This window comes from Micromys minutus (genome assembly GCF_963924665.1).
Source record: "Micromys minutus genome assembly, chromosome: 7".
NCBI lineage: Eukaryota > Metazoa > Chordata > Mammalia > Rodentia > Muridae > Micromys > Micromys minutus.
Window position 1 is genome coordinate 39,730,947 of NC_137976.1, and position 72,089 is coordinate 39,803,035.

Consider the following 72,089-nt stretch of genomic DNA (forward strand, 5'->3'; position numbering starts at 1 on the left):
CTGTAAACACAGCCAAGAAGGACTCATGGAGAACCAGCAGGTTGTTCTCATGTGTTCAGTTTCTTTGAAGTCTTTGAGAATAGATGAGATCGGGTGCTTGTGACTTTACTTGATATCACTTATGTTGTGTGCTACAGTGCAGCTGCAGAATTGACTATAATTTGACTACAATAAATTGACTATAGGAATGTAAAATAAATAAAAGAGCCTCATATCTTACTAACAACACATTTGGCTTCAATATAATCTGGGTAATTTGGAAAATATCACCAAAGATGGAAGCAAACCATCTTTGTCTGAAGTCAATTTCTGATTTGATTTTATTTTTTAAAATCTAAAGTATTAAGCAATAATCTTGGAAAGCAAAAAAGGAAATGTTCTATCTCACATATATAATCTAAACAATAATGTATGTATATAGGTAAGATGGGCACATCATAATGTAAATAAAAGTGAACTACAAAAACAACAACAAAAAACCCTAAAGAGATCAGAATAAGGAATGAATAAACACATGAAATGGACATGAGTTATAAAAGCTAATAATTTTTGAAATTTTATTGTTCTTCTAGACCATTTTTGGTTTTGTGATAAATATATAACAACTTCTGTTGTGAATACCTCTTATATTGTATTAGCAGTGTAATCTTTGAATTTTTTAAAATTTATTTTAAATAATTTTTCAAGTTTAATATTTGTGTATGATATTTTCATTTATTTGTAATTTTGTTTATAATACAATTTATAAATTTTATTGTTATAATTAATTATTATTATTTAATCTTCTTTAATTTTTTATTAGATACTCTCTTCATTTATATTTGAAATGTTGTCCCCTTCACCCACCACACTCCCATCCCTCTAACCCTTCCACTTGTCTCAACATAACTGAACTTGCTCCTGATCACCCTCTCCATCTCAGTGCCTTCACATTCCCCTACATTTGAACAATGTGCCCTCACTGGACCAGAAGTCTCTTCTCTCATTAATGCCAAACACTGCTATCTTCTCCTACATATGCAACTGGAGCCATAGGTCTCTCAATGGGTGCTCAATGGTTTCTGTCTTAGTCCAAGGGAGTTGTGGAAGGTTTGGTTGGTTGAAAATATTCTTCCCATGTGGTTGCAACCCCTGTCAGTTCCTTCAGCCCTTTGTTTAGCACTTTCGTTAGTGTCATTTGTACTTTTTAAGTGTGTTATTTATGTACTTCTCAAGAAACTCCATCATCATTTTGAAGTATTACATTAAGTCTAAATCTTATTTTTCTGGTGAGTTGCCATATGCATCATTTGCTGTGGTGGGAGATGTGGGTTCTGATATTGTCAGGTTGTCTTTGTTTCTGTTTCTCAGGTTCTTGTGGTTGCCTCTAGCCACCTTGTTATTGGTGATGCTAGCTGATCTTGTTGTCTCTGACTGGAGCTTATGTCTCCTGTGGGTGTGAGGGCTTGTAGACTCTGGAGGGAGATTGTTTCTGTGTGACATCTCTCTTGGTAGGCTGTGAGTTATGATGGCAGTGTGACAGCTCTGGGTCCCTCTCAGTCTATTCCCACCCAACCCCGAACTACCTATGCCCTGAGAGTTCCAGGTGGTCTTTCCCTGGATAGTCAGTGGAGAGAAAGTGTGGTCTCACCAAGAGTTCATCGTTATCATTTGTACTTCTGTTTATGTGTATGTGTGTGTGTGTGTGTGTGTGTGTGTGTGTATGTGTGTGTGTGTGTGTGTGTGTGCAAATACAGCCTAATCCAGTCATTGTTAAACAGTAAAATACACACTCAAACACAAACACACACACACACACACACACACACAAACACACACTTGAAACACTAGATGGAAACCAACAAAATTTACATGGACTCAAACAAAGAACAATAGAAGATGGGGTGACTAATAACAATTGATACATTTACAACACAACCTAAGACTAAGAGACCATAATGTAAGGAGGTGTAGAGTGTGAGCCAGAGGACCAGCATAGACGGCTGCTGTGAGAACGTCTTCTATATCTGCCAGGAAAACTACACCCAGGGACTTGGAAAAACATGGTCATGGTCATGTAAACAAGATCTATGCAACGGTGTTTGATAGAAATACCACTAGATTTCAGTCCTGAATGAAGAGCTACAGATAACTGATGTGTACTGAGAGTCAGGTTACTCTAGGAATGATGCCTCTCGAGGCTTATCTAATCCATAGCTGTCAGCTCTAAATATACTTTATAAAAAATGCTATATATTTAATTTTTAAAATACTCATAAACTAAAATCTAGCTAGAAAGAGATGTGTCTCCTGAACTAATTACAGTCCTCTCTTTCTTGGACCTCATTCTGGTGGAATCAGTGGACATAAGCATGTTACTCTTGTTTGGATTGTGTTTTTAATCTTTGAAAAATTTTTATATATTTTTTACAGTTTCAAGTTAAGTTTCCTGTGATAAGTGGATTTTGAGCTAGTTCCTATTGCTGTAAAGGTAATGTTCCTTGTCTAACTGATAAAATAGAGAATCCTGTGGTCTCTCAAATATGAATTACACCCATCATAAACATGGAAGTAGTTACAGAAATCATATCTACCATAATTTGTCTAGCTTGCTCAGAATATTATATTCTTTCCCAGTTTGAGTATATAAAATAAACTTGGAATTCTTAAGAACAGTTCATGACCTACAAACGTAGGTGAAGGAAGTATAATGTAAATAAATTCAGAAGAGTCATGAGCCTCGTGTTCCGACAATTTTGGAGAGGGTAGCATTTCCTTGCTCAGAAGCCTACTTGTTTATTCCTATTCTCAGTATTTTTTTTTCTATTTCTAACCACATGTTCCTGATATAATTTTGTTGTTCTGGAAACAATAGCCTTGATAGTTCAGTATATGATTTGAAATTCAGAGGAATGTCTATAGCATGTATACAGTATCAATAAAATATGGCACAAATGTAGCAGGAGTCAGAAAACCTTTCTATTTAACTTCCACAATCTTTAGTCTTATGACACAGATGACAGTATTCTTACTAGATGTGACCCATGACAACTTCTTGAGCAGAGCAGTTCATTCATGTATGATACAACCTTCCAATCCAAAGCCATGTTTCAATTGTTCATGTATGATGTCTTTTAAATTGTGGAAGACAGTTGTAAGAAAAGACAAAAAAAAACTAAATATGTTTTATATAAATATATGAGTCATGAGCCTTCTGTTTCATTGATTTTGGAGTAGATATAATTTCAAAATTAATGAAATAAAGATGGCTTAATAAAATGAGATTTTCCTCTTGTTTTGTTTTGCTTTTCACTTCTTTATGTACAACAAATTAATGCCCTTTGGTAAATAAAATTAATTAAAATATAACAATTATGTATATATCTGTATAATCAAATGTATGAACATTCATTATGATTGAATAAAATTATACATATAAAATAAATAAACAGTTATTTAGAAAATGGTGATTATTCAGTAAAATGAGGCCTGGTTCTAGATTTCAAAACAAAACAAAACAAAAAAAAAAGTTGACCTTAAAGTAATCTGGAATTTTGTACTGTGTTAGTTTAAGATCTTTCCTCCTAATACCCAACCTTCTTTCTGTTAAATTTGAGAAAAAGAGCAAATGCATTTGCATCTTCACATTTGTAATTTTGGAATAGGTTATCTGGTTTTTCTACCCAATATGATATATCATTAAACTAACTTTTCATGTTAAAAAGGAAAGTAGGTAACACTTCTCTTAATTAGATTTGGTGGGAAACATGAATAACCTTTGGGTTCTTTTGCCACACAATCTGCTTTCACAGGAACGGTTCCAGCAAAGATAAATATAACATCAACCAACAGCAAGCCTTGATATTACCCTTCATTGATAAATAACTGACTGAGCCAGGAACCCATCACAACCAACATCATTTTATAATAAAATTAGCCAAATGCACGTCAAATTAAATAAATAATGAATAAAATGTATGTAAAGGATAAAGAGAGCCCCAGAATTATTTTTCAGCCTTACATGGCAATCATTTTCAGAAACTTTTTCATATAGATGTCTTTTAATGTGATATTGATAGAAGTTTGGGAAATATGGTAGAATCTCCTTGTAAAAAGCTCAAGTTCAAGTGGTTCAAAGACCTTCAAATAAAACCAGCTACACTGAAACTTATAGAACAGAAAGTTCAGAAGAGCTTAGAAAACATAGGCAGAGGGGTAAACTTCCGGAACAGAACACCAATGGTGTATGTTCTAAGAACAAGAATCAACAAATAGGATCTCATGAAGTTGCAAAGCTTTTGTAAGGCAAAGGACACTGTCAAAGGGACAAAACAGCAAATAACAGACTGGGAAAAGATCTTTATCAATTCTACATCTGATAGATGGCTAGTATACAATATATACAAAGAAATCAAGAAGTAGACACTAGAGAATCAAATAATCCTATTAAAAATGGGGTATAGGGCTAAACAAAGAATTCTCAACTGATGAATACTGATGCTGAGAAGCACCTAAAGAAATACTCAACATCCATAGTAATCAGGGAAATACAAATCAAAACAAACCTAAGCACACTAGTCAGAATGGCTAAGATCAAAACCTCAGATGACAGCATATGCATGAGAGGATGTGGATAAAGAGGAACACTCATCCACTGTTGGTAGGATTGTAAACTTGTATAAACACTCTGGAAATCAGTTTGGCAGTTTCTCAGAAAATTGTAGATAGTTCTATATGAAGACCCAGCTCTACCATTCCTGGTCATATGCCCAAAAGAAGCTATAACATCTAACAAAGACACATGTTCAACCATATTCATAGCAGCCTTATGTATAACAGCTGGAAGCTTCAAACAACCCAGATGTCCTTCAACAGTGGAATGAATAAAGAAATTGTGGTACATATACACAGTGGAGTACCACTCAGCTATCAAAAACAATGACATCATGAAATTTCTAGGCAAGTGGATGGAACTTGATGCTATCATCCTGAGTCAGATAACCCAGTCACAAAAGAATACTCATGGTATGTACTAATATAAGTAGATACTAGCCCCAAAAAGCTCAGAATACTCAAGGAACCATCCTCAGAAATTAGGAAGCTCAAAGAAAAGGAAGGCCAGAAATTTAATGTCTCAGTTTTTCTTATAAGAAAAAAACAAAAGGTTCATGAGGGAAAATAAAGGGACAAAATGAGCAGGGATAGCAGAAAAGATTATCCAGAGACTGCTTCACTAAGAATATCCCCCATATACACCCAATAAACCCAAGAACTATAGCTGATGCCAAGTACTGATTACTGGCAAGAACCTGATATGAATGTCTCCTCAGAGGCATTGCCAGAGCCATACTGATACAGAGGAGGCTGCTTGCAGCTAACCATTAGACTGAACATGAGGACCCCAATGAAGGAGCTAGAAAACGAACTGAAGGAGCTGAAAGGGTCTGCAATCCCATGGGAAGTACAAAATTATAAACTAACCAAACCTACACCCAGGGACTAAAACACCAACCAAAGAATTTGCATTGAAAGACCCATGGCCCCAAGTGCATATGCAGCAGAAGATAGCATTTTCTGATATCAGTGGAAGGAAAGGCCTTTGGTCCAGTAAAAGATCATTTTCCCAGGGTAAGGGAACACCATGGTGTTGAGGTGGGAGAGAGTGGTTGAGCACTTTTATGGATGCAATGGGCAGAGTAGCGCAGATGGAATTGTGGGAAAGGAAATGTAAATACAGAGAATATCCAATAAAAATGAGGGGAGAAAAAAATAAGAAAAACAAGAACACCAATAAAAAATCATAGATTATGCATCTAAAACCTGTAATTTCAGCTCTCAATACAGGAAGATTTCAAGTGATAGAATCAAAATATTAGAGGTATTCTAAATACCTAACCATAGTATTTAAAAAACACAGACCATAAGATTTCTTTATATGTACAATTTTATATACATTGAAACTTAAGAATTATAGAGAATATAATGTTGAAGAAAAGTATTTTTCTCTGAATGATTAACTGTATTTTGTCTTAAATTGCTTGTATAATATAGATATTTTTATTTATGTTAAACTTATTTATTAAAGTAAAAAATTTTGCAGCAATCACACGAAAACATATTCAGAGAGGCCTAATGTATGGGTTGCTATTGGATTAATACTTGTAAATTTCATTTAAGGGACTAAATCAGGAAAGTAGATACCTAGGTCAGAATGCAAGTTATTAATAAAAAACAAGATCAAATCACTAGGTAATAATACTATAGTTATATCTTGGTCATCGTTATAATCAACTTCTATTGAAACATGAAGAAGTTCAAAGACAGAAAATTTAATGCATTTTTTGACATAAAATGGCATTTTGACTGCTTCTGCATTTAAAAACTTTAACAATCTGAGATTTTACTGTACTGAACACTATCAATTTTGTGTGACACCATTGTATTGAAGATGGCAGGAGTCAAGTGGCACGGGGTTCAGAGAAAAAGGTTCTATTGTCACGGAACAGAAAACCTTTTAAGCTTTACATGTTCACTAGTTTTTCTTGTTCTTTAGATTCTGCAAAAGGATTTCAGGGTGTCCAGGTAGATACTGGTCACATAAAAGATGCATATCACACCAGAGCAGCCCTGAGTTTGTTAGCATCTATCATTTTACTGAGCTACAGCAAACATAGAACATTTTTTTTTCTTTTTTTGCTTCCTGCATGTAAGTCCTCTCTTTCTTGTTCAAGACTATATGTACTATAAACATCCTTGTAAAAGAAACACAAAACAAGTACTTTTGTGCAATGCACTGCAGAAAGGTTGGGGACCCATAGAGAATGGTGGGCTTCTCCTGCCTTGGGAAACTCAAATATACCAGGCATGTGGGTGATTAGTTTGTTTTTCAATTCAGGAGTGTATTTCAAAATGTTGGAAGCTTATTCTTTTAATTTGTTAAATATCATTTATCCCACTGACTTGGTCTTTTGGCATTTCATATAATTATCTTGCACACAGGGCCATTAATGCTGGCAAAGCTTCAGTAGAGATATTCCTGATGGTCTGGCATGACATTTTGGGTTATTTGTACACTTGAGATCATGTTTGTTTTTTAATTAAATTTGTTATTTTTGATTTTACTCTAAAGATCTGAAATTTCTGCTTTCTAAGCTGAGATTTCCCAAACTATTTAAGAAGTTAAGATTTCTGTTTATTTTCTTCCACTAACTTGAAAATAATGAAAATGCAGATCAAATCACGATAAAATCTGCATCAATTTCTTTTAATTTTGCGGTGTGTGTGTGTGTGTATGTGTGTGTGTCTGTGTGTGTGTGTAAGAGGTACAGCTGTGTAAGTCATCATTAGATGAACCTCAACTAACACACAGCTAGGGAAAGACCTAAGCTCAGATTTTTCTTTGTGAAGTTTTCATCCAGCAAATATAAAAGACAAAATATATTGGCTTTCCTGCTTTGGTCACAACATGAAGCACTAACTTCCAAACTATCATTTTCTAGTTACATTAGGACACCAGTACAATACAAACCACTCTTACTAGCCAATAATTCAGAATTTACAGACAATGTAACTATGATCATTATATTTCAGATTTATTTAATGGCAGCATTTTGTGAATATAAATATATTGTTCTCATTATATTTGTTTTCAATCTAGGTATACTAAAGATCTACTTAATGTATTTAGGAATAAATGCATAGATGTATGTACATTGGTGTGAAGCTGTTTGTATTTTAATGTTAATTCCATTTCCCTTGAAGGGCTGCCTAGAGGTGGCTTTATCTGAACCTGCTGATTTTAATTAGTAAAATAAAGGTAAGGGAGTGGCTGGGGGGAGGCAGTGGAGGAAGAGAGGTCTGAGGATGAGGAGAAATCTTGGCAACAGGAGTTTCCCCAAGGACCAACTGGACCCAGGTGGGATTGATTGGTGTTAAAAAAACATTGAACATTAAAGATTTTATAGGTCTAATATTTCATATAGAAGAGCAGTTTGTATTTTTATCTATTTGATGCAATCTTGTTGTGTAGAGGGTTTGTGTATTGAAAGTTATATATTTATATATATAACTAATTGCAACCTAATTCAATAAACATGAATAGGAATAGTATCTTTACTATTAATAGATAACTCAGTTTTACTAGTTTAAGGTGATGTTTTAGTTCAAATTATGAAACAGTATTCTTGGTTAAGACATGTACAGCAATCAAATAATTAAAACTTGTTATTGAATTTTTTTTTTGAGTGTGTCAGCACAAAAAAGAATTTGCCACTAGACTCTAGTATCAGGGCAGAGAGAAATTAGGAGTACTGGGGCAAATTGGTCCAACCATACTGGCTTTCCAAGTAGAAAAAGTACCACCTAGAGTCATTCAGTTGTGAAAATTAAGCAAATTAACTTGGTATTTTGCAAATTTACAATTATATGTAAGCAAGATTTTGAAGCTAAGCATGCTTTAAGTTCAGACTGTCAGTTTTTGATAGGAGGTGGCACTTGAACACAGTTTAAGGAAATCCATTTAATTTCTACTTTTTAATTTAAATGTATTTATTTACAATCCAGACATTGCCTCCCCTCCCAGTTCTCCCTCCCACAATTCCTTAGCCCATTCCCCCAGTCCCTCAGTCCCTTTGAGGAATGTCCCCCACCACCAGACCTCCTACTCCCTGGGGCCTCAAGTCTCTGGAGGATGCTGCATCTCTTCTCCCACTGAGGGATAAACCAGTCTGTCCTCTGCTGTATATGTGTTTGGGGACTTGGACCTTGCATGATGCCTGGTTGGTGGCACACTCTCTGGGTGCTCCCAGTGTTCCAGAACCTTCTAGGCTGACAAAAGCAGTTGGTAGGAGATGTAAGAGGGCAGAGGTCTTGCCTCCAAGGCTCCCTTGTCAGCATTAGCCTGGATCTTGTGAAGAAGGAAGCAGGACTCAGTTTTTCTCACTTATGACTTTGGTTAGTCTACTCTGATTGACAGGAGAGAAAATACTCTTAACACAAAAGCTCTTCTATTGAAGCAATATTTTCACAGTGATAAAAAATGTCAAGTGGGCATATGTAAAACAAGCCACTTTTATGCTTAGAATTATTCAAATTGTATTATTAGAAATGGTGTGATACATTAAAATATGGCCCAGTTGTTCAAACCTTTGAACATATTTGAATTCATTATTAATCTGTTTAAAAACAAAACATTGAAGTTTTAAGGTTTGAACTTGGGAAACCAACCAAGGATGTACTAAAGATTTTCTAACCCATTTTCTTCAAAAATAACTCCTTTGTATTATAGTAGATTTAATCTTATACCCTCAGCATTTATTTTATGTAGATATTAAACCACTCTAATTTTCTTTACTGTTATGTAATGCTGTCAAAGTACTTGTAATGGTTTTCACAAGCAACCCTGAATGTTAATAGTGGAGAAATTAGTCCTTCTAGGCATTAATTAGATAGAAAATTCTCTGTGAGTTTTGAAAAGGTGTTTGTTATAGTATTGAATTAATGATTAAATAATAATTATAGAATATAGTGAGAAGAATGTTATAATCAAAGGCACTTGTAGAAAATTCTAATGTGAAATACAGAGATCAGCTCCCAGTAATGGGCTCTATAGAAAGGAACTCAAAGCCCAGACACAATCAGTAATACTTGTATTAAAGGCTTTATGGGGATAAATTTAAATCATATCATAGAATGAAAGTAAGATTTGAAAAATACAATCAAAACAATCTTTAGTGTTATATGTCCCTCATATGAGAGGTAATCTTCTAGACCTAGTGATATGCTTAATTGAATGTGTCAAAAGAGGTAACCTCGGTGTAAATATATTTTTCTATAGTATAGATTGCATGATTTACAAAAGACAGCAATTCATATTTTAAATGTAGAACAGAGTTGGATGTGGAACTGGAATATTAAAACACTGGTCGTCTAATAACTCCATTTTTCTTTAGAAACTAAAATGACTCTGCTCTTCTAAGCCCTTTTTGTTTTAATTACTGTTCTGTAAATCTTCACAATCATACTCACTTGCAGCTTCATAGTTCCTATCCATATATCATTGCTTTTGTCCTAGCAAATCCTCTTTTTTTGTTGTGTTATTTAGAAACATTTTATTTAAATTTGTCAATTAAAAGCTCATATTTACAGACCATAAGATGTTAACACATTCAACAAGAATAATATTTACTGCTGTGAATTTTACGGGGTAATAATCCAGATCCATTTTGATTAGATGGTTGATGATCCTTCCTAAATTACACACTACAGACATAACAAATTCCTTATAAAATGTAAACAAAGTAACTTTTCCCTAACAGGTGAACTTGAGAACTTCATTCCATTCTTCCTGGACTGGTACTTCTGTGTGGACTTCCTGATGGGGAAAGACTTCTTTTAGGAGATGGAGATCGGGATTTTGATTTGCTGCTTTTTGGTCATGAAATAGACCTGGATCTTTTTCTCAACCTTGAGCTGGACTAGAAATGCCCAGATCCTATTACAGAAACAGACCTTTTGAGTGAAGCTGATGTTGATCTCAGAAGAGACACAGACCTGGTCGCCGAGGAGATGCTGATCTTGACCTCCTTCCACAGCTCCTGATGCGTGAGCGAGATATCGTGTTCCCCTGGATCCGGAATGTCATCTAGATGTTTACCTGCTTCTTCTTAGTCAGCTATACCAACGACAGTCATACGCATAATGTCCCTTTTCACCACACTCACAGCATCTCTCATTAGGATCAAAGGGACGACGGGCAGGTGGCCTATCAAAACGACATCTCCGAGGCAGAGGCATGCCTGTCGATGATTCAACCCTCACTGGAGAACCACAAATCGCTTTCCCATACAATCTTAGAACTGCATCCTCTGCATCTGTGGGGTCTTCAGATTCCACAAAGGCAAATCCTGGAGGGTTTCTGGCAATCTATACAGTTCTTAAGGGCCCACAGTAATCGAATGCCCTTTCTAATTCTACTTTACTAGAGCCAGATCCCATGTTGCCAGCATGCACCTTGGTTTCTCCTCCATACTGACCATAACGTGACAAGATGGACGACCGTCGTACTCAACTCTAGCTTGCAAGGTTCACAGCACGAGTGGCACAGAAGCGGCTGCACAATTCTCTCTGCCAGAGATCCCGGCAGCACTACCTAAAAGTTCTTTTAGATCTCATCTGCCTTAACATTATAAACATCTTAAAATAATTTTATATTCAATAAACTTTCAAAAATATATTTTATTTTTATACTTAGCATACAGAGTAATAAGTTTTCTTCTGATATTTTCCTATACCCTTATTGTACCAATTAGAATCTTAATTGACACGTTATAGAGAGAAGATTGTTCTGTGAATATTTTTGCTAGATTGACATTTTTTTTAATTAATCAAGTACGGTTCAGCACACTATTCCTAGCACTATCCCCTGTTAACCTTGTGTTGGGCTATATAAGAAAACTAGCTATAAATTAATGAATCTGGGGAAGAGAAGAAGCAACATTCTTCTATGGTTTCTCTTTCTCTTCTGGTGTTCCTGCCTTGACATACTTCAATTATAGATTATCATGTGAGCATAAATAAGTCCTTTCCTGGGCTAAATTGATTTTGTCCAGTGTGTTTTATCAGAAATGAAAGTAGAGAATTCAGGTTTGGTTGATATTTCACTCCCAATTATTTTCTGTATATCTTTGTTCTACTCACTACCTGAATCCTTCCACCCAACCCTGTCCACTTTCATACCACATATGTTATTTTGCCTTCTCTATTTATTCTAAATAGTATATTGTCTTTCTCATTTCTGTTCCTTAAAAACTAATTTGGCTGTCATGACTCACTTGTGTTTCCCACCCTCCACCTACACTCACACACACAGAAAACATATATATATATATATATATATATATATATATATATATATATATATATATATATATTCATAAATAAGAAATATACATATATCCATTAATAAATCAAATGCATATGAGAGAGAACATTCAACATTTGCTTTACTGAGCCTTATGTACCTTGACTAATACATTGGATAATTCCATATAAATTCTTGCTGACTTCATGATTTTACATTTTTATAGATGAGTAAAACCCAATTCAGTAATTGTACCACATATTTCATCATCTGTAAATAGATACCTAAATCATTCTTTCTCTTTGCTGTGGCGACTTAAATAAAAATAGACATGGATATGCAAATATTTGTGTGGTAAGGTATGGAAAACTTAGAGTATGTTTTCAGGAGTACAATTAGCTATTTTCTGATGTTTTATTCATATAGTCTAAATATTTCAAAATTGTTTAAATTTTGATCAGTACACATTCGAAGATCTAGATTCTGAATAACTTCATACCTCATGGCTTTTAATCCTATATCTTCCTTGAAGTGTCAACAGGCAATCTATACTCAGGATTTATAGGAAAATGGTTGTTTTCTTTTGTAGGGAGGAACCATGTCATGTTTCTAAAGGCAAGGTCATGCATGACTGGAAGCTAAAAGAGGAAAAGTACTGATTACCTCATTTTTATAGATGAAGTTACATAAAGAATAATTAAATGTATTGTGGCATACCCTAAAATCCCTAAAACCAATCAACAGAGTGGCATGGGAGGAATTTTATACAAAATGGTTCACATTAACTGAATGAAAACACTGAAGTGTACTGCCAATTTCAGGTATCACTAACATTGCCACAATATTCATTGCTTTTTAGCTGTTATAACAATCTTCTTTTCTTTTCACTTTATTCTCAGGGGTGAGTTGTTGCACAATTTGCCAGTTCCTATTGTTGAAATTGACTTTAATCTCACTGGGTTTTTCCCCAGAATTCATGATGATATAATTTATATGCTTTATTTGTACCAAGTCTATAAAATCCACAGCACTTTTACACTTACCAGTGTTCTCAGTGTGTACTAACATGCAGATTTTCAGCACAAACATGAATCCACCTCTACTTTCTTGACTAGCTAATTCGTCATCTCATGTAATGACTATTTTTCCAATCCATCTTTCTGTGTTGAGCCGATTAGAACATCTTTAATATAGAAACTTATTTACAATTCATGACTAGCACTTGTTTGTTTTAAATTTGTACAGCTGTATAGAATAATTATTTGGCATCCTATAAAAATAATTCTCTATGAAAAATTTCCTGTGTTTGTATTGCCAAGTCTTTTTTTTTAAAACTTTATTTTAAAAAACAAAGATAAATGTACAAATTTTTAAGCATTTTAGCATAAAAGTATACGAATGCTTTTTTGTAAGGTTGTAATTAAGTATTTGTGGGTACATATACATACAAATATGTATATATGTAACAATAATACAGGAAAAGAGGTTATTTCTTTCTTAATACCAAATAAGTAGCAGAGATGAAACATGCTATATTAGTGGATGACTGGATATTTAAGTAATTAAATGTGTATGTAGGAAAGTGAAACATGTAGCAGAAATGAACAGAGAAAAATGAAAAGTAATAGTGTTACATTGAACATGCTTCTCTGTGTATGTGTGTGTTGGGGGGAAGAGAAAGGGAGAGAGGAGGAGGGAAGGAGGGAGGGAGGGAAGGAGGGAGAGATGGAGAGAGGGAGAGAGGGAGAGAGGGAGAGAGAGGGAGAGAGGGAGAGAGGGAGAGAGGGAGAGAGGGAGAGAGGGAGAGAGGGAGAGAGGGAGAGAGGGAGAGAGGGAGAGAGGGAGAGTCATAGATTTAAAATGCATTTTTCTTAAATAAGGATACTCAGAAAGCCTTGCCAGATTTAAAATTTTGTAAGTGGTCATCAATGAAATTAGACATGTAACCTAAATTACAACTAATAAAACACTATCTCATAATTTTCTTTCTAGTGGACTCATTTCGCTGTTGATATTTAAAGAAAGAACAATATAAGGCTACCCTAAAGTAATTATTAGTGAATATGAGTTTGTAGCAATGCTTTGTTTCAGTTAGTTCCGTATATATGTGTTTGTGTGTGTGTACACCTTTTGAAATTACAATGGTGATAGTAAACTGCTCATTTCCTATATTACCCTGCCTTAGACATGGTAAAACATGTATCTTTCTACACTGATAATTAGTAAAACTATGTTAATGCAGTTTTTATACTAAGCTCAATTGTCAAGCATCCCTAATTCCACTGTCAGACTCAGGGACTATTGGAAGGACCTATTGATCACAACAACTGTTTTAGTGATTGATAATTTTTTACTATATGGAAAAGAAAATAGTTATAACAGAAAATGACATAGAACAAGAACAAAGACTGGAAGAGATCAGTTATGGACTTTTGTGTCATTTCCCTTGTAGGACTGCACTATAGGTCAAAAGTTGTCTTTATACATCATATGTAATAGTTTTCAGTGACTGTCAGGGAAAACTAACATTAGGCTTTGTGTACAAAAAGTTCACCATGGTCAATTTAATGCCAACTTCTCTGACTCCATACTCACAGAGAAGAGAAAGGTAGTGACAAAGTTATCATCAGCAGAAACTACATAATCAAACTATGGAGCCTGAACAAAGGTCATAGACATGACTTGTTTTATTCTGATGATCAGAACAAAAGGCACAGAAGGACCAGTGCCCAAAGTAGACATAAATAGAAATGTAGAACAGTTTAGTCACCCAATTCCACTAAATTAATTCTTGTTTCCAGCATACCTAGTCGTGGAATCTGGGGTCAAGGGAAAGAATTTTATCAACACTGAATGCAATTCTATAAGGATAAAGGACTCCTCAGAAACTGAGTAGGGGCCGATGTATAAGATTTCAAGTATGCAAAAAAATAAATGCCAACCAATGGTAATCAGATCTCATGACAGGGTAAATTTTAGATTTATGTTATCAGGGCTGAGGAAAGTGTCTAAATATTATTCTATATCTCGTCAGAAAAAAAAGTGGAAGAATTAATATTCAATTCTCAGTCAAACATCTTCATACAATATAACATTGTTAATTTTAAAAGAAAAAAAATGAGGTTTCCAGATTTTTTAGTGTATATAAATTACTCCTATACATATGCACAAAACATCTGGTGTGTATCTGTTAAATAATAGTATATATGCATGATATATATTAGACTAAAATGTTCCTTGAAGAAACATTATAAAATCTTGGTGCTCAGTCTTTTGTAGCTACTAGAGATGAGTAGAACCTTCAATAAGTGTGACATATCAGAAAAAAAGTTATTTGAGGTGCTTACATTGGTATGTAGCTCTTTTTTTTTTAAATTCTTTGTAGCTGCCAGGAGTTGAAATTGTCTTTTCTCTCATGTTTTTTTCTCTTCTTTCCTTGATATGTATTTATCACAGTAGTATTGTTTGAAGCAATAGCATCATCCAACTATGCCCAGGCACCTGTGAAACCATGAATCAAACAAGTCTTCTCCTTGATTATACAGAACATATAAATAATTAAATCATAGCCAAGGAATGTGAGCTAACCAAATACATACTTTTGTACATGCATGTGTGGCATAAATACTCTCTGTATATTCACTGCTCCAATTTTATATCTGCATTTATTTCAGACAGGAACAACTCTGTTTTAATTTTTTATAGCTCCACCATGTGATATATTTGATCCTTAGACACCAAATCGTGACACTATTGCTGGTGCCAAGATGTGCTTATCGACAGGAGCCTGCTCTGGCTGTCCTCAGTGATGTTCTGCCAGTACCTAAGACAGATGTAGATACAGCCACAGGATGGGAAGGGAGCGAGGCACCTGGGTAGGAACCGGAGCAAGAACAGGAAAAGGGGAACATGATCATTTATTGGGTAGATGAAAAGGACTGAAACCCTGAGGACCAGCAGGAACAATGGAAAAAGACAAGCTCGGAAGGTAGGAGGCAGGTAGAGTTTGGAGGTGGGTTGTGGAGGAACCATCCAGAATGTACCAGAAACCTGGGAGGTGGGAGACTCTCAGGAATCAAAGGGAGGGACTTTAGATATGATGGTCTATAGTCGGGAGAGAGAACTTGTAGAGCTCACAGACAGCACAAAGACAGGGCATCAAATGAGAGGAGAGATTACCATCACACACTCTGACCCATAATTGTTCCTGACTAAAAGAACTGGAGGAATGGAAATAGAAAAGAGCCTGAGAAAAAGAAGGTCCAGCCATAGGCCCAAAGTGAGATCCAGCTCAATCGGAGGCCGCAAGCATGACACTTACAGAGGCTATGGAGTGATTACAAAATCTGGCCTATCAATATCATGACTGCCCACCAAAAGACCCAACAAGCAACTGAAAGAGTCAAATGCAAAAATTTGCACACAACCAATGGCCAGAAGCTGCTGGCCCCTGTGGCTAAATTAGAGAAAAGTTGAAGGAAGCTGAGGAAGGATGACCCTGTAGGAGGACCAGTAGTCCCAATTTACATGAACCCATGAGATCTCTCAGACATTAGACCACCAACCAGGAAGCACAAACCAGCTGATATGAGGTTCCAAATACATATACAGCAGAGAACTGTGGGTTCTGGGTTCATTCAGAGAATATGCACCTAGCCCTTAAAAGCCTGGAGACCCCAGAGAGTGGATAGGTCTTGTGGAGTGGGGGTGCAGACATCCACATGGAGAGTGGAGAATGAAGGTACGGGACATTGAATAGTTAGAGGATGGACCTGGAGGGCAATAAAATCTAAAGTGTAAAAATAAAGATGGAATATAAATTTTTGAATAGTTTTTGTTTGTTTGTTTGTTTGTTTGTTTGTGTTGAGATGGGTGGGTGACACCATTTCTCTACTGGGAGCTAAGTCTATCTACTGGAGGAGGTCTCTTCAGGTTGTCTCCAAGATGTTGGGTATTTAGGCTATGGTTATGCCCAATAGGTCCTGGGAGCCTTGCATCCCTGGTGTCTTGGATTTTCATGTGGTTCTATAAGTTCCCCATCCAAACTGCTACTTATTTCTCTTCATTCTCCTGGCTCTCTGGACTTCTCTCCTGTCACTTCCAATGCTTATTTTTTTATTAAATATTCTCACTATTTAACTTTGAATTCTCCTATAATACTATCCTCTATTATTTCTGCAAATAAACTTTTCATTTTGTGCTCTTGACGCCCCCCCTAACTTCTTTTAAGTTTCCTATACAACTCCTTTCAAAACTTCATGAAATAATAATAATTTGCTGGATCCACTTTTTTTTCATTTGCTTATTAAACCTTTTAAAGAAAATTGATGTACATAACGTTACTCTTGTCTTGCATACCTTTCATACTTTTTATTGCTTGCTACTTCCCTTTTCCTCGTGACTAATGATCCTACCAGAGAATTCAACAAAATTAATAATTTTACACATTTCTTATCTAACTTCACACATACCTGAAATTTGAAGCTTGTTTTCATAAAAATAATTAGTACTAAAGCCAACCCCCTCAAAAAAATAAAAAAACAAAACAAAACAACAAAAATAGGCAATTTTAGGAAGAGGCTTAAATCACAGACTTAAATTTATTTTACAGCAAATATTTTTACATTTGTGCTGAATAATCTATTCTTTTTTCTGACCTTTTCTGATTCCTCCTACTACAACAATCAGAGAACATTAGATAAACATATCAACTATCAAGTTTAAGGTGAAGAAAAGTAGAAACTATAAAAAATTATTATTGATAATGCAAAATGTGACCAGAGGAATGAAAGTATTTTCATGTTTGTCTAGTGTGATTGCCCAGGCAACCTGTTTTACCCCTAAAATGAAAGTCTGGTGGTCAGTAGAGATAGTGTTCTCTTTTTAAATCCCATTTATAGAGTTTTATTATGTATTACATTTTTTTCTACACCTGTTATAAATATGGCATACCTAGATTTATCACATAATTGATGCTTTTTTAAAGTTAGTTCAAACACAGCAGTTATTAAGAAAACTTGCATGTATCCTTACAGAGAATGAATTACACTCTATGCCAAATTCACATGACACCAGATACAAACATCTACTATTTTTTTATTAAATTACAGGTGATTTGCATGATAATGTAACTTATATAAACTTGAGAAGTAGAAAATATTTAAAGATATTTATATATCAACAGCTTTATAAATAAAACACAGGGAATTGAGCTATCTCTCTCTCTCTCTCTCTCTCTCTCTCTCTGTGTGTGTGTGTGTGTGTGTGTGTGTTTGTGTTTGAGAGAAAGGGGGGGCAGAGGCAGAAAGGGAGAGGGAGAGGGAGAGAGCAAGCAAGGGAGACAGAGAAATGGAGAAAATGTGAATGTACGTTTTCAATTTTCTATTTTTACTCAATGTGATATTCTCACAAGCCAATTTTTTTGGGAATACGCTCATACACAAATGCATAATTATTATTACATAGTTGAGAATGTGCTTTTCCATCCAATAGAATACAGTTAAGACCATTCTTCACAGGACTTCTTCTTGGCAACTTGATACCTAAACAGATGTCTGGAGACTGTAATATTTTACCCTGAAATCAAAAAAAAAAAAAAAAAAAAAAAAAAAAAAAAATTGCAATGTAAAAACATGTTGAGTTCATCTTCATGAGTTTTTATAGTTTTAATAACCTTTATACTGTTTAAAAGTCTAATTTCAGAATCTCTTTTGAGGAAAACGTGTTAAGAAAAAATTCTCTATTTGAAATAATGAAAAAGACTAAATATTCCCTATATAAAAAGGAAAACATTGGAAAAAGGAGCAGTGACAGACAGATGAATAACCTAGAAGGTAAATAATAAACAATCTCTGTAAACTTTGCCTCCCATGGAGCAGCACCTGAAGAGTTTATCCTGAGACTACAAAGAAAAACACTTGCTTTTATACAGAATTGAAGAAATATCTCCTTGCAAAGAATTTTCTATTTTTATTTATATACATAAATGTTCCCTCAAAGATATTAAAATTTTTTTCAACTTCTGGAACTTCAGTTAGGCCTTTTACTCTATATAAATCTTTTTGGCCCAATCTAAAGTCAAATAAATAACTTATACAAAATAACAACTTAAAATATTCTTCACTTTTATAAAGTATTTAGTGATAGAGAATTCTTGTCAATTAACCTGCTTAAACCAAATAATACAACATAGTAATTATAATTTTGGAAATGATCATTTTAATGCATCATCTATATGAGAATTAATCTTATTATTGTCATTTTCCTATGCCACTCTATTTATTTGCATACTTTTTATTGTATTTATTTATAATATCTTCTATTTGCATTTATTTAGATATTTATCACAAGCTTCTTGTACTTTAGCTAGGCAGTAAATATCTATTCTAATCTTATTCTAACAAGCATAGGCAGAGTATGTGTAAGCAGAGTTCAGACATTGTGTTAAATAAAAAAAAAAACATTTGGTATTCAATACTAAATTTCATTGACTCATAGTATTTATTTCTTATTTTTAAAAATGCGCTAAATTTTTTTACCTTTAATATTGTCATTCATAGATTTTTTTTCATTATTTGATTGAGACTCTGTGATTTAGAAATAATATTTAGTTTATTGATTCAACATGTAACAATTGGTGTTTTAATCTGGTCCATCCTTTTGGAGATAGGGAAATCCTGTGGAAGAAGGGAAGAAAAGGTGATAGAAATCAAAGGGGATGGAGGACACCATGAGACCATGGCCCACAAAATCAAATAAGCATGGCTCACATGGGCTCATAGAGACTGATGCAGCAGTAGTAAGGCCTGCATAGGTCTAAATATATAATGGCTGTTAGCTAGTTCTTTTGAGGGACTATTAGCATGAAACAAGTATACCTCTGACACTTTTGCCTGCTCTTAGGACATTTTTCTCTTTATTAGATAGCCTTATCCAACCTCTATATGAGCATGTTAGGATTGATCTGGGGAAGAGGGGAGATGTGTAAAAGGGTGAGTTTGGAGGGGTGGAAATTTTGGTTGGGATATATAAGAAAAGAATTTTATTTATTCAATAAATAAAAATATTGGTGCTCTTAACTATTGAGATTTTCTTACCACTATCTTATTGACATTATAAATTTATTTCTTGGAATGAATTAGTGAAGCAGTTTTCATAATGATTTGTGAAAAACATATTCAATTTTTAATTTAAATATGCAATTAAGTATTTAGCACATAGATGGGAGACTTTATCTAATTTCAAGAGCCAAATCCACAAAATTTCTGAGAGCAATTTAATGTATGAAATACAGCTCAGAAGAATGGAGGAGAATTTATGACTGAATTATTTTTATAGAATGAATTGAACATTTTACTGATATATCAAAACAAGTAAATAGGATAAAAACCACATTAACAGACTCTGCTGGAACAAACAAAAGAAAAGTGCCTTTTTCTTTGTATTGAGCATGAATACAAAATCACTTAAAATGAACTTGTTGTGGACTTTCTAATATTAAAAAAGCTATTGAATTTCCAGGTAAAATATAATTCTTCATGATAATATCTATTTCAAAAAAGAATGAAAAAACATAAATTATACTGAAGTTAGTAGGTAGAATGGGATTTATTAAAATAAAATTTTTGCTTTTTACAAAACATTTAATATAGACAACTAAAAATTATAGAACATGAAAATAATGTTTTAAAATATTTACGTATTTATTTATTTATTTGTTTATTTATTTATTTATTTATTTAATACACATGGGTTCACTGCAACTGTGTTCAGACAGGAGAAGAGGGTAATTTGCTGCATTACAGATGGTTGTGAGCCACCATGTGGTTGCTGAAAATTGAATGCATAACCTCTGGAAAAGCAGCCAGTGCTCTTAACCACTGAGTTGTCATGCCAGCCTAACAATAATATTTGTAAACTAATGTTATGACAAAAGTTTGCATATAGAACTAAATATGAATATAACTAATTTACTTCTACACCAAATAATCATATACAATTTCTTAAATAGGTGTCTCACAAAGTTACCTATAAAGGTTAAATAATATTAGGTTTGGTGAAATATAGAGATACTCTACTTCATGCATTGGTGATGCCTATTATACAAACACTTGAATGTTATTTGGGCTTAATAAACATAGGAAATACTATAAATTTAAAACATGGATGGAGTTTGAAGGTATCGTTATAAACTAAATAATTGGGCACAGAAATAAATTTCACATGAAAACTAAACAGGAAAAGTCTTAGAAGGTGGGGGTAGAGTGATGTTGAGCCGACTTGTTGATGGATGGGAATTTAGGGAACAGTGTTGGGAAAATCATGGACAGATTCTTGGTGGTTAAGAGCATTTGTTCTTGTGGAAGACCTGAGTTTGTTACCTGGCAGTCACATGGTATCAAACAGCTATCTGTGACATCTGTTCCAAAGAATCCAGTCCCTTTTTAATGTCTCTGAAGGAACTGAGTATGCTGTTTGTACACACAGATGCATACAGGTAAATGATCATACACATAAAATGAATTTGGATGTAGACACATTTTATATATTTAGAATATCAATTACATAACATGATATCTATTGATATTCTATTGAAAGCTTTAATAAATACTATAAGAACTGATTCTATCTTATCAGAGCCACACTCGTATACACATGCACAAGGAAAATTAAGGTGATACTGACTAGATGTGTCATTGAAACTATTTCACGGTGAACATTACATGAACAATTATTTATGGACTATATTTTCCTATATATGTGGAAGGTACACAATTGTGTATTAATGATTTCCTATAACAAAAATATTTCACAAGGAACAGCAGAGATCCAGGGACACATTGGTTCTCTGCTGAGTGCGCATAATATGTGCCCCCCCCCCCGCCCCCGTGCCCCAGCTTGGTTCAGGGAACCAGTAACAAGGCATCAGGCTATTCACAGCTGGAGGACTTTGAGTGCAGAACAGGCACTCAGATCATCCACCACCAGGAACAATGGAGATCCAGGGACACAGGCCTGGTGAGAAGGCGTTCTGACTAGCCAGGATGCAGAGAGATCTCAGCCGAGCTTACAGAAAGTGCGCTCCCACTGCCCCAACTTGATTCAGGAAACCAGTAACCCTACATCAGGCTATTTCCAGCTGGAGGACTCTGAAACAGAACGGGCACGCAGACTATCCGCCACCAAGACAGTGGAGATCCAGGGAAAGAGACCTGGTGAGAAGGCATTCTGAGTTGCCGGGAATCAGGAGATCCAGGGACACAGGCCAGGTACAAGGGAGAGGCAAGAACGGATCACTGACAACAAGACCACTTATAATCACAGACAACAAGATGCCAAGTGGAAAGCGAAAGAACGTACCCCAGGGAAACCAAGACCACCTGGCAAAACCAGAACCCAGCTGTCCCATCACAGTAAACAGGAGAATGTCAAACACTCCAGAAAAAGAAGACGCAGACCTGAAATCATACCTCTATATGATGATAGAGATCCTTAAACAAGAATGGGAAGAAAAGCATAAGAAGTAGAAGCTTTTAAAGAGGAAACAAGAAAAACACTCAAAGAACTAGAGGAAAACAGAACCAAAGAGATGAAGGAATGGAAGAAGGAATTTAAAACAGAAATGGACACAATAAAGAAAACACCAAAAGAGACAACCCTAGAGGTAGAAAACCTAAAAAAGAAATCAGGAGTCTCAGATGCAAGCGTATCCAACAGACTACAAGAGATGGAAGAGAGAATCTCGGGGGCAGAAGACAACGTTGTTAACATAGACAAAACAGCCAGAGAAGATGCAAACACCAAAAAGCTCCTAAGCCAAAATGTCCAGGAGATCCAGGACACAATGAGAAGACCAAACCTAAAGATAATAGGAATAGAAGAGGGCGAAGAATATCAACTAAGAGGCACAGTAAATATCTTCAGCAAAATTGTAGAAGAAAACTTCCCTACCCTTAAGAATGAGATGACCATGAGCATAAAACAATCCTACCAAACTCCAAATATGTTGGACCAGAAAAGAAATTCCTTCTAACACATAAGAGTCAAAATGCCAAGTGCCTAAAGAAAAAAAAAAAGAAAAAAAGAAAAAAAAATTATTAAAAGCAGTAAGGGGAAAAGGCCAGGTAACATATAAAGTCAGACCAATCAGAATCATACCTGACTTTTCAATAGAGACTATGAAATATAGAAGATCCTGGACAGACATCATGCAAACACGAAAAGAGCACAGGTGCCAGACAAAGTTGCTATACCCAGGAAAACTCTTACCCACCATATTTGGAGAGACTAAGATATTCCAAGACAAAAGAAAATTTATGCAATATCTGACAACAAACCCAGCACTACAACAAATTATAGGTGGAAAACCGATTACAACGAGGGGAACTACATCCTAATAAAAACATGAAAACCTGTAGGCAAGAAAACCAAAACAAGAAAGAAATACAGGCAAAATTCAACCTACAAAAGCAAAAATATCAGGAAACAGAAACCACTATTCCTTGATTTCTGTTAATATTAATGCACTCAATTCCCCAATATAAAGATATAGGCTATCAGACTGGATACATATACAAAACCCAGCATTTTGCTACATACACGAAACTCATCTCAGAGACAAGGACAGACACTATTTCAGAGTAAAAGGTTGGGAAAAAACCTTTGAAGAAGGAAATTGAGGAAGATCTCAGAAAATGAAAAGATCTCCCATGCTCAAGTATTGGAAGGATCAACATTGTAAAAATGGGCATCTTACCAGAAGCAATCTACAAATTCAATGCAATCCCCATCAAAACACCAACCCAGTTCTTCATTGAGTTGGAAAGAGCAATGTGTAAGTTCATCTGGAATAACAAAAGATCTAGAATAGCAAAATCCATCCTCAACAACAAGAAAAGATTTGCAGGAATTACTATCCCAGACATCAAGCTATATTACAAGGCAATTTTGCTTAAAAACTGCATGGTACTGATACAGAAATAGGTACATGATTCATTGAAATAGAATAGAAAATATAGAAATGAGCCCTCACATATATGGTCACCTGATTTTTAACAAAGGAGCTGTAGACATTCAATGGAAAAGGGACAGCCCATTCAACAAATGGTGTTGATCCAACTGGCACACACCATGCAGAGGAATGAAAATAGACCCTTACTTATCTCCTTGTACAAACCTCAAGTGCAAGTGGATCAAAGATCTCCACATCAAACCAGCTACACTGAAACTATTAAATGAGAAATTAGGGAAAACCTGAGAACACCTAGGCACGGGAGAAAATTTCCTGAAGGGAACACCAATGGCTCCTGCTCTAAGGTCAAAGATTGACAAATGGGACTTAATGAGATTGCAAAGTTTTTGTAAAGCTAAACACACTGTCAAGAAAATAAAATGACAGCCAACCCAGTGGGAGATCTTTACCAACCCCACATCAGATAGAGGCATAATATAAAAGATATACAAAGAACTCAAGAAGCTAGACACTGGAGAATCAAACATCCCTATTAAAAAATGGGGTACAGAGCTCAACAATAAGTTCTTAATTGAGGAATATAGAATGGCTGAGAAGCATCTAAGGACATGCTCACCATCATTAGCCATCAGGGAAATACAAATCAAAACAACCCTGAGATTTTACCTCACACCAGTCAGATTAGCCAAGATCAAAAATTCAAATGACAGCAGATGCTGGTGAGGATGTGGAGAAAGAGGAACACTTCTCCACTGTTGGTGGGGTTGTAAACTGTTAGAACCACTCTGGAAATCAGTCTGGCGATTCCTCAGAAAATTGGACCTAGTGCTACCTGAAGACCCAGTTATTCCTCTTCTGGCATTTACCCCAGAGACGCTCCAACATACACCAAAGACACATGCACCACAATGTTCATAACAGCTCTATTTATAATAGCCAGAAGCTGGAAAGAACCAAGATGTCCTTCAGTAGATGAACTGATACAAAAATTGTGGAACATTTACACAATTGAGTACTACTCAGCTATCACAAACAATGACCTTATGAAATTCTTAAGAAAATGGACACATCTAGAGAATATCATCCTGAGTGAGATAACCCACTCACAAAAGAACAGACATATAATGCAGTTACTGATTTGGATACTAACCGCAGAAAGCTCTGAACACCCCAGAAGTAACTCACAGACTGTGTGAAGTTCAAGAAAAAAGAAAAGACAAAACTGTTATGTTTACTCCTTTCAAGCCAAGAAAACCTTGACTAATTCCAGGTTACATCCTGTTTTACATGTACTTTATGCTCATTGTAACTAGTAAGATCTTAATGCATACCATCAAACCTTATTTTAAAAAAAGCCAAGCAATGACAAAAATGTATTTGTATACTTTTATTCAAAAATGTTTAAAACTTTTACATTTATCTTCTTTTTTTAAAATAAATTTCTTTAATTAAAAATATATCACAAAACAAATAAATAGCAAAGATTTTAATAAAATTCACCTTTTACACACATACACACAAAAAACATATTTTATGTCATAATAAATATTGTATGGAATATTTATAAAATTGTATCCAAGAAAATTCACAGGGCCTTGACTAATCCTATATTTCTGAAATTTTGTTTCTTAGTTTAATATTTTTTTCAATTTTATTGGATATTCTCTGTATTTATATTTTAAATGTTATACCCTCCCTGCCCACTCCCCTCCCTCCTCCCCATCAACTTGCTTCCATTAAGGTGCTCCACCTCCCAATCACTCTCTCCAACTTAGTGTCTTGGGTGATTCTTCCCACAAGAGTGCAAAACATTCAGCTCTTTCAATTCTTTTGCTAGCTCTTTCACTTGGGTCCTTTTTTTCAGTCTGATGTTTTGATGCAAGCATTGTTATCTGTATCTATATGACTCTGGAAGAGCCTCTGAGGAGACAACCATATCTGGTTCCAGCCAATAAACACTGTTTGGCGTCAGCAATAGTACCAGCGTTTGGTGGTTGTATATGAGGTGGTTCTCCAGGTGAGGCAGTCTCTGTAGATCTTTTATTCAATCCCTACTCCTCTATTTGACCTTGTATTTCGTCCCCTGTTTTGTTCTCCCATCTAAGAAGGACTGAGGCATCCACATTCTGGTCTTCCTTTTTTTTGAGCTTCTCAAGTTCTGTACATGGTTTCTTGGGTATTCTGAGCATTTTTTTTTTTTTTTTTTTGAGTAGGTCTAGTATCTGCTTATAAGTGAGTGCATACCATGAGTGTTCTTTTATGACTAGGTTATCTTACTCAGGATGATAGCTACAAGTTCAATCCATTTGCCTAGAAATTTCATGAAATCATTGTCTTTAATACCTGAGTAGTATTCCATTGTGTATATGCACCACAATTACTGTATTTATTCATCTGCTGAGGGAAATCTGGGTTCTTTCCAGGTTCTGATTATTATAAAAAAGGCTACTATAAACATTGTTGATCATATGGCCTTGTTAGACATTAGAGCTACTTTTGGTATATGCCCAGGAGTGGTATACCTAGGTCCTTAGAGAGCACTATGTTCAATTTTCTGAGGAATCTTTACACTGATTTCCAGAGTGGCTGTACCAGTTTACAATACCACCAACAGTGGAGGAGTGTTCCTCTTTCTCCGCATTTTTTCCAGAATCTGTCACCTGAATTTTTTATCTTAGTCATTCTGACTGGTGTGAGATGGAATCTTAGGATTGTTCTGATTTGCATTGCTCTGATGGCTAGGGATGTTGAGTATGTTTTGAATTAGAATTCTGTTGATTTTTGCATTTTCTCTGACTGTTGTGTCAATGATTTCCATGGTTTCTTATGCCCCTGAGATTTTTTCCTCTATCTCTTGTATTCTGTGTGTGATGCTTGCATCTATGGTTCCCAATGTCTTTCCTAGGTTTTCCATCTTTCAGGATTTTTTTTTGTTTTTTCTTCATTTTTTCTATTTCTGTTTTCAGTTCCTTCACCTGTTTTTTGTGTTATCATTTAGCTCTTTAAGTGACCTTTGTGATTTTTGTGTTTCCTCTTTAAGGGCTTCAACTGGTTTGGTTGTATTCTCCTGGTTTTCCTTTACTTCTTTACGTGTGTTACTTATGTGCTTCTCAAAGGTCTCCATTATCATTATGAATTATGATTTTAAGTCAAAATCTTGTTTTTCTGGTGAGGTGGGATATCCACTATTTGAGGTGGTGGAAGAACTTGCTTCTGATGTTGCCATGTTGTCTTGTTTTCTTAGAGCCTTGTGCTTGCCTCTTGCCATCTTGATATAGGTGATGCTACATGATCTTGTTGTCTCTTACTGGAGCATGTCTCTCTTGTGGGTTTGTAGGCCTGTGGTCTCCAGAAGGAGATTGTTTCTGGGTGTTCTTCTCTCAGGATAAGCTGTGATTGCAGATGGTAGAGACCAGTGCTGATGTTCTTGGGCAGGTTCTTGTCTTGGCCCAGAAGTATGCACTCCCCAGAAGTACAGCTGCTTGTATTTTAAGAGTTCTGGGTGGTCTTTTGTGGGTGCACAGTGAGTATATGAAACTGACTCACCCTTCTATTTAGGATGAAGAACAATCCTGCAGCTCTTCTGAGCTTCCTGTGACCTGTGAGCAGGCAGGCCCAGTTTAAGAATTTTTATCTCTAAACATGTCATCATTTAAAAAAAAAAACAAATTTGTGAAGCAAATAATGTACACAAAAGTTGTTTACAAAGTTCTTTGAGTGGAATTGCTGTTTTGTACAGCTTACAAGTTTTAATTGATCCATGAAAATTGAAACTGATAAGTACTTAAATGTATTTAATTATGTAATATGTCATTTTCTTTACGCCTTTGTTTAAAAAAATTGTGTCCTTCACTATGAAGGACAATTAAAATAACCTGTTTAATACACTGATAAAAATTAGACAGAGATCTGCTTTATGACAGTAAATAAGATATCAAAATAGTATCCCCACACGACAACACACACACACACACACACACACACACACAAACACACACATGCACACACACACACACACACACACACACACACACACACACACACACACATGCACACACACGTAGCCCCTAATAGTTTAGGCTCCTGGAAGTCATTTCTTCTCTTCATTCTGTTGAAGTTTGCTTTGCTTATTGCTCCTTCATATCTTTCTCACAATATTCATTTCCATGCAGTAAAATAAATCTCTAGTTGATTGTTATTTAATTTCTGTCTCTGTATACAGGGGCAAGAAGTTTTCTCTGGAACAGCCCCAATGTTGAAATTCCCCACAGTGAGTGCCTTTGGAGAACCTGTGGTTAAGCCTTCCAGTTGATATGCAGATCTGCTTTTGTGTTTTTTTAAAACAGAAGACTTGTGGGTGTTTCAAAACAGATACACATTAAATAAGCATTTATGCACTGTTACAGTTGTTAGAACACAGACTTTTCTAAGACATGGAACATAAAAGACCAGAGCCTAGGGTGCATTTCCAAGGGCCTGGCCCTGCCCAGTATCCACCAGGCAAGGCAAAATTGAAATGGCTGTGTTCTTTGAAAAGAACATGTGGCTATGTATGAGCAGAGGCATTCAAGCACCTGGCTGCCTGCCCAAGGTGGGAGAATTCAGTTGGCAGTTACTTCCTAATTCCTATGTTCACATAGTTACAGTTCTCTCACAATCAGCATGCAATTTTTATGTAATTACAATCTATATAAAGAAGCTATTTTTACTGTGAAAAAATAATGCTATTCCAATGCTATCCAATGTATTTTACAATAGTTTTATACAATCTATTATATCTACTTTTCAAAGAATAATTTGAAAGGAGAAATGATTTTATGTTGAATGGTCTCTAGGACTCTGCTTCTTGAAAAAATATTGCCTCTCATGCTCATTCTTAAGTGGTAACACTGAATGGAATCTTATTTTTGTAAGTTACTTGCTTTTTGATTGTTGAATCATAAGTGAATAGATTTCCCATTGATATATCATTTAAATTTGTATTTTTAAATATGTATCGAAAGATTGATTCTGTGTGTATGTATTTATCTCTGTCTTTTCCTTTCTATTTTGCCTTCACAATGAAAAGATCATCTTGCTTGAGGCACAGATCATCCTTGGTTCTTCATTTCCTTGATATTATATCATACATACACTGTATTCATCAAGTCTATTTCCTGTATGAAAAGAAGAATTTTATAGAGAATATATATATATATATATATATATATATATATATATATATATATATATATATATACACAGGTATGTGTGTGTCACTATTTGACTTGATTTCTAGCATTTTATTAATATTTCACTTCCTTGAGTATTATACTATATATTTTTACTTTACATGCTTGTCTATTTTTTTCAAATTTTGGTGACACTGTAGGCATAAGAAATCAGTACGTAACTGGCATTACTTTTAGAACATAAAGTTAGGTTTTAAAGTAAAGCTAACACTGCAGTAACTCCATGCTACAAACTGCAACTTGTGGTGTCTTAGAATACGCTTTCTTACTTCTTTCTTTCTACTTTTCTCCTCCTTCCATCTCCCCCTTTCTTCCTTCATTCCTACCTAATGTTATTTTTGTTGTCTTCTTGAAATTTTATTAAGTATATTTTAATGAAAAATAAACAGTATTATTTTTCAAAATACAAATTCTTTTTATTTTTATTAATTAATTATTTTACATTTTATACCTCAAAGGTTACCCCTACTCCTGGATCCCCAGACAGAATTCTTTCCAAATCCCCATTGCCTTCACCTCCATACTGGACAATCAAGTCTCTATAGGATGACATACATCTTCTCTCACTGACAACAGACAATTTAGTCATCTGCCACATATGTACCTTTGTATACTCTTTAGTTGTTAGCTGTTTATGAAAGCTCCAAGAGGTCCAGATATTTAAGAATTTTGGTCATTCTCATAGGTTGCCAACTCTTTCATTTCCATCATCCTTTCACTAATACGTCCATTTGTTTCTAGACCTCAATCCAATGTTTGACTGTAAGTTTCTTTCTACATCTGCCTTAGCTGATGGTAGAGCCTTTCAGAAAATGCCATGTTGGGCTCCTGTCTGCAAGCAGAACAACATCAGTAACAGTGTCAGAGTTTGGTGCTGGGCAAAGGGATGGATTTCAAATTAAGCCAGTCACTGGTTGACCTATACAGTCTCTTCTCTATTTTTATAGCTGCATTTCTTTTAGACAGAAACAGTTTTAGGTCAAACTATTTGATGGTGGGTTGGTGTCCATGTCTCCCCACTGGGAACCTTATCTATCTGCTGGAGGTGGTCTTCTTAGGTTCTATATTCCCACTGTAAGGAATTTTGGCTACATTCACCCACAGTGAGATCTGAGAGCCTCACTGGTGTTTCTGGGGAGTTTCTTGAGGTTCACCATATTAGCCACTTCCAGCATCTGCATTTTCCCATCATTCTCCTGACCTCTGAGCTTTTATCCTGTCTCAACCCATACCTGATCCTGTTCCCATTGTCTTTATCTTCCCTAACTAATTATCTCCCTCCCACTGTCTCCCATGAATATTTTTCCCCTTTTATATGGAATCAAAGCATCCTCATTTGGGCCTCCTGCCTTAAGTTCTAAGAGTTTATGGAGTGTATGGGTCTTCTGCACATTTTAATATACATTTATCAGTAAGTCCATACCATTAATGTCCTTTGGGGTCTGAGTTACCTCACTCAGGATATTTCCTCATTAGATCCATTTGCCTATAAAAATTCATTATCTCCTTGCTTTTTGTTTTTGTTTTTAAATCAGATACTCTCTGTATTAACATTTTGGATGTTATTTCCTTTCCCCAATCCCATCTTTCTCCCCCTACCATTGCCTCCATGATGGTGCCCTTTCTCCCAAAAATCCTCTCCCAATAACCCTCTCCCAAAAACCCTTTTAAACATTAGCAACTTGGCATTCACCTATACCTGAAAAGTGAGCCTTCCCTGGACCAAAGGCCTCTACTTCCACTGATGTCAGAAAATGCTATCCTCTGCTGCATATGCCACCTGGAGCCACTGGTCTTTCTATGCCACTAATTAGTTAGTGTTTTAGTCTATGGGAGCTGTGGTAGATTAGGTTAGTTGATCATTTTGTTATTTTCATGAGATTGCAGACCGGTTCAGGTTGCTGCTTCATTGGGGTTCTCATTCTCAGTCTGATGGTTAGCTGTAAGCATCCTCCTCTATTGTAGTATGGTTCTGGCAGAGCCTCTAAGGAGGCATTCATATCAGGTTCCTGCCAGTAAATACTACTTGGCATCAGCAGTAGAGCCTGGGTTTTGTAGCTGCATTGGTCCTTTGGTGAGGCAGTCCCTGAATGATCTTTTCTCCAATCCCTGCACCTCTATTTGTCTTTTTATTTCTTCCTGTGAGCATTTGGTTCTCCCTTCTAAGAAGTACTGAGGAATCCACCTTCTGGCCTTACTTCTCTTAAAGCTTCATAAGGTCTGTGAATTGTTTCTTGGGTATTCTGAGCTTTTTGGGCTAGTATCTGCTTATAAGTGAGAGTATATACCTTAAGTGTTTTTATTTATTTATTTATTTATTTATTTATTTATTTATTTATTTATTTATTTATTTATTTGTGACTGAGTTATCTCAGTCAGGATGATAGCTTCAAGTTCCATCCATTTGCCTAGGATTTTCATAAAGTTGTTGTTTTAATAGCTGAGTAGTACACCATTGTGTACATGTACTACAAATTCTGTATCCTTCCCTCTGTTGAAGGACATCTGGGTTCTTTCTAACTTCTGGCTATTATAAATAAGTCTGCTTTGAACATAGTAAAACATATGTACTTGTTGGATGTTAGAGCTTCTTTTTTCCCCAATACTACCTCCACTCTCCCTACCGTTGCCTCAGTTAAGGTACTCTTTCCCTCATCAGCAAGTTGGGCTTCCCCAACACAGGGAAAACAAGCATTTGCTTAACCAAATCTCTCTACTCAGATTGATGTCAGAATATACAATCCTCTGCTTCATAATCACCTGGGGCCACATGTCTTTCTATGTGAACTCATTGGTTAGTGTTTTTGCTCCTGGGTGGTGTGGTTGTTTTGGTTAGTTGATCATTTTGTTCTTCCCATGGAGTTGCAGAACCATTTAGTTCCTTAAGTCCTTTCTCTAACTCTTTCATTGAAGTCCTCCTGTTCTGTCTGATGGTCAGCTGAAAGCATCCTCCACTATATCAGTATGGCTCTGGCATACATATCAGGTTTCTGCCAGTAAGCACTACTTGGCATCATCAATAGTGAATGTGTATAGTGGCTGCATAGGGGGTGAATCCCAGGTAAGATAGTCTATGGATGATCTTTCTTCCAGTCCCTCTCCCCTATTAGTCCCTTTATTTCATCCCATAAATATTTGGTTCTTCCTTCTAAGAAGGACTGAGGCATCCAACTTATGACCTTCCTTTTCTCAGAGCTTTTTAAGTTCTATAAATTGTTTCTTTAGTATTCTGAGCATTTTGGCCTAGTATTCACTTATAAGTGAGGTGATATGATGGCTGTTCTATTGTGACTGGGATACCTTTTTCAGAATAATAGCCTCAAGTTCTATTTATTTGTCTTGGAATTTCATGAAGTCATTGTTTTTAATAGCTGAGTAGTACACTATTGTGTATATATATGCCACAACTTCTGTATTCATTCATCTGTTGAAGGGCATCTGAGATTTTTAAACATCTGGCTATTATAAATAAGACTGCCGTGAACATGATGGATCATGTGTCCTTTACTGGAGCTTTTTTTGGGTATATGCCCATGAGCAAAATAACTGGATCCTCAGGTAATATAATGTCCAATTTTCTGAGGAACTGCAAGAATGGTTTCCAGAGTAGTTTTACCAGTTTACAATTCCACCAACAGTGGAGTGTTTCTTTTTCTCCACATTCTTGTTAGTATCAGGTGCCACCTGAGTTTTTATGTTAGCCATTCTGACTGGTGTGATGTGTAATCTTAGGGTTGTTTTGATTTGCAGTTTCCTGATGATTAGGAATGTTGAAAATTTCTTCAGATGCTTCTCAGGCGTTTGATATTTGTTAGTTGAGAAGTCTATATGTAGCTCTGTACACCATTTTTAATAGGATTATTTGATTATCTGGAGTCTAACTTCTTGAGTCCTTTGTATGTATTGGATAATAGCCCTCTATCAGATATAAGATTGTTAAGATCTTTTCCCAATTTTTGGTTGTCATTTTGTTCTTTTGACAGTGTCCTCAGCCTTAAAGAAGCTTTGCAGTTTTATGAGGTTCCTGACCTCAAGCTGTATTACAGTTCAGTTGTGAAACAAAGTACAAGGTATTGGTACAAGGAAAGGCAGGTATATCAATGGAATAGAATTGGAGACCCAGAAATGAACCCCCATACCTATGGTCACTTGATCTTTGACAAAGGAGCTAATAAAGGAAAGTCTCTTCAATAAATGGTGCCAAATTCTATCAGACTTTCAGAGAAGACCTAATACCAATACTCCCCCAACTCTTCCACATTATAGAAATAGAGGGAACATTATTCAATTCATTATTTATAGCCACAATTGTACTCATAGCTAAACTGCACAATAACCCTACAAAGAAAACTTCAGACTATTTTCCCTCATGGACATTGATGCAAAAATACTCAATAAATTCTTGCAGACTGAATCCAAGAACACATCAAAACAATCATTCACCATGATCAAGTAGGATTCATTTCAGGGATTCAAGGATGGTATAATATAGAGGAATCTATCTATGAAATCCACTATATAAACAAACTTAAATGAAAAAAAAAAAAAAAAAAAAAACAAACACACATGATCATTTCTTTAGATTCCGAGAAAGCATTTGACACCATCACCAACCCTTTATGTTAGAAGTCCTGGAAAGTTGAGGAATTCAAGGTCTATAGTTAAACATAGTAAAAGCAATATACAGCAAACCAGTAGCTAACCTCAAACTAGATGGCAAGAAGCTTGAAGCAATCCCTCTAAACTTAGGGATCTGACAAATCTGCCCACTCTCCCCCTACCTGTTCAATGTAGTACTGGATCTCATAGCCAGAGCAATCAGACAGTAAAGAGAGTTCAAAGGGATACAAATTGGAAAGGAAGAAATTAAAATATCACTATTTGCAGATGATATCACAGTATACTTAAGTAACCCCAAAAATTCCACCAGAGAAATTCACCAGCTTTAAAACAATTTCAACAAAGTGGCTGGATTCAAAATTAACTCAGTCAAATCAGTATCCTTCTTCTACAAAAAGGGCAAACAGACTGAGAAAGAAATAAGAGAATTAACACCTTGCACAATAGTCACAAAGTAAATAGAATATTTTGGGGTGAGTCTAACAAAGAACTGAAGGAGCTGTATGACAAGAACTTTAAATCTCTGAGGAAGGAAATTCTAAAAGGTGGAATGATTTCCCTTGCTCATTGATTGAAAGGATCAACATAGTAAAAATGGCTATCTTGCCTAAGGCAATCTACAGATTTAATGCAATCTGATTAAAATACTAAGTCAATTGTTCATAGAGTTAGAAAGAACAATTTGAAAATTCATTTGGAACAATAAAAAACACAGGATAGCAACAACTATTCTTAGCAATAATTAAAAAAAAAAAACAAATAAATAAATAAAAAACACCTTTCGGTGAAATCACGATCCCTGACTTCATGCTGTATTACAAATCAATTGTGATAAAGACTCCATGGTATTGGTACAGAGACAAGAATGTAGTTCAGTGGAATAGAATTAAAGACCCAGAAATGAACCCATACATCTGTGATCATTTGATCATTGACAAAGCAGCTAAAAACATTCAGTGAAAAAAGACAGCCTCTTCAACATAGGGTACTGGTTCAATTGGCAGTCAGTATGGAGAAATCTTTCCTTTCTTATGTCCTTGTACAAATCTCAAGTCCAAGTAGATCAAAGACATCCACATAAAACCAAGTACACTGAAATTAATAAAACAGAAATCAGGTAAGAGCTTAGAACACATGGGCACAAAGGAAATTTTTCTGAAATGACACCAATGGCATATTCTCTAAGATCAAGAATTGACTGATGTTATTGATTTTAAGTGTTGAATAGTATTTTATTGTGTAAATGGACCATATTATCTTTATCCAGTCTTCAGTTGAAGGGCATCTAGATTGTTTCCATTTTCTGATTGTTATGAATAAGCCCGCTGTCAATGTTGTGGGGGCACAGGTCTTTGTGACATTGTGGAGCATTGATTAGCCATAATCTCATGATATGAATACCTGGGTCTACAGGTAGAATTATTCCTGATTTCCTGAGGAAATAAAAATTGATTTCCAGTGTGATTTTATCAGGTTGTAATACCGCTAGCTATGGAGAAGTGTTCCCCCTTTCTTCATTCTCGGCAGCATGTGCTGTCACTTGTGGTTTGGATCTTAGCAATTCTGATTCGTACAAGATGGGATCCCATGGTTCTTTTGATTTGCAGTTCCCTGATGACTAAAGATGTTTAATGTTTCTGTAAGTGCTTCCCAGCCCTTTGAGATTACTCTGGAGAGAATTCTCTGTTTAGCTTTGTACCTCATTTTTTAGTTAGCTTATTTTGGTTTGGAGTCCAGTTTCTTGAGTCTCTTATATATTGTGCATATTAGCCGTATAGCAGACATCTTGCATACTTTAGATACCACACATGTCACCCTAAATTACTATAGCCAACAAAACTCTCAATCACCATAGATGTAGAAACCTAGATATTCCATGAAAAAAAATAAACAATGTTAAATTAGCTAACAATTATTAATTAATGTATTGCTTAGTGAAGATCTTTCTCCAATATCTAGCTTGCTGTTTTTTCCTATGGACAATGTCCTGTGCCATTGATGTTGGGAGATATTAATGAATGAAAATCATTAGTTCCTGTTATTTTGTTTTTGGAGGTGGTATTATATGTTTGTGATACACTTATTTTGGGTTTGCTGTGAGCTAATTTCTTGTGTTTTCATAGATACAGTTACCCTAATTGTGTTGAATCTTTCCTTCTACTTCTGGTATGCTCTGTAAGAATGGGTTAGTGAAAAGACATTGTTTAAATTTGTTTTGTTTTATTGAAATATCTAGGTTTCTACATCAATATTAATTGAGACTTTTCTAGCTATAGTCATCTGGGTTGGCATTTGTGGTCACTTAGGATCTGTTAGGTATCTATCAAGAATGCTGTGCTTTCTTTTGTCCCTGTTGAGAAGCCAGGTGTAATTATAGCAGGTCTACCTTTATATGTTACTTCCTTTTTCCCTTTCAACTTTTAGTATTCTTCTGTACATTTAAAGGTTTGATTATTATATAGAGGGACTATTTTGTTTTCTGATTTAATATCTTTGGTGTTCTATAGGCTTGGTGTATATTTATGTCCATGTATTTCTTTAGGTTAAGAAAGGGTTCTGTTGTTTTTGTTTGTTTTTCCTAAATTTACTTTCTGGGAGGCAAACTGGACTGCAAGGTAGAGGAGCAAACAACAGCACCTATGAAGGTTGCAGGTAGAGGTGTTGACAAGAAGGGTAATGGGGCTCTGGAAGGGCTGCAGATTTCTAAGTCTCTTGGGCTTCATGGGCGTCCAAACTGTTGCAGACACACACACACACACACACAAACACATATTCATGACACACAAAGCCAATGTTATGAATACAAATACAGAATTGAATGTGTGGGCGTGTGTGTGAGTGTGGTGAATGTGTGTCTCTGTGTGTGTACATGTGTGTGGGTACATATATCTATTTTCCTACTTGTATGAACGTTTAATTGTTACTGTTTTTAAATCTAGTAATACAAGTACATTATATGCAGTATAAAACCTCAATTATCTTTTACATTTTTTGATTTGAGATATAATTTTCTTCAGTTAAATATGTTTTGTACATTTGATTTGGCATGTGATAAATTTTAGATTCACATCTAAGTTGTGGTCTATTTTATACTAAAAATTAAAAATTTTTCAAATGTATATTCAGCAGCATAGAGAAATTTTCTTCCCCACTGACTTCACTTTCAATCCTCTTTTAAATAAATATTTTAATATATTTATAAAATCTATTGTGAGAAAGTGTGTAGGGAGGTAAGCAAGAATATTGGATATGCTATACTAGAAGATGAATTTGAACCAAATACATAATATAAAACACTCAAATGCTAAGTAAAAACTACAATATAAATGTTAAGAGATATTCATTGAAATAACATAGAATTTATATATTGTCTGAGCTTGTCTTAGAGTTTTATTTCTCTGAAGAGACACCATGACCAAGGCAATTCTTATGAAGAAAAACATTTAATTGGGTCTTGCTTACAGGTTCAGAGTCTCAGTCCATTAACATCAAGGTAGAAGCATGTTAGCTTACTGGAAGGCATGGAGCAGGAGAAGTTGAGGGTTCTACATTTTACTCTAACTGCAAAGAATAGAAGACTGGTTCATTTTCTTTTCTTTTTTTTTATTGAAGTTCTCTTTTTTGAACTTTATTTTAAAAAACAAAGATAAATGTACAAATTTTCAAAGCATTTTTGCATAAAAATATATGAATACTTTTTTGTCAGAACTTGATTTTTTTAAAGGTTTGATAGTATGCCTTAAAACCTTACTAGTTACAATGAGCATGAAGTACAGAGATGTAACCTGGACTTATTCAAAGATTTCTTGGTGTGTAACGATTAAGCACAATGATTTTTTCCTTTCTTTCCTTTTCTTTCTTTCTTTATTTTATTTTATTTTATTTTTTTGGCATTTGTTTTTCTTAAACTTCACATAGTCTATAAGTTGTTTCTGGGATGTTCAGAGCTTTCTGGGGTTAGTATCCAATTATCAGTGACTGAATATTATGGCTGTTTTTTTTTTTTTTTTGTGACTATGTTACCTCACTCAGTATGATATTCTCTAGACGCATCCATGTCTTAAGAATTTCATAAAGTCATTGTTTCTGATAAATGAGTAGTACTCCATTGTGTTATTATACCACAATTTTTGTATCCATTCATCTACTGAAGAATATCCGGGTTCTTTCCAGCTTCTGGCTATTATAAATATGGCTGCTATGAACATTGTGGTGAATGTGTCTTTGTTGTATGTTGGAGATTCTCTGGGGTATATGCCCAGAAATGGAATAGCTGGATCTTCAGGTAGTACTATGTCCAATTTCCTGAGGAATCACCATACAGATTTCCAGAGTGGTTGTACCAGTTTACATCCCTACCAACCGTGGAGAAGTGTTCGTCTTTCTCCCCATCATCCCCAGCATCTGCTGTCATCTGAACTTTTGATCTTAACTAATCAGAGAGGTGTGAGGTGGAATCTCAGGCTTGTTTTGATTTGCATTTCCCTGATGGCTAAAGATATCGAGCACTTCCTTAGATGCTTCTCGGCCATTCCATATTTCTCAATTGAGAACTTTTTGTTTAGCTCTGTACCTCATTTTTTAATAGGGTTGTTTGATTCTCTGGTGTGTAACTTTTTGAGTTCCTTGTATACCTTGAATATTAGGACTCTATCAGATGTTGGGTTTGTAAAGATCTTTTCCCACTCTGTTAGTTGCTGTTTTGTTTTCTTGACAGTGTCCTTGGCCATAAAGAAACTTTGCAATCTCATTAAGTCCCATTAGTCAATATTTGACCTTAGTGCATGAGCCATTGGTGTTCTGTTCAGGAAAATTTCTCCTGTGCCTATGTGTTCTAAGGTTTTCCCTACTTTCTGATCTAATAGTTTCAGTGTACCTAGCTCAATGTGGATATCTTTGATCCACTTACACTTGAACTTTGTACAAGGAGATAACAAAGGGTCTATTTTCATTCTTTGGCATGCTGAGTGCCAGTTGGACCAGCACCATTTGTTGAATAGACTGTCCTTTTTCCATTGAACATTGCAGCTCCTTTGTCAAAAATCAAGTGACCATATATGTGAGGGCTCAGTTATGGATCCTCTATTCTATTCCATTGAGCCATGTGCCTATCTCTGTACCAGTACCATGCAATTTCTAATGCAATTGCTTTGTAATACAGCTTGAGTTCAGGGATGGTCTTTCCTGCAGATGTTTTCTTGTTATTGAGGATGGATTTTGCTATTCTGGGTCTTTTGCTATTCCAGATTAATTTACACATTACTCTTTCCAACTGTATGAAGAACTGGGTTTGAAGAGTGATTCCTAGGAATTGAGGACGAGGGTTAACAAAAACAGTGATTTACTTCCTCCAACAAGGCCATGCCTAATAGAACCATCCCCTGTGGTCCAAGCATGTTCAAACTACCAAATAGTTAATGTGGAAACTTCCCTATTTCAGACACTAGAATTCTGCATATATTGTATCTACTTATTTAATCATATTTACTTATTCTAACCATTTCAAAATTTATATTTTAGAAAGTTTTTCAACATTGCTTAACTAAAAATCCTCTTGTCCCCATAGACAATATATATATATATATATATATATATATATATATATATATATATATGTATCAGACAATAAAATTTTACTAACTTTAATTAATATATAATTTAAATGTGTCTCCCATTTTTATTTCATTTCTCCAGGCCTCCCTTCCACTTGATACATGTGAATTTCAACCCCGTGCCCTTCCTATCGTTTGGAATAGTTATATTAAGAAAATAGTTCAATTTTTTAGCTTGTTTTAATTCACCATTTTTAATTAACCTTAATGTTGAATCAATTATATCAGTTATACAGTTAAGATAAACAATATTTTCTTTAATTGCCTAAAAAAATGGCTAAAATTTAGTCTCTCTAACCTGTAGATGTTCACCTATGTGTTGATGAAAATAATCTGTAATATTGTGCTGGAAAAAAATAAGTAAAATTTAGATGTAAATATTTTCACTGGTTTTGAGTTTCATTTTGAGTGCTTTTCTAATATATAGTTTCTAGCCAATTAAACTTTTTTCTGATTATGATATGACAAAGTCTTTGTTATTAATAGAGTTACTTCAATGGCATCAATTTTCATTCAAAAGACATCATTGTTCATCAATACAGCTCAAAAATTTCATTGTCTTCATTGTGGCTTTAGTTTGTTTGTGATTCCCAGGTTAAGTAAATTTGAAGTTTATATGTAGAAATTAATAACCTTTCAGTTTACACCCTGACATGGAAGCATCTTGATATAGTTTTTTCATTTCTTCTATTTAATAATTACAAATTATTATTTATTAGTATTTTTAAATAGCACTATTATTTTAATCACTACTGTTTTCTACTTTAGTGGTTTTAAAGATAAGTACTATTTTTCACCATTGGTTTGTTTTCTGTGGTGATTTAGCTTTATTTTACATATGTATAGCAAGTGTTTTATTATCAGCCATATACCCCAGACCACATTCAACTTTGTTTTTTATTTATGAAGCATATTATGTACACTAAGCACATCATACACTCCTGTGTGACTTTATTAAGCCTCTTTTGCAATTTCTCATTCTTAGTGACCATGTGGTTAAATTTCCCAATATTTATCTTTGATTGTTATCCAGTCTTTCTGGAGAGCTGGGAATATGCAATTTCCAACAGAGTAAGTCATACGTGTGACTTAGTCCAAAAGTATACATATATGTAAAATGTAGATTTATGCAGAGTAACATATTCATGTAAACCAATCTTGCTTTAATATCCATCTTGTCAAAATTAAAACAATTATAATTAGAGATTCTCTAAATAATAATAATACTTATATGGGACAAATAAGTTTTTGGAAAGGGAATATTCATGTTATAGAAAGCTATACGCATATCAGAAATATTATACCTGAACAGAATTTTTGAACACAAAGATGACAAGTTTTATATCAGACATTTTCAAATAACTTTTAACATAGCAGGTATAATTCAGGCTGTCAGTAATAGGATGAACAGAAAGCCTGGCAGATGTCCTTGGAGAACTTTCTATGTAAGACTGATTTGAGTGCTGTGAAGTTTGTGATATTTCTCCTAGGCCATCGTAGTTAAGAAGCCTTCCATGGAAATAGAGCAACATCTCTATAAGTGAGATTTCTTGTTGCACAAACAATGAAAACGGGGTTTGCACCCTCAGAATCATAACCAGGTCAGTTCTGGCTGTGGGTTGTAACCAGCCCTAGCTGTTGATGAAGAAATGTGGAGAATAGCTGAGGTTTGCTGATCAACCTTACCCCCAAATATACTATCTTTAGATTCTCTGAGCAGTCATATTTCAGTAAAACAACACACAAAGCCATTATTAGGCATCTTGTGTTTGCTGGACTTCACATTCATGTATGTGTGCATGTAGTTTCATATACAAATTTGTGTATGCACACACACTTTTACTTTCACATATTGTTGGCTTTATTTACTCTTTTTTCTATTAAATTTGACAGAGGTACTCTAATTAATTCTGAATATGTTTGTGTTTCTTTCAGATTTTCCAGTGTGCTGTATTTCTCAGCTATAAATTTCCTTTCAAATGGTAAATACTTGAATTTACTCAGTATTTCTTGCAAATTCTAAAGTATCCAGGCAACTATTGATTAAATAGCAGATGCATGCATATAGTTTGGGTCAATATAAATTAATTTTATTCTTTATTTCTTTATTGTCTGAAAGAATTGCTTAGATATAATTCATTAGATTAAAAGAAATTAGACTCTTAATAAAACTGTATAATGGTGTTTTGAAGCTGAGATGTTGAAATTAATAGTAATATGTTGAAATTATCATTTTATAGCAATGAAAGTGGGCAGTAAATAATGAATCTTTTAAAACTATCTTTAGTTGTGGGGAGGCAATTTTTTTTAATTAAAACAATATGTTTTGTGTATCATTAAAAATTCATTTAGTTATACACTACATATGACTATAGATACACACACACACACACACACACACACACACACACACACACACAATCTGACATCTTCACAACAGAGTTGCCTATATTTTTCTGGGCTATTTTCTGTATGTTTTACTCCTATGAATTAACTCATTAAAGTATTTCAGCCTATGCTTTTGGAACATCTTATCAAATTTACAGAAAATTAGATGAAAAAAATTGAAATGCATAAAAGGAAGAATTTTACTAATTTTGATCAGTTAATTTTCACAATTTATGCGTCTACAGCACTGCAGTTTAAATGTAAGTATACATTTAAAACTATGTAGTAGAACTAACCCGTCCTTTACTTTGAGCTTTGTAAAGAAAACTGCATTTTCAGATAGGACACAAAAATATCATGTAAGGTCCAAAAATGGAGAAGATTGAATTTATTCATTTTCATCTCTCAACAATTGCTGTATCCTCGAATTTCTCCTCTGCATGCTGTTGTAAATTTGGTCACTCCATTTCAATGCAGCTTAATTAAATCCCCCTATTTGACAGCACAGGAATCACTGAAAGGATAGGAATGAGGTACAGTTAGAAAACAAATTCTTCCATCCTGCTCATTTGTCTTCTCTTGGCAAAGCCTGTTGTTGTTAAAAGGAAATGTAGATGAACTTACAACTACTAGTCTTTCTGACAGTCACTCAAATATATATATATATGCACAATTTTAAATAGCAACTAAATGCTTCTAGTATAGTTCGTGGATCCCAGGCACATTGTTTCTATAATGTCAAACAAACTTGAAAATCATAAATAACAATACAAACTCCTGCAATTTCACACCTGCTAACTATGAATAGGTTGTGGCATTTTCATGCTCAAGTATGTACGAGTGCAATATGTTGCTTTTTTCCTCCTACCATGGAATATCTTGAGCAATGCTGAGAAATTTTGAAATTGGCTCTCTCATTCTTCTTCTGAGGCTCCATATGCCCTTTCTCTCTCAAAGAGATTCATGTTACCTTCTATGCTTTTTAAACTGTAAATGACACAGCCCTGTTTAAGCATGGCTCCTGCAACAAGAGAAGAGAAACTGTAGGTTAATAAAAAATATAATAAAGAAGAAGATAGTTGGAAAATATTTATAACTAGATAAAATGTTGGTGCAATATGCTTATAAGTTGTTGATACTAAATAGAAAATGTTGTGGGGAAGTTTTTACACTGTGCAGAAGGTATGCAGTTTACTAGTACAGAAGTTATTGTTCTTTGACAGTTGGAAACCTATTTTGAAATACACTGTATTTTATAAAATATAAACTATTTTCCCTCTTCTTTCATGTTTTGGTTAGGTTTGAGTATGTTTGATACAAAAAGATGTGCTTAAAGTACAATAATTCAAAGATATTGGAAAGATAAAAAGACATTTTCAGAACATTATCACATATTTTATGTTTTATTATACTCAGAGTAACTTAGAAATAGAAAATTACCAAGCTTAGTTTTCACTTTTAAAATGAGAATAATCAAATAAATAGTTACCTTTTATGAAAGATATTTGCTGAGAATTTAATAAATCATATTTCAATACTAATAATGAATGGGTTCTTGAAATGCTTACCAATTTCTGATATCAAAGAGAATACACCATTCATCCTCATAACAACCCACTACAATACCAATGCCTTCATAAAGAAGTAAAAGAGCACACCAGGAAAGTAAAAGATATGGCCAAGGTCACAGCAGGAAGGAAATAATTAAGAATGACCAGAGGCAGAAAAGCTTTCTATTCTTCCATATTTGGTGCATTGTCTCTCAAGTAAACAGCCATTGTGATGTTAAAATCATCTTGTTATCCCACTTCTCTCCTCCTCCTAATGCTTGTTTTAAGCCCATGTGGAATATTCTCTAGATGTGTTAATAGATCAACTCAGTATGTCTCCACAATTTGCAAAGACAATTTTGGAAATAAATACAACTTGCTTTTAATCACAATGTAATTAAATAGTATAGATTAATCTTTATACCGAAGGATGTGGTGATGGTGCTCATTAAGACAAGTAATTTAAAGTGCTTTGGTGCAGAGGTAGAGCAGATTATACAACACTGGTGATATACAGCAAGGTCAAGGGGTTGATTCTTATTTGGTTTTGAGAAGTATTCTTATTGTCTTTTCACTTTATTATACTAACTTTTGAGAATATGCTTTCAAGTACAAAATCCAGGGCTAACATGCAAGATAATTGGGCAAAATAGATTTCACACGAGTTTATTAGCTCAAGAGACCTTATCATAACAATCATAGAGGCACCAGAATATTTTCATTTATGTGGTTACCTTGCATTCTTACAATGAAGTGTTATTCATTCATTCATTCATTCATTCATTTATTCATTCATTCATTCAATTCTCTAATCATTTTTTTTAAAAATTCCATACTTTATCCCTTCCAAATAAAATCTAAAATTTCCTGCCACCTCCAAGAGGATGTTCCCCACACCCCATGAAACCTCATTACTCCCTGGGGCCTCAAATCTCTTGAGGACTAGGCACATCATCTCTGAGTCCAGACCTGGCAGTCCTCTGCTGTATCTTTCCTGGGAGCTTCATATCAGCTGGTGTATGAGTCTAGTTGGTGCCTCAGTTACCCTTGATAAAATTGTTGAATCTTATCCTCACAACCTGTGAAAATATATTCTCAAAATAAAGACTCTCCAAGGGATGCTTATGGATTAGAAACACAAGCCACACTAAGAGATGGGAGAAACCCCCAACCTTTATGTAAGTAGTTACCTTTAGCATTGCTGTACCTGGATCTTGTCTTTATTGTAAATTGGTTCTTTGGGTGCATTTTTCCATCTATTCACTTATTTTAATGCAAGTTGCTTTCCCCTACTTTTATCTTCTCACTCTATTACAAAAGAAATCCTGCCAAAATTGAAAGTACTCTTTTTTAACCTCAAATATAAATTTAATATTATTCTGAGTCAGCTTGATACTTTTTATGACTTTATCAATGACTAGTGAGTTTCACATGCACAAACTAAACATTTCCTTTATATCTTTCAAGTTTCTATGATTTCCCACAAAGTTCTTTGATGAATTCATGAATAATCTTATTCACTGATTTTCAATTCACATGATTAGTATAATATAGTAATTAAAATTTAATGGTTCCTTTCTGGTTTATTCTATAGATAATATACTATGTGCCCTATAGCATTAGATACATCAAATATTCTCAAATGAATTTGGTTGTAGAACTAATAGTTATAATTTATAATTAAAAAAGCATACTCAGATAAATTCAAGTATATAAAAAAACTGGAGTTACTAAAATAGAGATAAATGATAAAAAAATAAAAGACCAAAAACCTAGATGGTAACAAATATACCAATGGCAGGCTTTTCAAGGCTGAAACATGAGGAAAGGGAGGCAAAAGAGCTATCTAACCTCACACCAGTGATATTTTCCAATAACTGTAACATATAACACCATTTTCTTTTCTTTTTTGGTAAAGTTCAAAATTAATCTTGGACATTTCCTTCTCTACCCAGTGATGTTGGCATCCAAAACTCAACAGTTATTTGGTTTCCCTTGGACAAGAGAACACAGGAAGTGCTATTTGCTTGTAATGTCTTACATGCCCAGCTTATCTCCTTGCACTCATCTCTACCCCCTTGTTTTAATTAGTGAATGTTGGAGATAATGGATCTATTTCCTATAGAAAAGTAATAACTTACCTTCTGTTTGTTAGAGTCTCATTTCTTAGTGTTTGCTTGTTGAGATTCCAGTGTCCTCAGATTATAAATATTTGTTTTCTCTAACCACTGTCATGTACACACTTAGGATAAAACCCATGTCACCCATCAGGTTTATGTGGCTGTTTGATCTACCCCACCTAGTATGTGAGGCCCTTACATTTTCTCTTGCTGTACTCTCCTAATATCCCAACTGTGTTGGCTGCTTTATGTCAGCTTCATTCAAGTTGAGTCAGTTTGGTAGAAAGAACCTCAGCTGAGTAAATATCAGCCCCACGTAAGTAAGGAGGGAGCTTGTGGTGTGGCCACCTGATTGGTGAATTCTGTGAGAGGGTCCAGATCACTTTTGGGGATGATATTTCTGAGCTGGTGATCTTAGATTCTACAAAAAAAAAAAAAAAAAAAAAAAAAAAAAAAAACTGGTTGATCATACCATGGAGAGCATGCTAGTAGACAGCACTATAGTTTCTTTAGCTCCTACCTCAAGTTTCTGCCTTAGCTTCCCTTAATGATAGTTTGTAATATGAAGTTGGGGGCCTGAAATAAATGTTTTCCTCTCCAATTCATTTTCGTTCTTGGTATTTTAGTTCAGTAACTGAAACCATGACTTAGACACCTAAACAAAGTGGCAACAATTGACCATTTTGCTTCTCATAGTATAGAAAAACACCCAACAGTGTACTTTTTTAATGTTTTTGAGTGTCCTTAGTCTCTTTTATTCATACCTCACATACGTCATATCATCTCTGTGGAATTTGCATTGTTCCCCAGTGCTCTGTTCTGTCTGGGTACTAGGTTCTGAGCCTTCATGAGTAATTGCTATCTAAATGTACTAGAGCTCATGTAAGATAAGGGAAAGGCAAATCTATGTCTGTTAGTGTTAGTTCAACAAACATGACTCAGAGTTGAATAAATTAGTATTACATACAACTTTCTTAAAATAAAAGATTGTAGAAGGTAAGGATTACATGACAAATATCGTATCAACACAACAAGGATAGTTTGAAGATTTTGCTACTGTTTAGAACATATATAAAAGACAATAAACATATGGAAAAACATAGGAAATTTAATCAGTCTAAAAATTGTTAGACATCTAATGATTTCAAAAATTATCATTGATATTCTATTCAGTCCCTTTTTTCTCTTCTAGATGAGCATTTGACTATGACTCCAAATAATTTAATGTTTACATTTTTTAAATTTAATTTTGCTTTTTCTTTTGGTTTGGCTTGGCTTTTAATTATTTACTTATTTACATCCTGCTCAATATCTATCTCCTAATAAACCCCCCATACACAGTATTTCCTTTCTCCCCCTCTTCTTGTCTTCTGGGAGGATAGGCACCTCCCAGAAGTGGGAATTCTGACCCCCACCTGACATGTCCTAGGCACTTTTTCTCTTAGTGAAGCCAAACAAGGCAGTGCAGCTAGTGGAGCATACCCAGTGTACAGGCAACAGCTTTTAGAATAGCCCCTACTCCAGTTGTTCAGGACCCACATGTGTCAAACATATTTGCTTCATATGAACAGGGCTCTTTGGTTGATGGTGCAGTTTCTGAGAGTCCCAAGGATCAAGATTACTTGACTCTGTTGGTCTTTCTGTGGAATGATATTTTTTTCTTTTTCTTTCTTCCTTCCTTTCTTTCTTTCTTTCATTCTTTCTTTCTTCCTTTCTTACTTTCTTTCTTTCTTTCTTTCTTTCTTTCTTTCTTTCTTTCTTTCTTTCTTTCTTCCTTCCTTCCTTCCTACCTTCCTTCCTTCCTTTCTTTCTGTCTTTCTTTCTGTCTGTCTTTTTTTTTTATTAGCTACTCTCTGCATTTATATTTGAAATGTTATCCCCTTCCCCCACTCCTCTATCCCCTCCCCCTCCACTTGTCTTCAGGAAGGTGCACTCACTCCTAATTACCTTCTCCAACCCACTCACTGCCTTGGCATTCTCCTACGTCTGAAAAAAACGTGACCTCTCTGGACCAAAGCCTGCTTCTCACATTGATGCCAGACACTGCTATCTTCAGCTACATAAGCACCTGGAGCCATGGGTCTTTCACTGGGCACTCAATGATTGCTGTTTTAGTCCACGGGAGTTGTGGAGGGTTTGGTTGGTTGATAAGTTTGTTTTTCCCATGAGGTTGCAAGCCCTTTCGGCTCCTTCAGTTCTTTCTTTAGCACCTTCATTGGGATCCCCTTTTCAGTCCTCTGGTTAGCTACAAGCATGTTCAGCTGTATCTGTATGACTCTGGCAGAGCCCCTGAGCTTCCATCAATAAAATTCCAAAGCAAAAGTGAAAGACAAAGAGTTATCCATTTGGGGTATCTCGAAGATATATATGTTCATTATTTATAATTTAGACAGACCATAATTTAAATCCATGAGTAGAAAAATATGAGTGACCTATTTTAACTATCTAGTGCTTTTAAATTAATTTTGACTCTCTCCATTTTTTGTACACAAATTTTTAGTAATTATTTTTATAAAAAATGCATCCCTAGAATTTTCAGTTATGCTAGCAGTCATTTGCATAAAGATGGTGGAGTCTGTACAGCACATCAGAACATCAGAAATACATTTTAAAGAATCTCTGTATTTAGATAAACTAATGAATGCATTCTTCACATTCATAAAATTATTACAATAAGCTTCAAACTACCAACTTCATATAAGGAGGTCTGTTTTAGAGTTTTTGAAAGCATGTAGAGTAACATAAATTTCTTTAATTTTTGAAAATCATAATAATCTTGAGTTAATGCAATTCTGAATTCTTTTATGGCTTTGGTTTATGATTTGCTACTATGTGCAATTACTATTGCATAAAAATATAAATTTTAAAAATAATTTTAAAAATAAATTTAAATGGAATTGACTAGTTTTGATTTTAAAAGAAAATACCTTAATTGAAAAATAATTGTTAAAATAGTGGATGCAGGATTTGTACACGGTATAAAAATTAGGAAAATAAATGAGAACCTCCGTAGTGTGACTTTATAAAAATTAAGCCAAATTCATTTTTTTTCAGTAGGAGAATCAAACAACATAAAAAACTAATTGTTTTGTTAATCATTCTTATTTCATAAACCTTGTCCTAATATAATAGAAAATGTATACGCAACAAAATATGAAGTGTCATATAATTGCATGTTTTTATCACTGCTAATATAAACATGTTTTTATCTCTAGATTACCTACAGCCATCTAGTGGGGTACAGTCATGAATGTTCCTGTTTGCAATTGCTGCCGATGTGACCAAAATGCAAGCACACTATGTAAAAAAGATATACTGAATCTTTCAGAAATTTCTTTACGAGCCCAACCCAGTAGGATTTTGTTGCTGCCAGCACATTTTTTTTCTTTTTGCTAAGCTATTCAGTGAACATTGTGAATGTGTTGGGGGATAGTAGTGAGCAAGTCAGAGGGGTCAGGATCAGCACGAAAAACCTAAAGTTAGTTAACCTGGGATCAATATGATCTCACAGAGCCTGGGGCCACCAAGCAGAGGAGGAGGGCATACGTGAGCCAGAACTGGACTCCCTATGCATTTGTAGCAAATGTGCAGCTTGGTAGCAACATGAAGATGTTGGTCACCTAACATGTGAAGTGGGGCTGTTTCTTGCTCTGTTCCCTCTCATTAACTTCCCTTTCCCTACCTAGACTGCCTGGTTGGGTTTTAGTGGGGAGGATGTGGCTAGTGTGGTGAGGCCTATGTGTCCCAAGATTGGGTGGTACTCAAAGAGACCTTCCCTTCTTCAAAAGAAGGAGGAAACAGTGATGGAACAAATTTGTAAGGATGGGACTGGAAAGGTAAAATGAAGAGTGGATGCTACTGGGAAGTACAGTGAATATATATGGAAGTACAGTGAATATATATATATATATATATATATATTCACTGTATACATATATATATATATATTCACTGTATATATATATATATATTCACAGTGAATATATATATATATATATATATATATATATATATATATATATATTCACTGTACTTGCGAGAGAGAGAGAAATAAAGGGACAAATTCTTTTAAAAAAACAAATTGTTTGTAATTATATCTGTGATGAAAATTTAAGGAATTGAGACATATGGGTGCAAAGAGTTGTTTGGGTTATGTCAGTAGAGACACATGGTGTATTGTAAACAAATATGGCTTCTAAGTGACCTGTCTTACATTTTGAAGTGGGGAGAGGACTAATCCACTTAAAACATATGTCATACACTTTCAATTGATTTTTTATTATCTCCTAGGTTGTGGGAAAATCAAGAGAGTTCATTTAAGGTTGAATAGAGTCAGGAAGAGAGTATGATAGAGAATTACTTAGACATACATCCCCTGTCATTTGCGATGGTTGATTTCAGGTGTGGCATTCCCTTCATTGGAAAACTATAAGCATTTTTTGGTTGTGTTTGCAAATGGATTTCAAGAAGAAATTGGTGGGTCATTTCTTTGATTCAATGGATCTCTGAAAGAAATGAAAAGACTCTGGAAAAGACTTACCTCTTCTTCTTCTTCTTCTTCTTCTTCTTCTTCTTCTTCTTCTTCTTCTTCTTCTTCTTCTTCTTCTTCTTCTTCTTCTTCTTCTTCTTTTATTTTTCTGGAAGTTGGGACCTCCTCCTGTCCTTGTGTTTCATAACTGTAAAATCTCTGACCTATGGACTTCAGTGTGTTTAAAGCAAATATATTGATTTGGGATTTTTCTTCCTTTCATCTTTGACTGAATGTTATCTCATAAGCTTTGCTGGTCTGTAGAACTTGAGGGCTGGACTCAATCACACTACTACCATCATTCCAGGGTTTCCAGTTAGCATATGATTTCCCATGTAATATGGGAAGTCACAGCCTCAATTAGTTTATGTAACAAATCTGCTGATAAATTCCTTATTATCATTCACCTATCTATGTATATATGCATGAATCCATCTTTATAATGTCTAAATATGCATTTGCTTTCCATTTCCCTGTTTTATTAATTCATGTTTATAGCAAGACAGTTAACAGCAAATGTGATAAAAAATCTCTTTTCACTATAGACATTCCAGGTATGGGCACAGGACTAAAGGTGTTAATGTTAGAATTCTGTATGCTGGAGTCTCCCATACCTGAAACAATTCAAAATGTGTTTTGTGGTGATATAAGTGGGCTAAGTCTCTGGGGTCATTTTGTGTGATGGACTAGCTGGAAAATTGATCACTCTCTGGTGTGTCCACAGACACCTGGGGGGCAAGAAGGAATAAGTCAGCCTTTTCTTCCCACAAAGACTTCTTAGGTTACTCTTCTCCAGCACCCAGGGAAGGCAGGGAAGGCTGTTCCACCAGAGCACAGAACTGAAGCTGATGAGATAATTGAGAAACTAGGTCATAAAGAACAATTTCCCAAAGCGGATCCCTGCTTTGACCCCCCTTTCATTGGCCTCCAAGCTGTCTGCCTAGTTCTGTTATTTGGTCCTCAGTAAGTAGACTGTTAAATATCAATTATTGGGTTAAGTACAAAGTCTTTTTTTCAGGAACTCTATTCATAGTCTCTTTTCATAAGGCAAATCTGAGTCTAAGGAAAAATATTGCATTTTTATCTCTTTCCATATAAGAAACAGACATACTAGAATGTTGTATCAATTATTCTGCCCTAAGCTTCCCACACACTCATTATATGTGAGAGAACTGTGACAAAATAATGAGAAAATTGTATTTTAGTTATTGCCTAATATCATCATATATGAATTACCGTATCAGCTTCACATACCTTGCTATGTCTTCCCTTCTCACAATCCTTTCATAACAGTTTTTCCCCAGAACATTAGGTCTGTCAGTAAGTCTAAAAAGAAAAGTATTAAAGTAAAGTGAGTAGAACTATACTGGAGTTAAAATATACAAATTGATTTTTAAATTGGTTGCACCGAATTGTTTCAAGCAAGCAGCTGTGTCATTTTCAATGTAGTAATTTTTTTTCCATTTTTACATTAAGGAAAATGCTATGGATATAACATATGAGTGTCTCCCACCCTGCTACAGGCTTACCTGAAATTTTTAATAGGCTTGTTGAGACATACAGTAGTTAGGTTGCAGTGTATGTGGAAGGGATTTGGATAACTCTACTGGGAATCCTTGTCAGCAAGTTTTTTATAAAAGAATACACTTGGTTTTCGGGTTCTTGAACTTATTCCTTAACATGAACTCATTGGCACATTACCCTGACTTCATCATGCCTCGTAGGTCAAACAGCTATGGCTGAATAATTTAAAAATAGTGACCTCTAAAACTGCACACTTAATAATATATTTTCTATCATAAGGAATTAAAATTGATAGCTATATCATACATGTTCTCTAGGTAGTGAAAACTGGGTCACATTTAAATTGTTACCATTGTGTTGGAACTACCAAATCTTTCTTCCATTTGTTGACAGCTATTTTCTATACTGGTTTTGATCACATCTTTTAAAGATTTACTTACTTATTTTATGCATATGTGTGCACAGTAGCCTTTCTCAAACACACCATAATAAGGGCATCCAGTGCAATCACAGATGGTCATGAGCTATCCTGTGATTGCTTGGAATTGAACTCAGGACCTCTAGAAGAACAGCCAGTGGTATTGAATGCTGAGCCATCGCTTCAGCTCTCAGTTTTGATTTCTTATTCTCTTGAATTTCTAAAACAATTCACCATACTTGTTCACATTAATTGTTAAAGTAATACTACCCCAGGAGTTTTGATAATAATGATTATGAGTTCACTACAATCATAGACTTTGGAATATCAGAATTCTATAGTGTTCACTAGGAATTTCTGCAAAGCAGCAGAGCTGAAGTTTTATGCTAAATACACAAATATCTCAATAAAATTAATTGCTTTTATGTTCTGCTGTTGTTTTGCTTCTCATGCAAGACTTTATTTTGAAAATGGTCAGAGCACTTCTTTTTAATTGCATATTTTATTTATTTACATTTAAATGTTATCCCTTTTTCCGGTTTCCCCCCCCCCCCCGGAATCTCCTATTCCATCCCTCCTCACCCTGCTTTTATGAAGGTGCTTAAGCACCCACCCACCCACTCCTACCTCATGGCCCTATCATTCCCCTACACTGGGGTATCAAGCCTCCATAGGACCAAGGGTCTCACCTCTCATTGATGTCATCTTCTGCAACATATGCATTTGAAGTCATGGGTCCTTCCATGTGTACTATTTGCTTGGTTGTTTAGTCCCTGGGGTTCTGGGAGATCTGGTGGGTTGATATTGTTGTTCTTTCTATGGGGTTGCAAACCTCTTCAGCTCCTTCAGTCCTTTCTCTAACTCCTCCATTGTGCTTCCTGTGCTCACTCCAATGGTTGGCTGAGAGTATCCGTATCTGTATTTGTCAACACACTTTGTTAAAGTAGACGAAAACGTAAATGGCAAATTATATTTTATAAGTATATAAGTACAAGTTTAAAATATGTATACAATAAAGATATATTTAGATACTGTTTGACCTAAATTATTTAGTATTACTATTGGAAGAATGTGTTTGTTAAAGGGAAGTTTTCATGAGTACCTAATACAAAATCCTAATATCATCATAAAGCAATGACTTAAAGTCTCTAAGATTCATTTGTGTATAGTAAGAAGATAGAGCATGCATTCTAAGAATTGGTAGCATGTATTAAGATGACATTGTTTAGTAGTACCATGAGTTCAGACTAAAGTTCTAGTCACTATAAAACCCATTACTATTACCTGTAAAGTGGAATACTTCAATAAAATTTCCAGAATGGCTGAGAAATTCTCAAAATCTAAATAATGTTCTAATCAACAATAGATGCATGGTTAGTTATTTATATAATATTAAATTTTCTATGTAAGGATGAGAGATTTGAGTGGAAACTTCTAATTTTAATCCTTTTATCTGTAGCCCTCAGCAGTGCAAACCTTAAAGTGTTGCTAGATTCTAATTGTTGCTATGGTTACTATTGAAACAATCTGATATACATGGTATTTAAAATTACATTGTTAATATAGTTACATGATGTGTATTTTCTGAAACAAACTTTTGTCTCTAAAGAACAAAACACATTCTTGAGAAATAAATGTGTTTTGGAGTCTACCATGAATATTTGTGTAACATGACATGTTATGTTACCTTAAAATGATATATTTGAAGTACAGAGGCACACATTTCTTGAAAAACACAAGTTAATTGCAGGTATTTTTCTGGATTGAGTGCCATAGGGGTAAAGAAAAATGAGCAAAAGAGAAGAAAATAAATTAAATACCTCTATGGTTTCATGCAGAGACAAGACAAACAAATTTAAAGACCAGTTACAGCTTTGTTTGCTGGGATAATTTTAGTCATATTTGATGGTGCCAGTCAAGTTATTGGTATACAAGCTACAAAATTAAAATGAGACAATAATAAGCTATAATGTTATCCATCATATAAATCCATAAGAGAGGGATTAATAAAAACAAGGTGAATTCCTAGTCAAAAAGAGTCCTTCTCATTTGTGTCTAACAATCTAACCATCTGCTTTCACTGAAAAGAGTGGGTAATGCTTTACAATTCATGTGCCCAGTGTGGAGGTTTGTGTGATAATTGCCTAATCCCTCTTTGTCCTATTTAGGAAACAGATCTTAACAGTCTCACATGCAATGGTTCCTATAGAGCCTCAAATAAGATATTCAGACAGTTCTAAGAAACCATTGTAAGTCCTTAAAACTCAGCATGTTACTGACTACTGTTATTATCATGTACCTGTATTTCTTAGCTTGAGTTTTCAAAGATGCTATTCCTAGCAAGGAACAAGTATTACCCACAGCCTGACATATTAAGAAGGCTGGCAGCCAATTACTACATGTCTGTGAAACAAGATCAATTGCTTAAAGATGCTGTAGTCAGTGATTGCTGAGAAACTGAATTTTAGTAGCATTTTATACAATTTTTAAGTATCCTGGGTCAGAATAGAGAGTTGAGTCTACAATGAAGGATGAAATTTAATAAAGCACAAGCCAAAAAAAAAAAAAAATCAAGCTTTGACACTATGAAGACCTTTGAAATAGAAGAGCTTAAATTTTAGCTACTATGTGATTTTGGTATAAAATAAACAAATATGCCATTTTCAACATGTAATTACTAATGGAAGTTTTTGCTTTCAATTATGGTAAAAATGTAAAAATCAGAATAAATCAAGGAAAGATAGAAACACAAGAAAAAATTAGAACACACGTGAACAAAGAGTATGTGCTAGCCAGAGTCAAGAATTAGAGCACATTGGAAAGTATTTTCTGGGACTGCTGTCTATAGCATATAAATCCCTTCAAAAGAGACACTTTCAAAGAGCATTACTAAGGTAATAATGAACAACATTAACTAGCAAAACTATATGATCTCCAGTATTGGCTTACTCTTTCCTAGATAATTGCATTGAATTTTACAAAAAAATAAATCAAATTCTGTTTACACTAACATTACCCTAACTTCTAAAATTTCTGTAAACTTGGGTCTTATCAGTCATGATCATCTACATGTACATAGTAACCACCCTTGCATCTCTTTCACCAAAACAGAAGATATGTTTATCAAATTTTTTTATATTCATTTCAGAAGCTAGCAAAATCACATGACTCAATCAAGATATTTTTTGTTTTGATTTGTTTATTTTTTTCTTTTTCTTTTTGTTTTGTGGGTATTCCCTGTATTTACATTTTAAATATTATCCTCTTTTCCCTCACTCTAGTCCTCCCACTCCTCCCCTTGCCTCCATGAAGGTGCTCTATCTTCCAATCACCCTTTCCCAACTCAGTTCCTTGGTATTCCTGAATACTGGCAAAATGAGCCTTTACTGGACCAAAGACCTCTCCTCCTATTGATGCAAGGCACTGCTATCTTCTGCTACACATGCAACTGGAGCCATAGGTTGCTCCATCTGTACTCATTGCTTAGTGTTTGAATCCCTGAGATCTGTGGAGCATTTGTTAGTTGATAATGTTGTTCTTCTCATGGTGTAGCAAAGCCTTTCAGTTAATTCAGTCCTTTCTCTAGCTCCTTCATTTGGGTTACTGTGTTCAGTCCAATTGTTAGCTGCAAGCATCCTCGTCTGTATCAGTATGGCTCTAGCAGAGCCTCTGAGGAGGCATCCATATCAGCCTCCTGCCAGGGAGCAATTCTTGACATCAGCCAGAGTGACTGGGTTTTGTGGCTGAATTTGGGATGGATACCCGGTTGAGGCAGTTTCTGCATAATCTTTTCTTCAACTCCTGCTCCTTTATTTATCCCTGCATTTCCTCCTGTGAGTGTTTTGTTCTCTCTTCTAAGAAGGATTGAGGCATCCACATTCTAGCCTCCCTTGTTTTTGAGCTTTATTAAGTGTATAAATTTTATCTTGGGTATTCCAAGCTTTTTGGGCTAGTATCCAATTATCAGTAACTGTATACTATGTGAATTCTTTTGTGACTAGTTTACCCCAATCAGGATGAGAGCTTCTAGTTCAATCCATTTATGAGGTATCCATTTGCCTACAAATTTCAAGAAGTCATTGCTTTTAATAGCTGAGTAATACTCCATTAAATACATGTACTAAATTTCTGTATCCATTTCTGTTGAAGAAAATTTGGGTTGTTTACAGCTTCTATTATAAATAAGGCACATATGAACATATAGCCAAGCATGTGTCCTTGTTATATGTTGGAATATCTTTTGGTTATATGCACAGAAGTGGTATAGATTGGTCCTCGGTAATACTATGTCCAAATTTCTGAGGAACAGGACTCATTTCCAGAGTGGTTGTAACAGTTTACAACCAGTGGGGGAGTGTTCCTCTTTCTCTGCATCCTCACCAGATCTACAGTCATCTGAGTTTTTGATCTTAGCCACTCTGATTATTGTGAGGTAAAATTTCAGGGTTATTTTAATTTGCATTTCCCAGATGACTAGGAATATTGAGCATTTCTTTAGCTGCTTCTCAGTCATTCAGTATTGTTCAGTTGAGAATTCTTTGTTTAGCTCTGTATCCCATTTTTAATAGGATTTGATTATCTGGAGTCCAACTTTCTGAGTTTTTTGTATATATTTGATATTGGCACTGTATCAGATGTAGGAGTGGTTAAGATCTTTTCCCAAACTGTTGGTTCCTTTTTGTTTTATTGTACAGTGTATTTTGCTTACAGAAGCTTTGCAATTTTATAAGGTATCATTTATTAATTCTTGAAATTAGAGCATAAGCCATTGATGTTCAGGAACTTTTTCCTGTGCCTATGTGTTCTAAGCTTTTTCCTACTTTCTCTTTTATAAACTTCAGTATACCTGGTTTTATGTGGAAGTCCTTGATCCACTTGAACTTTAACTTTGTACAAGGAAATAAGAATGGAATGATTTGCATTCTTCTGTAAGCTGACTGCTAGTTGAACCAACACCATTTGTTGAAGAGGCTGTCCTTTTCCAATTGAATGTTTTTAGATCCATTGTCAAATATCACGTGACCATAGGTGTGTGGTTTATTTCTTGGTGTTCAAATCTATTTCATTGACCTATCTGCCTGACTCTGTACCAACACCATGCACATTTCTCATGACTGATCTACAATACAGCTTGATGTGAAAGATAGGGATTCCCTAGTGAGTTTTTTATTGTTGAGAATTCTTTTTGATATTCTGGGTTTTTTTATTTGTTTGTTTTTTGAAGTTGGTTGGGTTTTGTTGTTGTTGTTGTTGTTGTTGTTGTTGTTGTTCTTCCAAAAGCATTTCTAAGTTGCTCTTTCTAATTCTATGAAGAACTGAGTTGAAATTTAGATTAGGATTATATTGAATCTGTAGATTGTTTTTAGCTGATGGCCATTTTTATTATGTTGATCTTTCCAATTCATTAGCATGGGAGATATTTCCATCTTTTCAGATCTTATTCAATTTTTTTCTTCAGCTACTTAAGTTTTTTGCCATACCGATCTTTCACTTGCTTGGTTAGGATCATATGAAGAGATTTTACATTATTTGTGACTATTGTGAAAGGTGTTGATTTTCTAGATTCTTTCTCATTCTGTTTATTTTTTAGTAGAGGAAGGCTACTGATTTGTTTGAGTTAATTTTATATCCAGCCACATTTCTGAAGTTGTTTGTAAGCTGTAGGAGTTCTCTGATAAAATTTTTCGGGTCACTTATGTATACTATCATATCATCTGCTTATAGTGATATTTTGATTTCTTTCATTCTAACTTGTACCTCTTTGTTTTCTGACTAAGACTTTGAGTACTATGCTGAATTGGTAGGGGAGAGTGGGCAGGCTTGTCCATTTCCTGATTTTAGTGAGATTGCTTCAAAAATCTCAGTATTTAGATTGATGTTGGATACTGGTTAGTTGTATATTGTTTTTAATATGTTTAGGTATGGAATTTGAATTCCAGATATTTCCAAGATTTTTATCATGAATAGGTGTTGTATATTGTCAAATGCTTTTTAAGCATATAATGAGATGATTATGTGTTTGTTTTTTCTTTTTTACTTTGTTTATATAGTGGATTACCTTGATGGATTTCTTTATACTGAACCATGCCTGCATTTCTAATAACTGGTCATTTTGATGTGTTCTTGGATTCAATTTGTTCAGCATCTATATTCATGTGGGATTTTTGTTGTTTTGTTGTTATTGAAAACCAGCCTTAGTTCATGGTCATTTGATACAATGCATGTGGTTATTTTTATCTTCTTATATTTCTTGAGGCCTGTTTTGTGACTGACTGTATGGTCAGTTTTGAAGAAGGTGCCATAAGGTGCTGAAAAGAAGGCATATTCTTTTGTTTTAGAGTGAAATATTCTATAGATACCTATTAAACCCATTTGGTTCTTAACTTCTATTAGTTTCCCTGTGTCTTTTCAATTTGTTTTTCAATAATCTATGAATTGATGAGAGTGCAGTGTTGTAGTCTCCTGCTATTAGTGTGTGTTGCAATGTATGCTTTGAACTTTAGTAGAGTTTTTGTTGTTGTTGTTTGTTTTTGTTTTTTGTTTATTTAAATGAATGTGGGTGATATTGTATTTGGCGTTCAGGACTGAAAGTATATCTTGACAGATTTTTTTCTTTGGTGAGTAAAAAGCATCCTTTCTTTTCATTTTTTGATAACTTTTGGTTGAATGGCTATTATTCTATTTTAGAATTGCTACTCCAGTTTGTTTCTTGGGACCATTTGCTTGGAAAGTATATTTCCCAGACATTTACTCTGAGAAAGTGACCATCACTGCCTCTGAAATGAGTTTCCTGTATGCAGCACAAACCTTGATCTTCTTTTTGTATCCAGTCTGATAGGGCAATTGAGTCCATTAATGTTAAGAGATATTAAAGAATAGTGATTGTTGTTCCCAGTTCCTTTCATTGTTACAGATAGAATTACATTTATGTGCTTTACTTGTTTTAGGTGTGTTGTAAGGAGATTGTTTTCTTGCTGTTTCTAGGGTATAGTTTCCTGTCTTTTGTTGGAGTTTTTCATCTATTAACCTTTGTAGAGCTGAACTAAGACACCAGAGCTGTGATAGTACCAGTGGGCTATTTCTGCATATTCCATGGAGAGAAAGTGGAAATTCAGGAGGAAGAGTAATCCTGAGGCTCCTGGGTGCTCAGTTCTCTGTAGGCAGGCCATGAGTCCTGATGGTGGTGGGCTTGCTCTGGGTTTCAATCAATAAAGTTTCTTAAAATTCCACATCCAATTGTGTCACTGTGTGCTATCTTTTTGTTTTCTCTGAGAAAGAAATATTAACCTCAACCTAAAATCTAAGTTAAATTTTAATACTAATACTAATACTAATAATAATGATAATAATAATAATAATAATAATAATAATAATAATAATAATAATAATAATAATAGTGACAATTATGTTTCATGCTCTTTTTGTTTTCATAAAATTCCTTTCCTTGGGAGAGGCAAGAATCCTACATTACCAAAAAAGAGGCTTCTAAAAATAACTCCTCAGTTATTAGCAGTTGATATGTTTTTTACTCTCCCTGAGACAGAAGTGTCTACAATTTATCAACCATACAAAATTTCATATACATTGCAGTTTTTGAAGACTGTTTATATCATTCCTGTTTAAAATCTTTGTTTTTTTTTCCCTTTATGGTGATTGAACACAAAACATCACACTTGCTTAACCTTTATCATTGAGTTGTGGCTTTTTTATATTTACCATAAAGCCTTAAAAAAACGTGTACTACTACAACAAAATTCTAGTATTAATTGCATTAATAATTGCACCACTTGCTTCCTTGTTAACCACAGAATTCATATTTAGATATCATTTTGACAAACATTTAAAAAAAATATTGTTCTCAATATATTGATGAAATTGAGTCATACATAATTAGTCAAGAAGGTATTATTTGTTAATAACACAAACACATTTTACACAGGCTAAGCAAGCCATAAACAAATAGAAATTCTACCCCAATGCAGTATCAGCATATTTTTAAAAACAAGAAAAAAAATTCTGTATTGAACTTTTACAACTTAAATAAATTAAAATTAAAGAATAACATGGAACATCTTCTTTGGTGTGTGAGATATAAAAGAAAAAAAAACTTCTTTTTCATATGCTAAGGCCTGACCTTGTCTGTTTTGTGAATATTATCTATCCTAGAGGAATGACATTATATTCTCTTGATAATATTATACTCTAATTTCTATTATAAAATTTCTTTGTGATGGTCATTAACTAAATTTCAATGCTCACTTTCTCATTTGATTAATGAAGAATTTGAACACTGTGGCTCATTCAGACTTTGAAATCTATCCCAAGTACACATGATTCCTTGATTAATTTTTATTTTAAAATTTGCACCCACTATAATTACATACCTTAATAAAGGACTTGGCTGTGTATTTTATACTTTGGATTTATTTCACATTCAATAGTTGAAATCCACTTATTGTCTACAAATAGTTAAACCTGACTTGATATTGATGAATACATTATGTTTCTGAAATCAGCCATATATTTCTAAAAGTTAACCAGACTTTAGTCTTAAAAAAGGTTTGTCTCATGGTGAACACATAACATATGTCTACAGAATTTTATTATTTTATTTAGTACAAATCAGAGTAATAACTTTGGTATATTAAAACTTGCCCATATTGCATGGAAAAAATTCTAAATTTGTCTTATTTATTTGGCAAATGCTTTTTTACTGTTAGATATTTTAAAGGGTAACTTAAGGACATTGTTAAGGATGTAGTTATCCCCTACCCTGAATCATTTTCTGGTTCAGTGCACATTGGTAAATGCACACTTTAATCTTGAAATATTAGGAAATTAGGAATATAATTGAGATCTGCAACCACATCATTTTTCAAGATGACATCTAAGCACTGGGAATGTTTTATGTGTGCAAATAAGAGTTTCTTATAAAAAAACCACACCCTTCCTGGTAACTTATTGAATTTTACACAGTAATGTCAGAAGTTTTATATTTCACACACACACACACACACACACACACACACACACACACACACATACATATGTTCATTAAATGTATTGTTTTCCTTTAATCATACCAAAGGAAGCAAAAATAATCCAAAGAGATGAACTGTCTTCCTCCCTTTGGCTTTAATAATACTGAAAATAATGGGCTTCAAAAATTAAAGTTTACTCAACAATCTCATGATGAGGGAAGACAAAAAAAATGGCTTTTGCCAGCAAGAGGAAAATTTTCAAAAAAAATTTAACATAGTTATGTCAACTTGTCAGAACACTTCGTAAGAAAAGTTGAAGTTGAGGAAGTAATGGGTCAGTGATGGGCTTGATCACAGCTCTGATTAGGAATGCTTATCTATGCATATTTCTTACCTTATTTTCATATTCACTTTAAGTTAAACACCTGAAAGATGAAGACAATCTTTAAAGTATATGAGCGTGTGTGTGTCAGTGTGTGTGTGTGTGTGTGTGTGTGTATGTGTGTGTGTGTCAGTACTTAAACACACAGATTTCTGTGGGTGTGTTTGTTTGTGGGTGTGTGTATAATAATCAGTAATTGGACTGAACAGTCAGAAATTTGGAAAATGTTTCCTGGGAAAGTTGATAAAAAAGACATTTGTGGAAAGAGACCTTTCCAAATGAAGAAAGGGTGTGAAGATAACTGTGACCATATAAATATTCATCACAAAGTGAAATAAATGAGATGAGGGAGAAAGTTGGTAATTAAAAAAAATCACCTATTTTATTAAAAGCAATCAGCAGTTTGCTCAAGCATCTCCATCATTGCCTAATGGCCATAAACGAAGTTGCTAAGGTTTGAGATGGTGTTTGTGCATGACCTCAACAATGTGGACTTCATGCAGAAAGGCTGATGTTTCATGGCTGATATTGGTTACTGCACCTGCCAGCAATTGTCATTATCATTCAACCTACACCACTGTACTATTCATCAGAGTAACTAGCCATTGATCTATTGTCAGATTAACTCTATGGGATGACTACCATTGCATTTAATTTGGGGTATGAACTTGGTTTTCATGCATAAAAAGCTAGAACTGCCAACATGGGCTTCTATGACCCATGGTCATTGTTTCTCATACAGCATTTCTTCAGTCTATGAAACTCATTTTTCAGTCCCAAAATTGCTTCAGTGCTCCTGTTCTAATGGAAGTTATAAGTCTGACTCTTTCCTGCCATGCTGAAGCACCTGTATTAAATCCCGGTGATTTACTCAGTGAAGTTACAGTTCTGACAATGTCTCAATTTCAGTGCATCCTTTGGTTTTTGGTAGACTTACTCAGAGGTTATTATGGTCATGATCTTGAAAATTACATGGAAACCTGTGTTATCTAAGATACTTGACTCCTGTCAAGCAGATTAAAAAATCAGGATCTGGAGTAAGCATAGTAAATGTGGATCAATGCAGGGAAAGTCAGTAAAGAATTCAGTGAGTTCTTAAAAATTTAATGTAGTATTCCCATGGATTTTATGGAGTTTATAGTATAAACTGAATGAGGATAGGGATAATCTCTACTGTGATTATTCATGTTTGACACATTGAGAGTTTGAATTATAAGAATCCCACAAGTGCTATGTATATTTCTTCTTGCAAATCTTATAGTTAACTTGTTCATAAAGAATAGGCACCTCATGTACTGTGTGACTAGTTCATAATCCACTACTGGTTCCACTATTATTAGCTAAGGAAAGCTGGCTTCTACCTCAGACAGTGACTTGGACACAAATTGACCATAAGGCTATATATTCCACATTAACAAAACTAAACTTCTCAAAAGTTACCCCAAAAGTAGAACTACTTCGTTACACAAGTAGGATCTGTAAGAAATTCTTCTTTGTTCTAGGTCACATGGAAAAATGAAAGCATTAAGGTTCAATTCATTAAAATAAAGAAACAACTCATCATCTTTTTTTTAAACGACTTTATTTTGCAAAACAAAGATAAATGTAAAGATTTTAAACATTTTTTGCTTAAAATTATACATTTTTGTCAGTACTGTTTTTTCAGACATTAAAATAAATTTTACATAAAACCATGTGAATATGTTTTTTAGTCAGTACTTGATTTTTTTCAAGGGCTTGACAGTATGCATTGAAAACCTACTAGTTGCAATAAGCGTAAAGTACATGCAAAACAAAACGCAACATGGAAATAGTCAAAGTCTTCTTGTTTTGTGAATATTTGTATATATTTTGTTTTCTTTATTTCTTAGACTTCATACAGTCTGTGAGTTGTTTCTGGGGGACTGCAAGCCTCTGGGGTTAGCATCTCACTATCAGTGACTGCATATTATGTCTGTTCTTTTGTGACTGGGTTATCTCACTCAGGATGATCTTCTCTAGATGCAGCCATTTTCTTAAGAATTTGGTTAAGTCATTGTTTCTGGTGGCTGAGTAGTATTCCATTGTGTATATGTACCACAATTTTTGTATCCATTCGTCTTCTGAAGGACATCTGGGTTCCTTCCAGCTTCTGGCTATTATAAATAGAGCCGCTATGAACATTGTGGTGCATATATCTTTGTTGTGTATTAAAGTGTCTCTGGGATATATGCCCAGAAGTGGAATAGCTGGGTCTTCAGGTAGTACTATATCCAATTTTCTGAGGTATCGCCAGACAGATTTCCAGAGTGGTTGTATTAGCTTGCAACCCCACCAACAGTGGAGAAGTGTTCCTCTTTCTCCACAGCCTCGCCAGCATCTGCTGTCATCTGAGTTTTGGATCTTGGCCAATATGACTGGTGTGAGGTTGAATCTTAGGGTTGTTTTGATTTGCATTTCCCTGATGGCTAAGGATGTCGAGCACTTCCTCAGATGTTTCTCAGCCATTCGGTGTTCCTCAACTGAAAATGATTTGTTTAGCTCTGTACCCCATTTTTTAATAGGGTTATTTGATTCTCTGGTGTCTAGCTTTTTGAGTTCTTGTACACCTTGAATATTAGGCCTCTATCTGATGTTGTGTTGGTAAAGATCTTTTCCCATTCTGTTGGTTGCCGTTTTGTTTTCTTCACGATGTCCTTAGCCTTGCAGAAACTTTGCAATCTCATTAAGGCCCATTTGTTAATCTTTGACCTTAGAGCTTGAGCCATTGGTGTTTTGTTCAGAAAATTTTCTCCTGTGCCTATGTGTTCTAAGGTTTTCCCTACTTTCTCATCAAATAGTTTCAGTGTATCTGGTTTAATGTGGAGATCTTTAATCCACTTACACTTGAGCTTTGTACAAGGAGATAAGAACGGATCTATTTTCATTTTTTTACATGTTGAATGCCAGTTGGACCAGCACCATTTGTTGAATAGGCTGTCCTTTTTCCATGAATGTTTACTGCTCCTTTTTCAAAAATCAGGTGAACATATACATGAGGGCTCATTTCTGGATCTTCTATTCTATTCCATTGATCCACTTGCCTATTTCTGTACCAGTACAATGCAGTTTTCAGCACAATTGCCTTGTAATATAGCTTGAGGTCACGGATAGTGATTCCGGCAGATGTTTTTTTGTTGTTGAGGATGGATTTCGTTATTCTAGGTCTTTTGTTATTCTATATGAAATTGCACATTGATCTTTCCAATTCCATGAGGAACTGGGTTGGGATTTTGATGGGGATTGCATTGAATCTGTAGATTGCTTTTGGTAGGATGGCCATTTTTAAGATGTTGATCTTTCCAATCCATGAGCATGGGAGATCTTTCCATTTTCTGAGATCCTCCTCAATTTCTTTCTTTAGAGGTTTGAAGTTCTTGTCATAAGGGTCCTTCACTTCCTTAGTTAGAGTCACACCAAGGTATTTCATCGTTTTTGTAACGATTGTGAAGGGTACCTTTTCCCTAATTTCTTTCTCCACATGTTTGTCCTTTGAGTATAGGAAGGCTACTGATTTGTTTGAGTTAATTTTGTATCCGGCCACTTTGCTGAACTTGTTTATCAGCTGTAGGGGTTCTCTGGTGGAATTTTTGGGGTCACTCAAGTACACTATCATGTCATCGGCAAAGAGTGATGTTTTTATCTCTTCCTTTCCGATTTGTATCCCCTTGATCTCCTTTTGCTGTCTAATTGCTCCAGCCAGGACTTCCAGTACTATGTTGAATAGGTAGGGAGAGAGTGGGAAGCCTTGTCTAGTCCCTGATTTTAGTGGGATTGCTTCAAGTTTCTCGCCATTAAGTTTGATGTTGGCTGTTGGTTTGCTGTATAATGCTTTTATTATGTTTAAATATGGGCCTTGGATTCCTGTTCTTTCCAGGACTTTTAACATGAAGGGGTGTTGGATTTTGTCCAATGCTTTCTCAGCGGCTAGTGAGATGACAATGTGATTTTGGTCTTTAAGTTTGTTTATATGGTGGATTACATTGATGGATTTCCTTATGTTGAACCATCCCTGCATCCCAGGGATGAAGCCTACTTGGTCATGATGAATGATGGTTTTGATGTGTTCTTGGATTAGTTTTGCAAGGATTTTGTTGAGTATTTTTGCATCAATGTTCATAAGTGAGATTGGTCTGAAGTTCTCTTTCCTTGTAGGGTCTTTGTGTAGCTTAGGTACGAGGGTTATTGTAGCCTCAAAAAATGAGTTGGGTAATATTCCATCTGATTCTAACTTTTGAAATAGTTTGGAGAATATTGGTGTTATATCCCCAATAAATGTCTGATAAAATTCTGCACTGAACCTGTCTGGACCTGGGCTTTTTTTGGTTGGGAGGCTTTTGATGACTTCTTCTATTTCTTTAGGTGTTATAGGGTTATTTAGATGGTTTACTTGGTCCTGGTTAAACTTTGGGACCTTGTATCTGTCTAGGAATTCGTCCATTTCCTCCAGATTTTCCAATTTTGTGGAGTATAAGTTTTTGTAGTATGATCTGATGATTTCTTGAATTTCTTTAGTTTCAGTTGTTATGTCACCACTTTCCTTTCTGATTTTGTTAATTTGGATACTCTCTCTTTGCCCTTTAGTTAGTCTGGCTAGGGGTTTATCAATCTTGTTGATTTTCTCAAAGAACCAACTCTTTGTTTTGTTGATTTTTTCAATGTTTTTTTTTTGTTTCTATTTGGTCTATTTCTGCCCTAATTTTGATTATTTCTTGCCGTCTACTCTTCTTGGGTATATCTGCTTCCTTTTGTTCTAGGGCTTTTAGCTGTGCTGTCAGGTTGCTGATGTGAGCTCTCTCCAGTTTCTTCTTGAAAGCACTTAGGGCTATGAGTTTTCTTCTCAATACTGCTTTCATTGCATCCCATAGGTTTGGGTATGTTGTGTTATCATTTTCGTTGAATTCTAGAAAGTCCTTAATTTCTTTCTTTATTTCTTCTTTGACCCTGCTATCCTTTAACAGAACGTTGTTTAGTTTCCATGTGTATGTGGGCATTTTGTTGTCTTTGGTGTTGTTAAAGACCAGCTTTAGACCATGGTGATCTGAGAGGATGCTTGGGAGTATTTCAATCTTCTTATATCAATGAAGGCTCGTTCTGTGTCCAATTATGTGGTCAATTTTCGAGAAGGTGCCATGGGGTGGTGAGAAGAAGGTGTATTCTTTTACTTTAGGATAGTATGTTCTGTATATATCTATTAATTCTAGTTGGTTCAAAGTCTCTGCTAGTTTTGCAGTGTCCTTGTTCAGTTTCTGTTTCCCTGATCTGTCCATTGGTGAGAGTGGGGTATTAAAGTCTCCCACTATTATTGTGTGGGGTGAAATGTATTTTTTGAGCTTTAGTAGAGTTTCTTTTATGAATATGGGTGATTTTTTATTCGGAGCATATATGATAAGGATTGAGAGTTCCTCCTGACAGATTTCCCCGGTAATGAGTAAAAAGTGTCCTTCTTTATCTTTTTTGATAACTTTTGGTTGGAAATTTACTTTATTCGCTATTAGAATAGCCACTCCAGCTTGCTTCTTGGAGCTGTTTGCTTGGAAGTTTTTTTTCCCACCCTTTATTCTGAGATAGTGTCTGTCTTTGTCTCTGAGATGAGTTTCCTGTAAGCAGCAAAAGGCTGGGTTTTGTTTATGTATCCAGTCTGATAGTCTATTTCTCTTTATTGGGGAGTTGAGACCATTTATGTTAATAGATATCAAGGAATAATTGTTTCTGTTTCCTGCCATTTTTGCTGTTTTGGGTTGAGTTGTGTCTGTGTTTTTTTCTTCTTTTAGTTTTCTTGTTTAGGAGTTTTCTTGTTTTTACTAGGCTGTATTTTCCCTCCTTGTATTGGGTTTTCCACCTATAATTCGTTGTAGTGCTGGGTTTGTGGTCAGATATTGTGTGAATTTTGATTTGTCCTTAAATATCTTTGTCTCTCCATCGATGGTGATTGATAGTTTTGCTGGGTATAGCAGCTTGGGCTGGCACTTGTGCTCTTTAAGAAGTGCATGATGTCTGTCCAGGCTCTTCTAGCTTTCATAGTCTCTGTTGAGAAATCGGGTGTGAGTCTGATTGGTCTGCCTTTATATGTTACCTGACCTTTTTCCCTTACTGCTTTTAGTATTCTTTCTTTACTTTGGGCACTTGATGTTTTTACTATTATGTGTCGGGAGGTATTTCTTTTCTGGTCCAACCTATTTGGAGTTCTTAAGGCTTCTTTTATGCTCGTGGTCATCTCATTCTTGAGGGTAGGGAAGTTTTCTTCTATGATTTTGTTGAAGATATTTACTGTGCCTCTTAGTTGATACTCTTCTACCTCTTCTATTCCTATTATCCTTAGGTTTGGTCTTCTCATTGTGTCTTGTATTTCCTGGACATTTTGGGTTAGGAGCTTTTTGTTTTTTGCATCTTCTCTGGCTGTTTTGTCTATGTTTGCAATTTTGTCTTCTGCCCCCGAGATTCTCTCCTCGATCTCTTGTAATATGTTGGAAATGCTTGCTTCTGTGACTCCTGATTTCTTTTTTTGGTGTTCTGACTCTAGGGTTATCTCTTTTAGCGCTTTCTTTATTGTGTCAATTTCTGTTTTAATTTCCCTCTTCCATTCCTTTATTTCTTTGGTTCTGTTTTCGTCTCGTTCTTTGAGTTCTTTGAGTGTTTTTCTTGTTTCTTCTTTAAAAGCTTCTGAATCTTTTTTCTTTTCCTACCTTTCTTGTTAAAGTAACTCTATCAGCGTCTTGAGGCATGATTTCAGGTCTGTGTCTTCTTTCTCTGGAGTGTTTGGAATTCCGATGTTAGCTACTATTGGAGAGCTGGGTTCTGGTGTTGCTAGATTGTCTTGGTTTCCTTGGGATATACTCTTTCTCTTTCCTCTTGCCATTTTGTTGTCAGTGATATGTTCTTGCCTTTCTCTTGTATCTGGTCTGTGTCCCTGGTACACTTTCCGTGTGCACTCTGCAGAGATCTCTCTACTCCCCGGCAGCCCAGGTTCTGGGTGGCAGCTGGGCCAGGCTCCGCTCTGCGTCCTGAAGTCGCCTCCGGGTGGCAACAGACGTTCCTAGGATCTGTTCCTGGTCACAGATGCTCAGCCTCTCTGAGCCACCTTTCCGGCTGGCAGGTGGGCGAGGCTTTGCTCTGCGTCCTGAAGTCGTCTCCAGGTAGGAACAGAAGTTCCTAAGATCTGTTCCAGGTCCCTGGATCGGGGAGGACAGGGCAGGTCAGGGCAGGGGTGCCCTTTCCGTGTGCACTCTGCAGAGATTCCTCTGCTCCCCTGCAGCCTAGTTCTCCCACTCACCAGTTGCTCAGCCTGTACGAGCTGCCTTTCCGGCTGGCAGTTGGGCCAGGCTCCGCTCTGTGTCCTGAAGTCGTCTCCGGGTGGAAACAGAAGTCCTAAGATCTGTTCCAGGTCACAGTTGCTCAGCCTGTATGAGCCGCCTTTCCGACTAGCAGTTGGGCCAGGCTCCGATCTGCGTCCTGAAGTCGTCTCTGGGTGGGAACAGAAGTTCCTAAGATCTGTTCCAGGTCACAGTTGCTCAGCCTGTATGAGCTGCCTTTCCGGCTGGCAGTTGGGCCAGGCTCCGATCTGCATCCTGAAGTTGTCTCCGGGTGGGAACAGAAGTTCCTAAGATCTGTTCCTGGTCCCTGGATCGGGGAGGACAGGGCAGGGCAGGGCAGGGGGTGCCCTTTCCGTGTGCACTCCGCAGAGATCCCTCTGCTCCCCAGCAGCCTAGGTGTCCCACTCACCAGTTGCTCACAACTCATTATCTTATAATCTACCTAAATCAACAAAAAGGCTACTATATATTTTCTGAATCAGTATCTGATAAGCGATGTTGCTTCTTCTTTATATAGGATTCATATGCTCGGAAATAAGAGGGTAGTAATTGAAACAGTACCACTCACAATTAACTTTGGTGAACTTCTAGCAAAATCCTTGTTTCCTATTCCCACAATCATATTCTATTTTCTCCTAGAAGCCCATTTTCCAGGAAGGGTAGTCTGTATTACAGCTTCCAGAACACACATTCTGTTCTACTGGATGCTGATATTTCTATCTGGATACATCAGGTTCCTTGTTTTAATAGTCCAACAGATAAATGAGTTATGGTGTTATCAGGCATGATTGACTGAAGCTATCCCAGGGAAGTTGGAAACCTACTCGACAATGGGAGTAAGAAACATATGTCTGGATTTCAGGAATCTTTACAAAATTCTGATATTATCATATTTATAATATGGTTAAGACCAGTGAGAAAGAGCAATAATGTGTCACATATGAAGGTATAAACTAATCCTACAGTTAAAAGGCTAAGCCTCTTTCTTGAGGTAGACAGATATGAGAAGAATAATTGATAGTTTTAATATTGGTTACTTTTATATGCAATGTTGTAAAAATTAAATATAATTTCTAAGAATGTTTCTTTCTTATTTTGCCTAGAATGAGTTTACATATGTGTGTGTAAACATTTGTATATTTTTCTTCTATTTCTTTATCATCTAAAATAGCATTTATTGAACTAACAAGTGTTATGAAAATCTATATTATATTTAAGCTATGTGTATTGGAAGACACATGATTTTTACAAAATTTTTCTTTGTAGTGGTACAAGCACTGTATATTTTGGTTGTATGGGATAGTTTATTAGACAGACTTAGAAACTTATTACATGCTCACTTGGAAATCAATTGCATTATAAAAATATGGTTAAATATCAAGTTGATAATTGTTAGACATGATATGTAATCGAGTATATTTGCAGGGAACTAAAAACTATTTATCTGGAGGAATCTAAGAAGATATCTCCAGAATGGATTAAGTTATAGAGGACACAGTTTCTCTATAGTATGTGAAATTTCTGGCAGTGGCCCAGCTATACAATTTTATGAATTAAAATAGTGTTGCTTAGAAGGGATGTTGAGTACCTTCATCCTGTTTCTGCTGGTGATACCATCCTCTTCAGACACCAGGACAAGGTTTTTAGTCTTCTATCAGTAAATAAATACCAATGGTTCTTCACTAAACTTTGCTCTTTCAGGACCAGATTGAGATTGCTGACATATTACATTTAGTAATCTGAGAAGCTACTAGATTTTCAGCCTCTCTGCTCTCTTTCCATAGTTGGACTACCCAGTCCATATTACATAAACCAGAAAAAAACATCTTTTTCTCTGAAGTTATTTCTATTTATTTTATATCTTAGAAAAAATATGGGGATTTATGAAGCAATTATTTATATTTATCTTACCAATTTGGTCATTTTTAATAAATCCTCTTTCTCTGCTTTTTACTCTTTTATCTCTGTCTTTCGTCAATTGAGAACACTTTACTAGCTTAGTGATACATAGGAGATTGAGATTCCCTCTCTGCCATCTTAGTGTCTTTATGAAGGAATTTTAAAAATTACTCAGATGAAAGCTGAGAGACAATTCTATTATCCTTTAAAATAAAAATTATTGTGTCAGAGAAGCTGGAAACTTCAGTGGCTGTCCATAGGAGAAAGGACAAAGAAAGAGAAAACTAACATTCCAGTTGACACAGTTGGGAGTCAGAAGTGCAGGCAGACATGGAGTATTTTAAGAAAGAGCAAGGAAGCATAAAATTTTGGCAAAATGCAAAGTGTTCAAAAGAACATTCACAAATGAATAGAAAGAAAAGAGGATGATTTTTTTTTGTATGATTCTGGAAAGCAAGGTGACAAATGAAACTGTGTGTCTACAGTCTGTAAGGTACCTTACCAGTTACTGAGGATTCAGGGAAGAAAAAGTCTTAGTAATGACTAGATATTTGACCATGTCCTTGTTGTGGCGTTGGTAAGCCAGCTTTCCTAATGCTGGTGTCTTTCGTAGGTAATTTGTCCATTCTAACTAGACCGCTAACTCTCCATCCAAGCAGGAGGTTGTATTCTCTTCACTAGTAATGGAGCTTTATTGTTCTTATCAGTATATACTGTTAGGGGAGCCAGAGTCCCCGGTAACATTTCTGTAGAACCCGTGTTTGATGTATTTATCCTGTGGAGTATTGAGAATAAAAATCTCGCTAAAGGTAATAGGATTTTATGCTATACATTTTGGTCATGCTTTCTCCTTCACCATCCCACCTCTAAAAATAGAAAATCCACTCTGCCAGACTCCCAATACCTCTTATGTAATGAGTTTCGCTGTTTGAAGAAAGCAAAAGGATAATGGGACAGATTAGGGTCATCTTTTAGATACGAAAGGGGTTATTAATATTTCAATTCCTATGGCCCATATGTCTTAAGTAATGTTTGAAAAGCATCTCATAAACTTAGTAATGGAATAAAAACACAAGGACAGACTTTATTTTCAAAACTAGGTAGTTGTTTATAAATGTTCCTTAACCCACAAATTGCTTTCACTTAATCAATTAGTTTATGTTGGCTTAGCAGTCCGAGGAAGAAAGGAATTCAGTAAATGTTAGCAAAGTGTTCAATGCTTCCTTTTTTCCTTATTGTTTTAAAATGTGCTTAATTGAAATTCAAATATGTTTCACCCTTCTTTGTGTTTGTCCCCATGACCAGCATTTCTCAGCTAACCCTATGTGGATCTAACCCCCTCCACAGACACACACACACACACACACACACACACACACACACACACACACACACACGGGGGGGGGGATAGAACCAGGTGACCTTATTTTTATTATTTGCTTGGGTATGGTTCTAAGGATGATAATTATCGTTAATTCTTTGCTCAAATCCGGAGCTCAGGAGCTGACAGCAGTGTTCCTAGAAGAGGACACATGAGCAGATTGTCCTTGAAACTTCTTCAGGGCAGAAACCCTGGAATGCTGCTTGTTAATATCTGATCATCTGGAGATTTTTTTTTTCTGAATCAATGCACATCTTTCTTTATATTTTACTAATCAAAAAATCCTTGTAAAATAGAACAGGATCCTCGGTGAA

The 72,089-nt window shown here is 35.1% G+C and overlaps 1 pseudogene across 1 annotated transcript; it reads right to left on the minus strand.

Annotated features, from left to right (window-relative positions):
* Positions 1–10,310: 10,310 nt before the first annotated feature.
* Positions 10,311–52,546, minus strand: LOC308422823 (serine/arginine-rich splicing factor 7-like; annotated as a pseudogene). The gene is made up of 4 exons: positions 52,491–52,546; positions 51,096–51,185; positions 42,632–42,702; positions 10,311–11,042 (listed from the first exon to the last, which is right to left on the minus strand). The product of its transcript is annotated as a serine/arginine-rich splicing factor 7-like (transcript).
* Positions 52,547–72,089: the final 19,543 nt, after the last annotated feature.